Raw genomic sequence first — 71004 nt, 5'->3', positions numbered from 1 at the left:
ATGGATGTGATCAATAGATTGAAAATGTATTAACTAGCCTGAAAATTACAGTCCTGACAAAAGCAGCATTGTAGCATCATTTGGAAGAGCAGATCTTCCACCTTCTACTGAAGAGCTCCACTTCATAGAACCCTAAAGAAAGTCCAGAAAACCATTCAGTAAAACCACTCTAGAAATAAGGGATCCCTCTACCGAACTTAGTTCCAGAATTATTTTAACAACTCCACATGCCACTGGGAGAATTCAAACCCATATATGAAACTAGGATCAGCAGCAGTGCCTGTCCTGGGCATTGCACATGCTGAATGGGTGCTGGGTTGAGTCTCTTTCCTCACAAACTAATCCAAAATAACAATGTTTCAAAGGGTTTGAGGGAAGAATCCCTTTTCAGGTAACTAATGCAAAGTGGTTAAAAAAAAAAAATCCCCTTTCTTCACAAGTGTCATCCCATCCCCCTCCAGAAAGCACTAGTCTCACATCTGCTACTGCTGCTGCTCTGCCTGTTATTATTTGTCTTAGAGCCTCTGCCCATTCTTTTGCTTCTACAGCTGCTGCTGGTGTTTCCTCTTGGTGTTTCCTGCCTGCCTGGCCTAAATTCCATCTGACACCCTCTTGCCCCTCTGGCTTTCTGCCTGGCTGGTTAAGAGCTGGCATTCAGTTGATTGCAGCGCTCATTTCTGTAGTAGGAACATAAAATAATATTTGGGTTTCATTTTCTTTTGAGGAGCTCTTCAAGAACCTTTCATGAAGGTAATACATTATTTTTTCATTCTGACCCGTCAGTTTGATCTTTGATCTGCAGAGAATCTTGTACCCATGTGAGAATTGTCAATGACTGTAAGGACTGCAAAGAAGCTTGTGGCAAATTTCCTGCTTCAAATAACATGAAAAGTTGATTTGGTTGGGAAAAGTAGTGGAATGGACAGTTTTGTCCTTTCTCTTCAACTGTTTCACTGTCAAGATGACTGCACAATCTTGCTCTGGCAGCATCCCTGATATCTCTGCTTTTTATAGACACTTGCTGGTAGAGGGGGGGGGGGGGGAAATGAAGGAGGAATCCAGGCTATGTCTTCTTTCTTGTTCTTTCACCTTATTGTCTCTCTGAAAAACTCCAGAGAGGAAGTGTCAATGTTGACTCCCTCTTTCACAGTACTCTGGGAGATGCTTACTTCAGTCTTGAGGAAAAGATAGAACTTAGGAGCTAACAGCTCTCTGGGCCTTCCCATTGACAAAGACAATAATTATGAACTGGATGTCTGATTTCTTGGAGGCAAGTAACTGAAAGTGCAGTGTCTTCTCCTTTGTCACCATAAATTCATCAAATTTAAGGCATTTCAAAATATAGTACTGAGTTTAACCGTAATATGGATGACATGGCCAAGATCATCTGTTTGTTAAGAACTGACAGATGAAAAAATTACCTCTGAAAGATGAGACATTCAAAAGAGTTCAGAGCTTATGGCAAGTTCAGAGCTTATAGCAACAGCTTATCAGCAGTATACACATATTGCTGATTGATCTGAGTTTTCTCTAGCTTTATTAGATCACTTAGGAAACATTCCCATCTTCTGTACTAGCGCTGGTCCCTGAAGGTGGGGAACCTGCTGATGTGATTAGTAGTGAAAGACAACTTGTTTTTTCTGTCCTGAAGCTACCACCTGTATTCTATTAATGGTCAAAATAGACTTCTGCTGTAATATTATCTTTTCAACTGTAAAATAGCACCTATCCCATGTTAAGTTTTTTTATTTGGAACCAAACTAAATCCTGGAGGAAGAACTTACTTAGCTGCACTGCAAGTAACCTGATGTTGGCTTGTGCACGGAAAATAATGACTTTCTAAAGCAGCTAGAGTGAAGCTCACCTACAATTTGACGCTCCCCACTTGACTGTTGTCTAGATGCTGAGCATCTCTTTTCATTGGATGGTTGCAAGATGTTATCTTAGGAGATAATGCCATGAAGTCTTGTAAACTTTTTATACAGATGAACGTTATTTCCTGAACAGCGTACCAGGATCGCTATTACAGTATGGCGAATACAGGAGAAAGGTTGTCTGAACTGAACACAAAGAGCGATATTCTAGCTGATGCATGGAGTAACAGAATTGCGCTCTACAAAATTGTGGCCAAGGACATATCTTCCAACCTAAAAGCTGAAAACTCAGAAATGAAAGGCAAATACCAATAAATTAAAAGGAAAAGAGCTATTACCTTCTCCCTTTCTCCTGGTTAGCTAGTTAGCTGTGTTGAAAGAGCTGAATGCAGGAAGAGACACAGATCTGAAATGTGCAAATATCAGATTCTATAAAGAAACTATTTCCAGGTGGAGAGATCAGTCTGTTCAGAGACACAAGGTGTGTTTCATGCAGCTGGCCTTGAATGATTATTTCTCAATGTTTTGCTGTTATCCTGCCCACACTACAGTACATTCTTAGGACTAAGAAACAAATGAACATAGAAAAATAAGTTTGCACTTAAAGGGCAAAAGTCTGTAGCAAAAATCATGTCAAGCATGTAATCTTTATGTAATTTTGTGTCAGTACAGCATATTGGGGAAGAGCACGAATGATCTGTGGCCTCCTCACTAGGAGGACCAAGGCTGTGGATCACTGTCATGTCACATGGCACACATTCCTTAAATCTTTATCTGCCATACTGATATTTCTGTCAAAATAGAAGAAAAATACTGCAAAGAAAATCTCCTGGAATGTTGAGTGTAAACCTGAAATTATAATATATTGGTAGCAGTGCTCTGTAGTCCTACAGAGATGCTTCTGGTGAGCTTCCACCAAATCCTTTCCTGATGACTGTCTTACTCATTTAGTGTGTTCTTTGGCAGTGTCATGGGTTTCAGAGGTAGGTGCTATGCAGGAAATTATATTGCCTGTCCCAAAAAGTAAGAATGAGTACAAGAGGGGTTAATTTTAACTTCTTGATACATTCTTAGATGGTATCTTGGGAGTGTGCTTGACAATCTTAACTTGACACCTGTATATATATTTATTTTTATTGGAACATAGAATTACATTGGATTTTAAGTGATTCCATTTGGTTTGTAAAATGATATTTTGTTTACATTGGTTCTTCTAGTTTGTTTTCAAAATGTTGTTACAGTGAGTTCTTAAATATTTTAATTAGCAGCACATTAAAAAATACTGTTTTCAGGGAATTAAGTCATTTAGAACTAGTTAATGCCCTTCTGTATCACTTTAACCTGAATCTAGGCTGCTAATCCTTTTGAATAACAAAAACATTGAATTTCCCTCCCTGGTTGTACACTCAGAAAGATGCTTGCTAGTAAAGTGCACCTTGAATGTCAGTCAAGGGAAGAAAATCTAATTTTCTGATAAATCTCTAAAATGGAAATTAAGTCTGCTACGGTGTCAGTCATGTATACTAGCGGAATATCTGAATTCCTTGGGCATCTACTTCTGTTTTACGTGATGTTTCTGGTGATGTCCAACAAAACGCTCGTGAGAATGTCACTGCTATAGTACACAAACTGAAAAATGCTTTTGGGTTTTCCATACTTATAAACATTTGAGTTTCCTGATATTGCATGGATTTAACAAAAACACAAAATCTCCAAAGCCCTTGGGTCTCTTTTCATAGCTTTCATTTAATATATGTCAGATTTTTTGAGACCACGGAAGTACCTCAACATATAAAAATGCATCATTTACAGCAGTGTCTGCAGATGTAGCCATTCAGCAGTCTAAGCTATCTAGTACATACATACGTACATTGTACATACAGTGGGCTTCTGTCTGGCCACATCAGATGCTGCCTTCTCTTGGATAGCCATCCTCCTTCCATTTTCTCTTCTCTGTGGTTCCCCCTCATTGTCATTCTCTTCGATGTCAGTGTGGGTTTTGGCCCTCTATCCAAATCTCTGCTGACTTATACTCCTGCCTGTACTATTGCCTTGTTTGCTTCTTTTCCACACCTAGATGCTGATTCTCTGCTTTGGGTTAGACCTTCTCTAAACTAATAGACTAATAATTTGTGTCATTTCATTAGATCTCTTTAGGCTGACATTGAGTTGTGAAGTACTGATTGAAAACCCTCCTTACCACCTTCTCTGCCATTCTTGGCAAAGTGAACCTCTGGTGCCAGCATAGGAGTTGAGCAGAAATATTTGAAAGAAGGAATGATTTTTATGAACAAATGAGAGCATCTTCTGTTGCTCTTACTGCTCTCTATCATCCATCTCCCTTTCCAGAGCACAATAGTCCTACCACCTACCTCAACATCTGGAGTTCAGACTTAAATTCTGTTTGGCTACAACAGCTCTCTGAAAGAGCTGGTTTTTTGGTTTGTTGTTTTTTTTTTTTTGGGGGGGGGGGGGGGGCAGGGAAGGGTTGCTGACTGTGCTGAGAGCCAAGGCAATTGACATTCCACATTAGATGCCTAAATCTTGTTGGTCCTTCACATTGCCCAGATCTGCAGTTTTGCTGATGGCTTGTCACATGTTTCAGCTCCGTGCTGCTGCTTCATCTACAGTCCCAGTGCAAGTGCAGTCTTCCCCCCCAGGGTCTCCTAGATAAAGAAGCACAGACTCAAAGCCTCTAACTTCAAATAGCTCCATTATTTCCTGATACAATTCAAAACTGCCCTTCTCGTTTGTAGGCCTCTCCCCAGGATTTCTTGGGCTAACTCCAGCCTTGCTAAATAATCTCCCCTCTTTTCTCTCCTGTGTTCAGCTAGCAGTGGCCTTCTCTCTGACCCTGTTGCTTCTGCCACCTGGAGCAGCTTTCCTGTGTCTTGCTGCCTTTCTGACTCACCACCTACTTTTCAAATGCCATGTGAAAGCCTATAGTTTCAACCTTGCCTTGTAACAATCTGGAGCAGTTTAAGGAAACAGCCTCTGGCTGTTACCCAAAGAGGGTTCAATAATTATTTCTCTAACCCTCCTAAAGTAAAAAGGTTGGCCACCAAAAACAAATAGGAAGAGGACCCCACACACGTTGTCCGTATTAGCTTTTTTTTTTTTTTTAAATCTGAGAAGTAACAAGAATAAAATAAGACCTTAACAAATTACCTCTGCTGCCTGGCAATAGTACAGTACAAGAAATACAAAGAGTGTCCATGCAAATAAAACAGATTGGTACATTGACTTTGGTTTTGTTTTTCCTCTAATGTTCCCATCAACTCCTGGTTCTTAAGAATCATTTAAGAATAGGTGTATGTTAGGGGGTGAGAAGGACAGAGAGAAATCTTCAAGTAGAAATAAAGTTAAATACCCACCAAGAATGGGGTGATTGGAAAGACTGACTTGATGTGAGTTCACAGTTTTGTGCTGCTGAAATGTAACACTGTCATTGCTTTGAACCCACTGCCCCACAGCACTGAAGTTTTCCCCGATGCATCACAGCAGGACATGGACATCCTTTGCAGTTTAGTTCTTACATGAAGTATTTTCCATACACTACTCTGGCAGTGGATGTAGCAGGACCAGAGATAAGGTAGTGCAGGACAGAAGTTCAGGCTTCAGCACAGTTAAGGGTAGTTTTACTAAAATGAATCTGGCAGGTGAAAGGCGTTTGAGAATCAGTTTCTACCAAAGTCCCTGCTAATGCCTTTGAGGGCAGAAAGGGGATGGGAGAAGAACATACCCTGGAGATCACAAATATGTCCCCAGTGTTTGTGTCCAGCATCATTTTTCCTGACTGCTTACTGTTTTCCTTTTTTAAGTTCTTAAGGGCCCATTTTCCCTGTAACTTCTTATATTTTTCCTACTGCTGTTGCTTGTTGCTTTGCTCGTCCTAACCAGCCTGGAGCACCTTCTTTCTGTGTGCTTGGGGAAGGAAACGCCCTGCTTCCAATTAGCAAGGCAAGTTGACTGCAGAAGCCTCTTTCTAACTAGAAACACCTCTGATGCTTATTATTTGTATTTGGTGCCTACTGTCCCCAGTCAGGCTCAGGAGATTGGTGTGCTTAGAGCTAGATATACAGATCTTGTCTTCATTAGGAAAAAGATGGTTTAGATGTCTCACTAAAATGTTCCAAAAGACTTGAGCTTAACGCAAATCAGTTGCTGTTTTTCTAAAGGGTTTGTTAACTTTGAATAGCTAAAAGAGATTAAAACAGTTGCTGTCTTTGGGAAGACTGTAGCAATGGTTAAAAGCAGGAAATAATTGTTACGTGGCTCAGCCAGAAACTGCCAGGCAGATTCTGTAGGCAAGTCATGTAAGCTCTTGTTTCAGTTACTGAGGCCAGTTCAGATTTACTTTCCATGCATGCAGAACTGCTTTGTGTGAGCACATGGAGGTAAGCTTACCTCACCTGGTAAGCGTTGCATAAGATAGAGCAAATTGGTAACTTCGAGCAAGTTCCTTATTTCTCTAAGCCTAATTCTTTGCTGCTATTCACCCTGTACCAGTGCACAATGGATAGGAAATTCTTTCACGAATGTTGACAAAGCCACAACTTTCCCCTTAGGCCACTTGGCAGAGCTGATGCAGACACACAGCCCTGTTAGCTGGGCACCCCTTTCTGCCATTGTTCCCCCATGCACTTCCTCCCGGGAAAGGGCTCCCGTACCAGGCCTGGGTGTGGTACTTCAGAAATGTACCCCGTCATTCTGGGAGGAGACCTGAAATACAGACTTGAGCTCAGGCCTACATTGCAAAATTTTCTTTCATTGCTGATGTTTGTTGTTTGATAATGTCTATTATTTTATTACCAAATTTCTTGTATAATTAGGAATGTCATCTCATTTTTAAATAGAAACTTTATCTTACCAAACTTTTATTTGAGGAGGAAAAACTGTGCAACTGCAAGGGGAGAGAAGATAAGTGTCAAGTAGGTCTGAGTGGTAAAATGAGGTATGTGTTTTACCCATAGTAATCAAGTTTTTTTCTGCAACAGGCTAGCCAGCTTTATGCAGATAGTTTAATTTATTTCAGTAACTGTCTTTCAAAAGTATGGTGCTTTTTCTGTTATCTTTTACTACTGTGAGCACTGCAACCATTGATGTGAACAGTTGTTCCTCTACCATTATATCATTTATGTTATTAACCATAATATATGCCAATCTAACTTCCTGATTAACCTTAATGTGGATACAAGTCCTTAACATCTCTTTAATGTTTTCCTCAGATACTTCAATTACTTATTCTCTGAATTAGAATTAGCTTACAGTCTGCCATTATATTTAAATACATCATTTGCGTCTCTGTGGGTAAGTGCTAGTTTGGTTGCAATTATTGCATTGCAAGCCTGAGGCTAGAGTGAGGTTATTGCTTAAATAATATATTAAAGGAAGGAGGCCATTTAGCTTATTTTTTGTTAAGAATCCTGGGGCCATCATTTGTATAAAACCACCAAAGGCTCATACAAATGACACCTGTGTAGGCTCTAGGAATAATGTTCCTCTCAGTCCATGCTAGAAACGGAGCTTGAGAGTCATTAGCGAAGTAAGAGAATTGCAGAAAATTTCCCTCCTAAACCTCTAATATGAGATTCAGCAATAGCTGAAGCAGCTAAGAAGTATCACTCATCACTGCTCCAAAATCTAAGGGGAGTGGGGAGGGGGAGGGGGGTTTTAGAGGCTCTTGGAAACTTTTGAAATCATTGTTTTCATGCTTTAAGGGTTATATTTAACCTTCATTAAATGTTCAAGTAAGTGAATATTTTGGTTTATTTAGTGGGGTTCAGGTTGCAGTACAGACCACCACTCATTTCTGCTTTAATCTTTGCACTTGTGGAAAACGCTTGCTAAGTTTTAGACACTATTTAATCTCTTTCTTTCAAGTCTGTTATCTTAAAACCAATAATTAAAAAAAAAAAAAAAAAAAAAAGGAACTTTCTTTTAAAGTTCTATTTACATCTGATATAAAACAAAACCATGTTAATATTAACATTTCAGAATATCTAGGAACTCATCACTTTCTTTGTAGATAGCTTGGACATGATCTCTATGGGCTGAGAAAATTGGATTCCAGTCAGGGCTGATGTGCAGCAGCTACCTGCAACAGGGACCTGCAAAACCATCCAGCACTACCTAGCACCCAATTTGTGGCATTTCTGTTGAGGGAGAACCTGAAGTGGGATTGTTCACCGTGACTCCCTCCCAGGGCTTAACCTAGGATAAACGCTGCACCCAGGCTGTCCCAGGCGGGATTTCTAAAAGGCACATAGCAAGGTTTGGTTCCTGGAGGTCCTCAGCATTTTATCTTTCCAATCAACTCTACCTGCTGGAGGAGGATTTGGTGGTGTAAGCTTGCAAACTCAGAGACATGAAAGAAGTGCTGAAATTCTTTTAAACTAGCTAGACCCGCTTCCAAATAGCTTGCCTGGTGTTTTCATCCTGCCAGAGATTGAGAGCTGTGGAGCTACATATCTCAGAAGCAAATGACAAAGCCATGATTCTTGCCCTGAAGCAGCTGCAATCCAAGATTCAGTCCTGTGATCAGGCTGTTGCAAACCACCACGAGCCTTTCGAGGGCTCTGCACTAGTACTGCATTCGGAGCACACCCTCTCGTTTTTGAGACTGGGACCGCAGAATGTCAGAGCCAGATTTCTTAAGGTAGTTGATGCTGAACTGCCACAGGCTGGGGAGACTAAATGCCTCTAGACCCTAGCTGGGAGTTTCTGAAAATAACCCCCCAAACTCTTGATTCAAAAGTAACATGACACTGTGCAAAGTTTCCTTTTAGGCAGTGAGAGCTGGGATCTGCCCTCTGCACGCACAAGGGCTGGATTGGCTTCAGCAGGAGCCAGCACACTCTGGCAAAGACGCCGTGCTGGAAACATCATTCTGCTCGTTCTCATGCGTATTCACATTAGTGATATTTTCCAAGGTGAAGACAGTCTGTACGAATGGAGAGGGAAAATAACGGGCGAGGTTATTTTGGCCTGTGTTATTTAGGAAGTCAGACTACATGTTACGTGATCACCTTACATTCTATAAAAATTAAATAAAGTACTAAGGCTAGTGGAGCTTACTCTAGGTCACACACCTATTGGGACTGTAAAAGAGTGCGTATAACAAGCATGAATACATATATGCTATTTGTAGAGAACTCTTATCCTCTCTGTTGCTCAAGTCTCCCCTTTTACTGAACCTCTGATTAGGCTCAGGTCTTCCTAATATTTTGTACTCCCCATTAATTACACGTGCAGAGTCTGAGGAACTTCCCTGGAACCGCCTGGGAGTGACAAGTTCAGCTTTTGTGTAAGCGCTGGCAGATGCCGGGAGCAACTGGCTCTGGAGCTGTTTGGAGGCTGTGATGTGTGGATGCAAGACACATGGCAGGGAGGGGACACAGCGATACCGTGGAGTGAGGCATGGAGGAGAACCTCCATAAGTGAGCCTGTGCTGTTAGTGCTGAGCTCAGCTGCAGACAGGGAGAAGAGGATTTTGCCTTTACTTTCAGACCCTGAGTTGCCCCTGCAGCTGGCTTATTTTTTTGCTCGTGAGAATGAAAACCTAATAAACCAAAATGACAACAAAAACCTTCTCATAAACAAAATTGTTCCCCATATAAACTCAATACTCTGGCTTGCTTCATCTTCAGTACTTTCTCTGCCCTTCTAGAGACGTCTGTGATTTCTTCCCTGATTATGGGCAGTATTATAGCTAGACTGGGGTGGTGCTTTTCAACTTGCTATCACTATTCACCAGAAAAGCAAGTTCCAAAATCCTTTACTAAATTTAAAGCTTCTAATAAGGGAATAGGTTTTTCAAAAAACAGTTATTGCAATATTTAAATAAAGTTTACATTTCTTATTTGAAAAGACATTTTTATTTTTAAATTCAAAATTTTAATTTAGGTAATTCTATAGACTGTCAAAAATGACAAAATTTAATCAATGTTTCGTTTTGCATGAGGCAAAATTATTTATTTAACCCAGTTTAAATAACAAACAAACAAACAAAACAAAACCCGCTGAAAACAGAAATTAATTTCTCTGAGAGCTAAAAAAGAAGTGAAACATCTATCTTTAAACTTTTGGTTAGTCAGTGAACAAAACTTCTTTTGTTCCAGTCCTCAGTCTCTGGAGCTAGTGAGGTGATAAATCTTCATCCAGCTTCTGGTTAAATAATTAAGACACATCTTCTGTATATTACATTTCCTAGTAATATGACAACTTCATTTTACATAATGCTACTTCAGGATTTATAAGACTTCTAATATAATTATTTGTTGGTGACTGGAGATCATTAATAATTGCACAGACTAACAGGTTAAGTTCTTCAGAAAGCAAGGATAGAAATAATACACAAAGAAGATTTTTTTTTCAATTATTTCATTTAAAAATGTTAATAAAATAGATTTGAACAGAAACTACAAGTCCAAATAAGCTCTATCCTGGCAGGAGTGGGCACTGACTGCTGCAAAGGAACACTGATTTGCGCCACCTGACAAGCTATGGAGATTTTTAAAGTTCTCTACTGCAGCAACAGGGACGTAAGCTGCTCTCTGGTATAAATTTCAAGCCAATAAATTGTATGCATGAATAAATCATAACATTACAGGTATCACGTAGAGCCATCAGCTCTACCCATAGCCTTGCTAAAGTCTGGACAATCAGTGAACCGCTACTTACCTATTAACTATTCTCTCTCTCCTTATATAATGCCTATTTTTAGCACTAATTGCTAAGTTCATGAAAGCCTCAAAAGTACCTCTGGTGATCAAGTACTGATTATACACTGCACATGAATTCAAAGGTCCTGTTCTATAACCTTTATTTGACTTTGAAATGTGCATACCATTTCAGGCGGCTTTTGAGTTTAATGCAATCTGTTTCCACTGAAGGCAAGCAATACTGGAAATATGATTACAATAATTGTATTATGAACATGGTATTGTCATGATCAAGTGAAGGGCTCCAAAATGTAACTGATAAAATTGTAACTTTGACCTCCATCTTTAGCTTAAAAACTTGATACAGTTCAAATATCAGTCTGTATTAGCCTCGTTAGTGCAAAAGCAGGCCTAATACTTCAATCCCCACTCCCAGGAGTCACTTCACAGACAATATTCATGTAAACAAGAGCTTGTGGGAGGGGAGAAACAGGATCCATCTTTTGATGTCGGTTTAGAGCGTAAAAGACTAAATCATGCGCTGTCACAGTTCCATCAATTCCCCGGAGTCGGAGCAGCAGAGAATTCGATTCAAAATTCCTGTGTAAACATGCTGGGACGAATTCATGGTTGATGTAAATTCTAGTAACTTCCTTGACTTTACCTGACCCACTGAAACCAATGCATTTTAGGGCAGTTTACGCCATATGAGGATCCATCCCTTTCATAAATATTTATGCAATAAATGAGAAAGTTATAGTAATTTAAAATATATTTTAATACGATGTTCCAAATCATATTGAACATAGTAAACCCTTTCTGTTTTTTGTTATCCTCTGACTTCATTCAGGTCCTAATTTGAACTTCTCAGCTAAATATGGAAAGAAATGTGTAAATTGTACCAGTCCTCCCATTAGCTTCAGTTTGCAGAAGTGCCATTGATACAGACTTCTGCATTTATTTTGAGTGGAAAGTGTCTATTTAAATTGTGAGATCAATCGTCAAATTAGATGTGTGACTGCACACATCGTTCCAGTGTTTATTTTCTTTTCTGGCACACTTGTGGCTCTTTGGGTTTGAAGAATGTAACTCAATTGGAATGAGCCTCAGTGATAAAATGGTCATCACATAAGATGTCTTTGTGTTGTTTTGAAATGTACTATTACAAGGCATTTTAATAAACTTTGTTTTTATTTTCCTTGATTAATAACACATTTGCTTGTGAATTTTCTGGGATGTTTGATTCATGGTCTTTCCTTTCTTTTCCTTAGAACTCCTTGGTGGCAGCAGCCTACAGGAGGCCTTATGGGACTATCCCATGGCGATCTGACCCGGTTCTGGCTTTGTCCAAGTAATTTTAGTCGCACTAACACTTTTGACCCCTGGTGTCATTGATAAGCTCCAGAGCACTGAGTGCTGGGTCAGAAAAGTTTTGAAAGATCTACAAAAAACTAAATGCTTGAAGCCATGTGATTGATATTTATTTGTTTTAATTATAAATATAGAAAATAATACTCTGTCACTTTCTCTTTTCTGTATACCCACACAGATAGAAAAGTTGGTTTATTGATTCATTGCATGTATTAAAAATTGTCGAGCGATGTAAAGGAGGATAGTTCTGTTTCAATCTTCTCTGTTCAATAGCTGATATGTTTTATACTACTTCCTCAGCTGCATGATTTAGTAGGAAAGACACTGAGCATTGTGTAAGGCATTAAGCAATGGCAGTTGATCATTTGTATTAATATGGTTTCACTGTAAAGTACTGTCATCTTCTTTTGATTGACGTTTGCCTTTCATAGAATTGTTTGGCTAATGCAGCGCTTAATAGTTTCATTTTCTCTTTTTTTTTTTTTTTTTTAGTTGAAACTGGCTTTTATCTTTAAACTGTTTTTATAAAGCAGAAAACTGTGTTCCTTTGAACTCATCCTCTGATGTCATAAGAGCTGGGAGCTGACATGAATTACGCTGTGAAAATACTGACATTTAGAGCTAGGTACCAGCATGTACTAAAATACAGTAACACATGTTGTGTTCAAGAATATTTTTTAACACACTATTATTAGTGGCAGGCTCTTTGGTTTGAACGCCTTTGATAAGTGAAATTAGCACACTGTTTTTCCAGTCTATGTATGGTAAATTCTTTTCCCTTTTGGGGTCAAAAAATATAAATATTAAAGAAAACTCCAAGTGTCGCTATTTGCAAGGTTACAATGTTTGTTATTAGAACTGTGGAATATGTTCAGTCTTTTAGGCAAGATAGTATGAGGGACCCATGAAAGGACAGGAAACATCTATATTTGCTGGCAGCCTGCCTATATTAAACATATTGCTCACAGTGCCATCCTGATGGCACTGTGGGGAAGGACAGTTCAGCTATGCATTATGAAAACATGCCGTCATATCTATATTTCATAACATAGCACGTGTAAGTCAGTTATGAGTTTAAATTAATTAGATGAGGTTCTTTGCAGGAAGCTAGTTCTGTGGACAGCTAAAAAAACTGAGGATGTTCAGTGGAATTAGGTCCCTAATCTTAATCCCCTCCCAGGAGACGCAGCAAAATGCAGGAAGCACTTTGCACAAGGCTTCCTCTGGGTCCCCCCGAGATGTCCCACAGAGAAGCCTGGTTTTAATGCTGCATTCCTTAGTGCAAATAAAGCACAGCTTTACATCATTACTTGTGCGAGACTTTGAAAAGAGACTCTTGTTGTACCCTACAACATTGGTATAGTGAGACAGTAGGGACAAGTACTTTTTCCCTTATACTTTTTTTCTAATACAACAGGATTATGCCATACATGAAGGCAAAGTGGACTTTTGATCTTAAGTAGTGCAAGAAAATTATATAATGCTGTGCTTACTGAAAAGGAGGCTGAATTTAACAGCATTTATTTCTACCTATATAGTATTTTACCAGTCCTCTAATTGTTGCTTATATAAAGTTTTGATTCCATCAGGCAATTTCACTGATTGTATTAATAGAGATTATTCTTCCCACGAGTATATAGAAAGCTTGGAGATGCTTTTAATCTCCCTGTTTGTCTTATCCAAGGAAAAAAGATCGAACCAACCAAAAAGCCCCCAGATTTTTTTTTTTTTTTTTTTTTGAATCTAGTCCATAGCTCCTGGAACTAACTAAAACAAGAGAAAAAGAAATCCAATGCATTTGTAAATAATTCCAATTAAGAATAGCAGATTTGGCTGGCTGAGGATGCCTGGGCTGCGTATGGAAGCAATTCGCCTGGCTCCGTCCATTCTTGTCTGACCCAGCTGAGTGCGGGCTGGTCCCCAAGATCCCTGCAGGGCAGTGAAGGAGGCTGGATAGTCTGGTCTCCATGGGGACCTCCAGTTCTGGGTGTCCATCCTGTAGAGCATGGACGGCCTGCTCCCCTTGCATTGGGAAGGACAAGGGCCACCGCAGCCCCCCCAAAGCACAGGCTGTTGGGTTTGTGCTGCAGACAGGTTCCCACCCTGTTTGCTTTGTGATAACAGGGGGAGCCTCACGCCTGCAGCAGGGATCCCGTGTGATCATCACCCACACACCCAAGGTAGTCCCAAACCCCTGAGCTTGATCTGAGAGGCTGTAGGTGGATGCAGATATGTGAAGGGAAGAGCAGGGGGCAGCAACTGGGGAAAACTGGCCAGTGGGCTGAGCCACGTGGCACAGCGGAGCCCTCGCACAGGGCGAGGGTCAGAAGCACCACCGGGGCCCCCTGGACCTTGCCTCTTCTGCAAAGGCTGTGCTGTAGCAGTGGGGGAGCCGCACCCCCTGTGCATCCACACAGGAGCAGTATGAATAGTAACGCCTAGAAACGGTGCAGATGTATAAGTCAGAAGTGATATGGAGGATGTACTGATGTTTGTTAAGTAGAAATAATCATTTAAACAGTAATTACACAGCCATTATCAGTCATCTTTACCAATTACTTCTAGCCAAAAGCAATTATCTCTGATAAAGATTTCTTCTATTTGGAGGCAGGCCTGGATTTAAAACCGCAGGATAAAGTGATTATATTCAAAAGAAACTTGCTACTGAAAGAGCCTATGGACGGAGGATCTGATGCAGTATTCTGCTCTAGTTTCATGCCCTATGCTGCTGTTTATACTCACCTAGAGCAGACCCAGCTCTTGACCTGTACTCAGGAGGAGGACACAAGGCTGCAGGGTTTGCTCACAAAGGTTTCCCACCTCTTCATCTCCATCCTTCTCCCCATACCACCTCATCAGACTCTTGGCCACTCTTTTCTCCCCTGGTAGATTAGCCGGCCACTCCAAAGAAAATGCTGGTAAAATTTAGTTCAGGTCAAAGAATGGTGTTCTGTTAAACATACTTAATTTTCTTCAGAGTGTTTAACTTTTACCTTTATTTTCTAAAACTTTTTGCCAAAATATTGTGAAACACATGAGAAATTTTCATCTTTTTTCTACCAAAACAGAAAAAAAAAAAGAAGAAAATGCCATAAGAAACAACTAAATCCAGGTAGATATACTATAGCTTTGAAAAAGGAAAGGCAAAAAGAAAACAAACTGTGATGTGTTTTTCCAGATATGGACTATTTGGAGTGAGGAGAGTTGCATGGTTAGAAATAAAGGATGGTAATTATTAGGAGAGAAGAAACAGTGAGAAGAAACCAAGAAAAGGAGGTTTGGAAGAGCATGAGTGATTGTAGACATAGCAGGGGTGGAGCAAATACACACTGGGAGACCCCGGGATACCACATGTGGCTTATGAGTTGATGGTCTGTCATCTTCTACCTCCCTAAGTTCCCTAACAAAGTTACTCCAATGGGAGGGATGATTTCCATCTCCCCCAAATCACTCATAAAATTCTGAGAAAGAATAATGCCAAAAGAAATGTGAATAAAGGGGAAAAGGTCAGCAGAACTTGCAGGCTTGGTAATTCATAAGAAGGTAGGAGAGGTTGAGAGAGGGGCAAAATCCCTCAGGAGAGAAGGGATATGTGTCTGTGCTCAGTGGTGGAAGGAAAGGCATTTACAGAGGCGGCTGGGTACAAGGGTGGTGGAACGTGCGAGGCACAGGATCTAAAAACAGGAGAGAAGAGGTGGAAAGTTGAGCCTGAATATACTGGTGATGAAAGACCTGTCAGAAGAAACTCATGAGAAGGAGGTTAAGATTAGGAAAATGAGAAGGCTATGGAGAGCTTTGAAAGTTAGAAAATAAAAGTGGAGAAGTTTTGCAGTAGAAGCCTGTGTCTCTGCTACCCTTTCTTACTGTGCTACTCTTCTTCTGAGAATTAGGAAAAAAAGGTGGGCGTTTTGTATGTGAGCTGAATTTGTGGTTAGGTGTGTATTGAGAGTATCAAGTATTTAAGCTGGGAAGAAACACCTGCATGAAAATAATCAAATCCATTTTGCACTCATATGCCATCTCAGAAAAGGTTGTAACAGGAGACCTGTTTTCTCATTTCATCCAGTGAATTTTATGTGGTGTTTTCAGCATCCCCTGAGCTACACATCCCACTGCCCATGCTGGTGTCTGTGTTCTTTGGACATCCAAAAAAAAATCCTTTCCTACTATTTTCTAAATTACAAATGTGGGCTCTAGAGTTTTCTTGGTAGGAGCATAGCGCCATCCAACTGCTGCGTCTTTCTAATTCTCTGGGGAGTTTTAACATAGCGAGGAGGATTCTTGGACACCCACCTCGAAAATCCCAAAACTCTGTCACTGGCAGAAAGGGTGCCACAGGCTCGCTGGGTGTCGGGCTTGGGGATTATCTTCTCAGCCTTCCCAGCTCCCGCTCTGACAAGGTCAGACCTTAACTCACAAGTTGTCAAGTTAATTCCTGCTACTACTACCCTCAAATGATTCCTCTAAAATTATCCCACCTTGGTTCAGCACTGTTGTTTCCACTGGGGGTAAGTTTTTGCTGAGCCACTACGCAGAGGGGATTTACAAACTAGGAGAAAAGTTGAAGTGCAGCCTCCTGAGAGGTACAAAGCAACAAATCGCAGTCAGGAATCCTGTCCACCATTGCAGTGGATGGATGCGTAAATCATCCGTCAAGGCAGCTGAAGAGCATTGCTTTGAACGGGCTGCATCCCAGCAGAGAGAACTGGCTTAAGTCTTGGCTTATGAAAAAAGCACCTCCGGGGACTGGAAGCTTCTTCGTTACAATTTGAAAGCTTGTACTGTGTAAAATTGTTTAATACTTACTATTCAATTGATTTTAAAGTGGATAATCATCACTGAGCTTTAAATACACAGAGATTGTTGTTGGAGCTACAGATTTTCTTTGTTAATACTAACATTAAATATTTATTCTGGATAAGGATAATCTAGTAATATGGGGAAACACCTGTGATTGAACTGCTGTGATAAGGATCTCTACTGTACACTTCTACTGCCAATATTTTCACAAAACTCACTATATTCAGTGGTAAATAATTTTAACTCATTTTCCACTCCTTTTGTCTCGCAAATTTGAATGTATTTGATGCATAAATCTTTTATTGTAAAGATTTGGTTGTAAATCCCAATTCATGTCTTTAAGGACCTGTACTAAATTGTTTAAGGAGTTCTGTCTGACAGAAGCCCTTTTTTTCCCTCCAGCACTAACTGGGTGATGATAATTGGGTCGCTTTAGGAAACACCAGAGCGGGAGAAGGCAGCTGGAGACAGCGTGTGAGGAAATCCAAAACCAGGCACAGATTTAAAATTTTATGAAGCTACAGCAATACACTGTCTCACTTCAATGAGTATTACCAACAGGCAATTCCTCTCTGGTTGCTTTGACAGCCCCTTTTGTGTGGCTTTTTAAAAGCTGTATAGAGGATAAACTTTTTACTTGAAAAGTGGAAAACTAAGTGCTCTGTTTCTCCCACTGACAGTAATAATACTCAGGGAAACTGATGCTGAATACCTTTATTATATAGAAGATTCTTCATCTACTGTTTTATATTGTATTTGTCAATGGGAAATATATGATAATTATGGTTTTTAAATGTTTTACTGATATACCATGCATAAATTTAATTACTTCAAAGAGTATTTTATTCCAAAATTACCTGCATTTTTTTAAAGACTCTCTTGAGAAGGTAACAGTTTTGTGGCACTGGTATTTAGTTTTTTTTAAATACAGATTTTTTCACAGCAATTGTCGTACATCCTTGTAAGCATCTGATTAGGCTCCTACCTACATGAAACTGCTGCACTTCAGTGAATTATTTTGAGCTTTGATTTCTGTAGAAATACTAATTTCTTGTCATTTTAGTTGCTGTTAAAACCTGGACTTTGTAAAGTCAACAGTAAATTTCCATTTGCTTTAGTGAAGCTGAGATTTCTCTTTCTCAGTGGAAAGAGAGATTTCTCTTTAACAAGATTTCTCTGTAACAAGCCAGAGGTAACAACTGATCTGTCAGAGGAGTTTAAAGCAAGAGCAAGAAACTGCAGTCCCAGCTTGATTCATCTGTGTGTGAGGGACCTGGAGAGTCTGTGTGTGATGGAAAGACCATTCTTTAATTTCTGTCCTTATCTGAAAATCCATGTGATCAGGAACTACTCACATCCTGAATTATTTCAGTCCTTAAAAAGCAATCACAGTTCACACGAGGGGTGACATTTCCAAAGTAGCTGGTGCTGCCCAGGTCTGGTCCCAGCACTGCCTGCATGCGTGCCTAGGCAAGAGCCCTGTGCTTTCAAAAAGCTCAAAATCCACTGTCAAGAGTGGATTTTGCAGCAGAGCACGTTTAACCTCAAACTCAGATTGGTGTGAGGGCTTTGGAGTTACAAGTGTGTCTCCAGACTTTTTCCCTCTTGTGCTGTTTTGTGCTCCTTCCTGACTGCAACATGAATAGGAGTATTTACTTACTTCCATTCAAGCAGTTTAACGCCCACTGAAAACAGATTTGTAATGAACTCCCTGCTTTGAGTAGGAGTACAGTTTTGACAGCAAAGAAACTCACTGCTTCTGTTTTCCGTATTGTTAGCTGTGTTATGATCCCAGGATGTACACAGAGCACTGAAAGGCAGCAAATACTATTTTGATTATAATATAAGCAACAAATAACATTTCCAGAATAATGTCCATTGCATTTTAAATAGCTTTTTGATCAGGTTATATTTATTTGAGATAAAAGAACCATTCTATTGCTGCTTAATCTACAGATGCTCTTGCTTCATTTTAGTTTTCTTAATACTGCCTTAAAGGGGCCAGTGAAATCTTTCTATAGACTACTGAATATCCAGGAAATGTGGTATGCCTTTTCTTCTGGCTTCCAGTTCTGGTTATGTTCTTTTAAAAAGAGATTGTCTAACTAGAAACCACGGCCAGTTAAAGGGTGCGTTTCTGTGTATCAAGTCCTTTCACATACTAAACGGTGTAGTAACTATTATTCTTGTAACTGATAAGTGCAGGCACTGAGACAAACATTTGCTATTGTAATTATTTATTCCAGAGCTGTGGTGTCTGTATGAAGCCCTGTTCTCAAATGAGGAATAGACAAATGAAACCTAATATGCAGATGAAATCTAATAATAGCGTGGAGGTTCTTCTTTCTCAGTTCACTGAAAATGGGCTTTACGTAGTTAAGATGTCCTGTGAAAGCAGGGGAATGCAATGGCAACAGAGTGTCAGCAATAGGTTGGCTGCTTTTTTCTGTGGTTGTTTCTAAAGAGTATGTAAATCTGGATTATTACTTTTTTAGCCATTGTAAAGCAGTAAACAACGAAGTTACAATCTCACAGACAAAATGTGCATCTTGTTTTGGAGTTGTTTTTCTGTGTGAGTAGGTTCTTGGTCAAATTATGGCCAGGTCCTTAAGGGCAGTAAGAATGTTCCCACAGCACTTAGGACAGCAGTAGCAGCAAAGGAAGGGCACTGCCTCTTCATTCTGTGAGAAGTGGGAAATAAACTGGGTTAGGGAGCAACAGCCGGACTGTGGTGTTCTCTAGGCGTCGTTCGTATAATCGGATGTGGGTAACAGTTCCACATAAAGGAACATAAAGTTAAAATCAGCTGCTTTTGAGGCCTCATCTAGAGGTGTGATCTGTGTTTACTTTGATTACATTTCAATCTGAAGAGGGCGGTGAGGGCTGCAGAAGTACTGCAGTCACATTTCAAAGAAACCTTCTGCAGACTGTGTTCTGCAAAGCTGTCTCGCTGCCCGTCGCACCAGTTGTGTGCTGGCTGCTTTTGCAGTTTGCTATTGTTAATGCAAGCAAGCATGACAAATACTGAAGTCCGAATAAATCATTTATCTCCCATATACCTTATTTAAGCTTTTAGGCTTGCAGTATATCACAAATAAGAGCTGAGGGTTTTGTGGTTAACGTGAGGTGTTACAAGCCACCTAGGCTTGAAGCTAACTGACAGGTAATAGACCTTAATCGCATCATTTATTTCTGAGCAACAACTGAGAAAAGAGAAGCAATGAGAGATGTATTTTTATAGTAAGTAAAAATTTCAATGACGACAAAAGCCAATAGTCGTGAATACAGTACACTTCCATAACTATCAAAGGATCCATACTGATAGGCCCGTTTTCTTACAAAACTGCTTCCAGACAGGCAGGAGGAGGATGTCTGTATCACAGGTAGAAACACATACGTTTGCACCTGCTTTTGTCTTGACTCTTGCCGTCAGCCCTGCCTTAGGCACGGGCAGCGCAGCCAGGCAGGCAGTGATCTCAGGGAGCGGGCAGCAGGACCCCCGGTCACCCCCTGCCTCCGCTCTCTGTGGGAGCAACGGAGCCCCCCGTCCTGCTGAGCGCCAGGGCCGAGCTGCCCTGCTGCCCCCCGCTCCCCCCCCGCTGCTGCGAGGGCTGGGGACTCCCTTCAGCTCACCTCCTGCTCTCCCGGCCTCCCGGGGCAGCTTGGCAGGGCTCACATAGTTACTGTATTCTCATATTTTTACCTGATTCTTTGGCTGACAACATTCAGTTGTACTTAAACTACCGAGAAGCCTGGAATACCTGCAAACACTTTCAGGCGCTTGTATGTATTACTCTGGGGGCCAAATACCTGTGAGGGAGCATTCTGATTTGACAAGTCTCTTGCTGTTGTACTGACATTTGCTTAAAAAACCAGCACATTTTCAAAGCTTGCTTGTAAAGCCCTCATGAAATGATCTGGGAACATTTGCTGATATTAAACATTTTCTTTGTTTACTTTAAATATGACAAGTTTACTTATCCAAACTCCTTTTTCTGTGTTGCCTTAGCATCCATTTACATAGGAGGGCTTAAAAAAAATCTCAACAAATTAAGTGAAGATGTGAATTTAAAACAAATTATTTTAATGGCGTTAAAATGCTGCATAGGAATTCTTTTCAGAATTTGAGTGCTCTAACCTGCCTCTAACTTAATTAACTTAAAAGTCTCTTGATTATGGATAAATCGGGGACTGAGGCCAGTTAATTAATCCACTTTAAACATTAATTCAGTGTAATTTCTGAGTGAGCGTAGGCAATCCTGAGGAGTACAGGCTTCAGAAATGGAAACTAATATGGATCGTAGTTTCTTTCAACAGACTTTGATTCCCATCTAGGTCTGGTAACAAGTAGCTAAATGTGAAAAGAACTCAGCGGTTTAGATTTTTTTTTTTTTTTTTTAAAGCTCTGTTTCTTAGAGTCACCGTGGTACCAAGTGAGTGCTGAGCCCTCCTTAAAATATATATTTGTGCCTATCTGTGTGTGCTCAACTCTTTAAAATCTAGTCTCAAGCTCTTTAAAGTTTCTGCAGTGACTGTGTTGGAGAGCTGGGTTTGTTACCATCCTCTTATATAGTCTCGGTATTCTCTTCATCAGATTTTCATTAAACATTTCACTAAAAAAATTAAAGTTCATTAGAGATGTTGTTCATGTCAGCCTTCCCAACTATTTCTGAGTCTTTTTTTTTAATCTAATGCAGCGGAATTTAGAGAAATACTGTGAGCTTTGTAGTAAATCTTCAAGGGAAAATTCTGTTGGCAGAACATGAGGCACATACCGATCATCAGCGTTAGATGCTTCTTTGCTATAATCTGTGCTGACCTTAATAATATATGGAACATAGCTTAGTGGGGTTTGTGATCATAAATGCTGTAAGCTGTGCATTGTGGTGCAGAAGCGTTGTGTGCACAGTTTCTTCTCCAGTGACTGCTTAGAGCCTTTGAAATTCTAATTTATCTTTTTCCAGCATAGAATGTAATAGCATCGCTGTTTAAAAAAAAAAAAAAAAAAAGGAAAAAAAAAATCTCTTGAATTTATACCAAGTATTTAATGGCAAAATCACAATTTTTTATTCCACTTAGCAATTTGGCAGTGGAAAGGCCCTACTGTGTTCTTTCTTTGAAGTCCGAAAAAAATCTGGCCTAGGTTTGTTATTTGGGGAAAAGAGATTTGCCTTGTGTAACAATTATTCTCCTAATGCCACGGGACGCTCAAGGCGCGTTGTGTTTTCCTGACACAAACATTTAGCTCATCTTCTGTTTTTATACCAATGGCTACTCAGATGAGACTTGTAGAATTCAGAAAGGAAAGGAAAGCACCTTCTACTAAGGGACTGTCTTCTCATTAGCCCTACTGATTTTCCAGAAGATTGTGCTTTGTGTAATGCATTATAATTATATGACAGGAGAACAGTGGAGAATATGGCATAGCATTTCCCATAGGTTTCCTTTCTGAGATAAGAAAGATAAACATTCTGCTTTGCTTCTCCAAGAAGGACAAAAAAAACCCCTCTGCAGTTTCCTGCAAGGCAGTTGGATGTGAGCTGCTTTCTGGAGCTGCAGCTTTCCACTGCCAGACAATGATCTGTGTCATGCAGGGAAACTGGGTGTACAAAGTAAGGAAGCCCCCTGGACTGAGGTGTGTGTCCTCGGCTTCCTGAGAATGTGCCTTATCGCCCAAGGGTCCCTACGCACTCAGGCGGCTTTATCTGCGCAGCTCCCGGCGGAGGAGAGCGGCTGTTTATTTTTCCAGGGCGCTCTCTGTTCTGGGGGAAACAAGGGAGGCCTTTAATTGGATCTCTCTTTTGTTCCTGGATTGCTGCAACTTCAACGAAATCAGGAGGAGCAGGAGCAGGACCGAGGTCTGGTTTAGGGTATGCGTAGCTTGACTCTAAATGACCCACCTCTGTTTCAGCTGTGACACCCGGGCCAGGGAAATATTTTGCTTAGACTGGCTTTCCTAAAGCAGGGAGAGAATCTCTAGTTACAGAACGAAGTGAGCAGCAGCGATACTTTCCTTTTGCTCTACTCTTTACTGCACTACAGTCTGAATTGTGCAAAAGGGGAAAAAATACCCAGGCACCACTTTCCCATACCAGCTGGGAAGTGTGTGCTACAGTTCCCAAAAAGCCTGGATGGGTAAGAGCTTTAAAGGCTTTAGAAGGGTTCAACAGGAGAAGCTGTAAAATTGCAGTAATGCTCCCAGTGTTAGTGGTTAACGAGATAGTGTCAAACACGGAGGGATGACCTCCTTGATAGCTTCAAAGCTTTTCAGGTTCCTGCATTTTTGCTTTCTTGTTTAACTTTCTCATTTCTAACTTTTTTATTATTCTCAAACCAAGTTTTGTAACGCACTGACATCTGCTGTGTGTTTGACTAATGCAGCCACTAAAGAACTAAAATAAGCCTTGTATCCTGTGCATAACAGGAGTCAAGAAATAAAATTTAAGAAAAGAAGGGAGGAGAGAGGGAGAACGTGGTAACTTGGTATTGATACGAGACAGTAAGAGGGAGCAAGTGACACTGCCCTTAAGGAACTTCTAAATTTGGGGGGGAAGAAATGGCACAAAGTAAGCTAATTTCAGTCATACAAACAGCAATTCTATTGATTGAGTATAGTTATCACCATTTAGAAAAAGCTACATTAGCCCAATTTTTTCCTTTTTTTGGTCTCATCAGGATTGTGGTGATGTGATGGGTACATGATCCTGATAAATAACTCTTCTGCCAATTTTCAGAAACACTGTAGTTGAGAGGAAACAGTGTAGCTGAATAACCCCTCTATCTGCACTGTACCGTTTACAACTGTTCTGCAAGATGGAAGCAGCCGCTAACCAAACAGCAAATACCTGTAGGTACTGTAGCAGGAGTCACCACACAATAACATCACTTTTAAAATGCTGGACCAAACTGTGAAAAGACTCTTCCAGTTAGATAGCAGCTAAACTTGCTGCTGGTCTAAAGCTTCCCTGAAACATTTTATCTGGTGGTTCATTTCTGGCTGGGGCATGAAGCAGCAGAGGTGCTCCATGGCAGCGTGGGACAATCCTATCACCATTGCCTCTGGGCTGAAGGTAAAGCCTGTGCATCGCCCAAACCCAGCTCCCAGCCTGTGCTCCTGCCCCGGATACATTTCAGCTGGACATTTCAGAGACACGGGGCAGTACTAATCAGAAATCTTTTATCAAAACAGTTTTAAATGAGAAACTGACCTTTGCCCAAAGGAATAGTTAGGCAGTTTTGATTTTTGTCAAAAACTGATGGTATTGCTAATGAAAAACTGAAGCCAAGCTGGGATTTTTGGTTATGTTGTTCAGATGAAAATAATTGTTTATAAAAACACAGGGTTTTTTTCAAAAACAGTGTTTTACTAGCTTCAGGGGAAAATCTCTTCTACAACAGAGATTCAAAATCTAACAGTCTCTCTGGAAAGGGGGGAGCCTCCTAACAAATGGCTTCTCAAAATACAGACTTACACCCGCTCCATGAATGCATAAGTTATGGGGTTGCCCCCCACATTAGTCCTCCTGTAGGTAATGTTAAGGTAGTAAGTCTCTGAGGTAAGCAAGATTCTATGCATAGTCATTTCATCAAGAGAGGATAGATGGCCTTACTTCTTTTTTTTTCTACCTGAAAGCCAGCTGTAAAAACTTGTTTTGTAAACGTGTAGTTTACTAGAATAGTATACTTTACTAGAATAGTATAGTTTACTAGAAAAACTAGGCTTCAAATGTGTCAGAAACTGTAGTTTCTCCTTTTGTTAATTCCCAGCAAATGTGCAAAATAGCTGCAAGACCATGACGGTGCTGGATTAACGCCTCACCCAACAGAAAGAACTGAAAAAGTACCTTTTCATTATGAAGAATCTTAAGCAGTAGGGGAAATCCTGCTCCCCTTGAGATCAAGAGGGAAATTCCTTTTTAGCTTCAAAAGAACCAAAATTTAACTTTGTATTATTCTGAAAGCCTCTTTTAAAGCCCTGGTGTTTCTATCACTTTGCAGTCTTCCCACAAGCAGGGAGAAGAGATACAGCTCTTTGTATAAAGATGCAGAGATACAGCTCTTTACATCCTTACATCAGTTTTACAAGTCAGTAGAGGGTTTGCTCCTGGGGTGCTACTCAGGAATATTTCTTCAAGGGCATGTAGCATTAAATGACTGCTGACTTAGTCTCTTTTTGTTGTTGTTGTTTCAATGGGAGCGATGTCTTCCTTGACAGTCTGTGCTGAAGTGCCCTTTACTTGCTATTTTTAATGCCTCTTATGGTCAAGCTCTAAATATCACATTTTCAAACTGAGATGTCTGACATTAGCTATCATGATCAGTATTTAGACACATGAGTTCCCAGGTGCATTTAAAGATATTATGTATTACCTAATTCTGAGAAACCACATGTACAGATAAGTGACATTAAATGACTAGTGGAGGATCCAATAGCAAGTAAAACTCTGCTTTATGCCTTCCAGCAGTGATGCTGTTTGTAAAATTCTTGAAGTGCCCAAAATGTGACATGCTGCTTAAATGCCTTTTATTATTCCAATCATAACATTAACTATTGCTTTAAGGAGAGTTGTAATTGTTGATGAACTAACTTATCAGGTGAAGCTGAACCTATTTCTCCTCTTTGGAGTGTAAGCCATGTATAGCGCTGCATTTGTTGCTTGATATGCACTGCACATTTTCAGAGCTGCTCTCTGGATGCTAGGATACACGAAGCACTAAAAGCTAACAAATCACTCCAGGCAAAAATCTTTTTTTTTTTAAGAAAAAAACCACAGCCAAACCCCTTCATTTCCTCTGCTATTGATTTAAGTCAGATAAAATCAAGATTAAAAAACCCCAGCCTTTCGCTCTGCCCATTAAAAGTGAGCCACGGGAAAAGAACAATTTTTTTTTTTTTTTTTTTTTTTAACTATTATTCCAAACACCTGAAGATTTTAGCATATATTCAGTGCAATACAGGCTTCTGTGTTTAGTAGGAATTGTAAGAGCCAAGCCAAACATGGAAGCATCCAACAGAACTGGCTCAATACAATATTCGGTCATGTGGCACACTGGCTAGTAACCTTCCTATGCAAATTATATCATTTCATGAATAGTATAAGACACCTACAGCGCAAGATGGATGACATGGAGCTAACTAGATACCTAATGGACAAGAAAGAAGTGGGAGAGAGGTTTATTTTGAAAATAATTGCATTTTATTGTTAAATAACATAAGTGATGTTCATATTCTGAACCCCACTGTGGGCATTGTGGTAATTCTTGTAAGCGCCAAGGGTATTTTTTCCCCGTCACACCCACACCTTCGGCCAGAGTTCTGCAGGAGCTGCTCTGGCAACGGAGCTGGGAGCTGGGCTGAATCTTTGAAACTGATGGCATTCCTCACCCTTCCCCTTTCTAATCAGCATCGTCTCTGTGGGCTGTGCCGGCCAGCCCTGGATCACACCGTGAGGAAGATGTTAGGGTGTCCTCACCTCCACGGCACATTGTTGCTGTCTGACCAGGTTGTGCTGGCTGGCTCTGACAGAACCTTTGACTTGAGCCCTTGGAATTACTTGTTCCTAGCATAGGCTGGACTCGCCTGTGGGGCTTAACTTCTTCTGACAGCTATTCTTATAATGGGTGTATCTCTCTTATTTGTTACAAGGGATAGCTACAAAATGGATGAAAAAAGGAAAACAAGTTTAAATGAAATTATATGTAAGTAAATAAACTGTAATAAAATGAACAGGCTGAACTTTCATCTACATCTCAACTGGTCTTGAACCAAGCCCCTTCTGAGAGTCTAAGTAAGTTTGGTTATTTTTTGTTTGGTCTACTCTGCATTTCTTTACTCTAATTGCGACCAAGAGTAGAAATGCTGGAAAACTGTGAGCAAGTATAATATGCTCTTTCTGGCCAGGCCAAAAGTAGGACAAGCTGGAAATGTCATGCAAACTCCCATGTTGGGTAGATTTCCAGTTCAGGTTTGCATACACAGAAAGTTGGAAGCTTGAGATAAACAAAAAGACCTCAGGGTGATTGCACAGACAAAAATCAACTTCCAGAATTTAGGTGGCTGAGCTTAAACTGAAATATATTCAGCTTCTTCAAGGTTTCTGTTCTTGCTGTGAAGGGAAATTTAATGTTTGGGGATTGCGTTGTGCTTCCAAGCCCACCGGTTGGTTGGGACAATGCAGGGACTTAACAGGTGTGTGGGGGTGAAATCCACCTTCCACTGGCACCACAACCTATGTCTCCAATGAGTGCATGCTTTCAAGTTATGCATTCGAGTTGGGGGGGGGGGGGACTATATGTAATCTGAAGTTGTCTTTGGCTAAAGTTTAGGTCTTTTCCTCCAGAAGGAAGAAAATTACTTCCATCACATCACTTTTAACCTGATTCTCTGGAGATTGTATGTGTCTTGATCCAACAAAACAGATTTGTTCCCAGATCAAACCTAGATATATAATTTGCAATATTATAATCTTTTTAGAAACATAGTAGTTACATTTAAAAGGAAACAAACTTGTGCTTCTAATTGTTTTAAAGTGCAGCATGTACTCAAGAGAGGCACAGCTAGAGATGGGAGGGGGTAGATTGTCAAGTGCACCAGTTCCAACCGGGGAACTTAAAAAAGAGAAATGGCTTTACTGTTCCAGTTCATCCAGGCTGCACATACACCAGGGTACCAATGCCACATAGTCCTCCTGAACATGGGCTGCCTCTAACACTTCAAGTTTTTAAGAGGAGGTGGATGCAGTTTGTAGGGACATGGTAGTCCTCCCTCACCTTAACTCTGCCCTCTAGATCTGGCTGGGTATTCTCTGAGGGTTTCAGCCAGGGCTTCTGTTCAATAAGCAGATGGGGAGAAGCTTGTGTATGTATGGAGTTATTCACAAATTGTTTATATAGGTAACATGTACATAAACTCCAGATGTGGAGAGTCTATTTTAAAACAAAATCACCCTGTTCCTGGCTAACCTAGCCCCTTCTACAAGTTCTGGAAGACCTCGGGACATAACTACTTATCTTCAACCAAGTCCAACTGCCTCTAGTTGCACAGAAATGGAAAAGGAACACAACTTACATGGTCATAACGCAGATATCAAAATCTGAGTATACATGTGGATTTTACAGTATGTTGCTATCTACAGATGTAGAGCTTTGCTCCCAGGGCAGCACCTCCCCTGCAGGAGCCTGCAGAAGGTGGGCAGAGAACACTGCATGTACCGCACACAAATTCTCAAGAAGCTGCTAAAGACAAAACTTGAATTCGCAGTACACAGATGTGCTGCCCAAATTCAGTGGCCTGAGTGAGTCACCACGAGCTACTCACACTAAAATCGGCGTAGCTGCAAACATGTGCAAGCATGTCCCCATCTGGCCAGGTCTGTTGTAGGAGTGGGAGCCTCCAGCACGAGATTCAGCATGAGTATTCCTGCATTCGACCACAGCAAAGTGCTCCCGGTATCACACTGCTGACTAACTGCACCAACTTAGTTAGTTGACTACTAACTGAAGAGCTTACTTCAGCCTCAAGCCTGCTGTACAGGCTCTCCAGATTAAAACAGCTTTGCCAGTAGGACCGTCTCTCTAAAAGGGCTTTTGTCAGCAAAGTTTTGTCAGGTGAGGAATTATTCTTCTTCCAGTCACTAACATTCCAGTTACGTTGTTATACTATGTTGGCAGATCTCTGTCTCCTAAAATTAGGAGTTTCAACTTGTAACCTCAATAATTTTTTCAAATATTGTTTCCTCAAAGCAGGAACGTCCTAGACCCTGGATGAAAATAGACCTGAATAGATTATATGAGTTCAGAGAGAATCATGGCTATAGTTTGGGACCCGTGTTCTCAGAGAAGTAATAGGAGACATAAATTCTTTTTGACGTGAAGCCTCTTTTTTTTCAAATAATCTGAAATTTGTACCATTTTCCCTGCTCAGATCTTAACAGTGCAATTTTTTAAACAGTCTAAGCAAGCATGAAGATTTTTTATTGCCTAAAAACGATTTGTTAAACTGTGTATCTCTGTAGCAACAATGGCAGAAGCCTGCTTTGGCTTTAATTTTGTTGTACAGTGCTGTTAATTTGCAACTTCAGTGTGATCTGGACATGAGTGGACTTGTATGGTTCAGGGGGTTTTGTTCCTTTTTTTTCCCCACTCGTTCTTTGTAGAAAAATAAGCATCAATTTCGAAGTGCTAGAAAGAGCAGCTTGCTTTGGAAGTTGTCAGACTCTGATACAAAACGATCTTTGCTTCGAGCTTCCCAAAGAGTCATAATTTCTACTCTGTCTAAAAAGAGGAGGCTGGCTTGTTTGTTTTTATTTGCAGCATTCGGCAGCATTGCTGTAGGCCACTAACTGCAGGATGGCAGTAACACAGGATTATCCTGCAGAGCCGTAACTCGTGAATCCATAACAGCCAACCTGAACTCTGCTGCGGGCTGCCATTTAATACCACAAGAAACTGTTTGCATTTCATCATGTAACCGGTTGTGTGAATTCAAGAACCTTCCCTGGATCAGGCTGTGTTTTCAGATGAAAGAAAGGAACTACCAAATGGTAGAGTGAAATATATAGTTTGTTTTCCTGTAGGCCTGTCCTCTAAGCATAAACAAATATACTGTAGTGAAGACTCTGGCTCCGGCTAAAGAAAAGAAACTGAGCAGGGAAGAGATGGGAAGCAGGACTATGAGAGGGAAAAAGGTTGAGGCTGCCTTTTCTCCTGAGATAGATTTCTTTGATATCGAGGCAGTAGGAAAAGTCTCAGAATGAAATAGGACAGCGAAAAGTGTCTTCGCAGTGTCAGCTGATGGGGGAAATCTACTCTCCAGATCCTAAAACCTTTCCCTCTAAAATTCCCATTGGAGTGGGTATAGAATTGAGCCCATTTGTGACTTTTCCCTCAGGCTCTGTTAGATGGGCTTTTATTCAATGTGATTTCAGTCCAGATCATAATAAAGTTGCTCTGTTCCTCATGAAGCTCACATTATGGATGTACAGCCATCATGGCCTATGGACTGCGTAGTTTTTCCTGTAAAAACAAAAATCCTTGTACGGCTGGGAGCTTGTAAAAACAAGCCTGAAGCTACCAGAATTTTTAGCTTTACGGTATAAACGAGAAACTAAATTCTCCACTGCAAAACATACATATGCACCTATATGTGCTCAAGGTTTTCACAATGAGACTCATTCATGCAGAAGAAGACACTTTCCAGGTGAATATTTCCTTGTTCTGGCATCACACGCCAAGTAATGTAATTAAAGAGCGTTTATGAAACGTTCGGGACTGTGCTGCTGGGAATCCTGACCAGACGGGAGAGTAGGATTGTGTGTGTCTGTGGTGTCCCTAGACGGGCGAGGTGATCTGCAGGCCAAGCCAGAGGTGAGGTTCTGAAAACGAAAGCTTTTTCAAGCCAGAGTTTAGGATCTAAAGGGAGTCACACACGCGCAATTTTGTCTCATGTTATCGTTGCGTTGGGCTTGCAAAGGTTACTATTCCTGGTAGCCAGCGCTGTGCCGCTAATCCGCGCCTCCAGGCCGGAGCCCTGCCCGCAGGTGGCACTCGGGAAGGGAGCGGGACGGGCGCGGGGGGGGACGCGGGGCGGGCGGCGGGGCCGGGACGGCGGGCACCGCACACGCCGCCGTGACACCGCACACGCCGCCGTGACGCCCGGCCTTGCAGCTGATCAAATCTGATGAATTTTCACTAAGGCCACAATATTTTATTTCCCGCAGTGCGTTTTGTTAATTCTTGGGAGTGCGGGGTGCGGGACAGACCCTCACATGCCGCGTTTCCGTGTAACCTTATTCTCCTGCTTTTGTTATGGAAATAAATACCGCACCGTCTCGACGACTATTAGTATTTGAGAAAAAAAGAGGAGGGGGAAAGAAGAAAAAAAAATAAGGAAGAAACTAGAAATACTTGACACGGAGCACGGGGGTGGCTGTGGCGGCGGCCGTGCCGAGGAGGGGAAAGGTGCTGCGGGAACGGAGCGGCACCCCAGCCCGCTCCGCCTCGCGAAAACGGGGCTCGGAACGACGCGCGTCGGCTTTTAGACCCGTGTCCGTGCCGTTCCTACGGGAGCCACATTAATGAGGGATAATGCAGTTGCCGCCGCGGCGCGCTGCGGGCCGGAGCGGTCCCGAAAGGTGGGTCCGTGCGGCTGCCCCCCCCGCGGCACCGGCCGAGCGCCCGTCCCCGGCAGCCGCGGCGCGGCCCCCGGAGCGGAGCGGGAGCCCGGGGACTCGCAAAGGTCGCCTGTCCCGGTCCGGGTCTCGGTGCGGGAGGAGGGAGCCCTGCCCCTGTGCCTGCGGGCGGCGGTTTGGCCGCGCTGGGCGAACGGGAGCGGGGCGCTCCGAGACAGGGGCGTCCCGTCGCTCCCCGCCCGAGACGCGTTTTCTCTCCAAGAGAGAAAAGGAAAAAACAAAACAAAACCAAACCACACATGTTTGGGAGAGGAAGCCTGCCACATTTTCAAACAAACCGATACCCAAACCTTCCCGGTAGGAATCGGCGCTGCTGCCCGCGCTGGGGTGAGTAGGAAAAAAAAAAGAAAAACACACTCAGGCTGCTCGAGCCTCAGGAGCGGCGCAGCCGAAGCACGGCTTTCGTGGGAAGAGCGGTCCGGGCTGCCGGGGCGAGGCGTGGGGGCGGCGCCCTTCCCCGCGTCCCCGCCGCGCTCCCCGGTGCCCTCGGCGGAGATTCCCGTCGCTTGCCGTGCCCCGCTCCACACGGCGGGGCCACCCGCGGGCGCGGGCTCAGCCGCTTCCCAGCCGGGATACCGGCCTTGGGGCCGCAGCGGCGGGTCCCGTGCTCTGCTCGGGACGGGGCACCCGGCCAGGCTCGGTACAGGAGAAGCAGGGTGAAGCGCCGAGTTGCGGCCCCTCTCGGGGCGCTGCTTAGCGGGGGCTGCGCGGCCGGGGCCGAGCCCCGCTCCGCCCGCCTCCTTCCCGGCCTCCGTGTCCCAGGAACGGGCAGGGGCCGGGGCTGTTCTGCCCTCCCGTGAGGAAAGCGAGAGCCCCGCCGCCCCTCAGCGTCCCGCGGTGGGATCTGCCCCTCGCCGCAGCGGGCCGCGGGCCGGGCACCGGCGCCGTGAGCCCCCCTCCACCGCTACCGCCCCGCCCGCTTCCCTACCCCCGAGGGCGGCCGCAGGCCTGGTCCCGGAGCAGCTCCGCTCGCTCCTTCTGCGCCCGCTTTGTCCGGGTTTGTGAGACCCCGGCCCGGCCCCGGGATCAGATGGAGCCGCTCTGCTGCGTCGTGGCGGGATCCCACGTTCCCCCGCCGGGGAAGGGCTCGCCGCGCCCCCCTGCTCGCTGCCCGGCCCTGGTACTCGCACTCCCCTCGCTGAGACATTTTTGCGAGTGCCGGGAAGACCTCAGCTGCAGCTACAGTGTCCAGGCTCAGCTGTAGCGGCCTGCCCCTACGTTTTCGAGTGGTCCTTTAATGTCCCAAGAAGGGCTTAATTAGCACCGGAGAGAGGGGAGAGCCCGCCAGTGCCCGCCAGTCCCTGTGTCAGGCGTTCCAGTAGCCGCACACGGGGCTGCGCGCTCACCTTTGCCGCTCCTCGGCCCGATCGCCGCTCCCAGCGCTGGGCTGAGCCTCTGCCCTGGGGTCATCCGAAATTCACCTTGGTGGGGCTGTCAAAAACCCCAAACCAGCCCCTCGGATGTCAAATGTCCTCTGCGGGCGAGCGAGCCCTGGGCAGGAGCTGCGCGCCCGGCTTAGGAGGGAGAAGGAGGAATCTGCCATTTGGCGGAGGTGATGACACACGCAGCGGGGCTGTTACACCTGCCCCGGCCCTCGCCGCGGAAATGCCGGCGCGGGGCAGCGCCGGAGCAGCATGGGTGGCCGGCGGAGAGCAGCCGGGCCCGGCCCCGGGGAGCCCGGCAGCCCCGGGGAGCCGCCGCGGCGGGCACAGCTGGCCCCGGCCCCCCTGCCGCCCTGCGCGGAGCCCGCCGCGGGGGAGGCCAAGCGCGGAGATCCTCTCTCCTGCGGGCCTCGTCCCTCCGCGGTTTCGTTTGTGTCCCTTAGGGGGGTGCTCAGCGGGCGGCGGGCGCTGTTCCGCGGCTGCGTGCGGAAATAGAGCGGCCTCGTTTCTGTGACCGAATTTGTGCAGCCCAGGTTTTAGGGTACGCGTTTCTCCAGCAAACGGAGAGAAGGGATTCGTTATATGGCTGTGGGCGAAGGTGCAGAAACGTATTTCAACGGAGAAATAGAATAATACATATAAAGATACCAGCTCCCCGAGGGGCTATTTTATTTCCCGGCTAAAATACGTTTCTCCAGCTGCGGCTGCCTGAACCCAGGAGTAGCCTCTCCCGGGGAGGGGAGCGGGGACCCGTGTGCCCTGGGCCGGGCGGAGGCACGGGGAGCCGTGCGGGGGGTGCCGAAGCCCGGGGGCGCCCCGGGAGGAGGCCGGCGGCACCGGCCGTGCTGCCCAAGAGCTGCCACCCCTGCGGGCTGGCGTCTGGTCACGACAGTCTGATGTGGCGCGTAAACTCCGCGGGGCGGGGAAGAGCGCTGCGCGGCGGTCCGCCTTCAAGGCAAGGCAGAAGCGGGTGTGAGGGCCGCGACCCGCCGGCCCGCGGGCGCCGAGGCGGCCGGTGCCCCTCCGAGGGCCGCTCTGGGCAGCCCGGGAGGGGAAGCGCCGAGCCGCGCTTGAGCAGGGCAGGGGGGAGCTCGGGGCCGCGCGGGCAGGTCCCGGGCGCGGAGCCGTACCGGCAGCAGCGGGCTCACCGCGGCGGCGGGCCCCGAGGGCCGAGCGGGGGCCGCGGTCCGGGACGCAGGTGTCCCCGGCCCCGCGGAGCTCGGCGCGGCTCCGAGGGCTGCCGGGGGCCGCGCTGCCCGGTGGGAGGGCTCGGGGGGGGCGGACAGCCTGGCCGGTCTGCCCCCCTCCCGGGGACCGGGCTGAAGGCTCGGTTAGAAAATCAGCGCAAAGGATCCTCCGTCCGCCTGCCCGCTTGTGTACCCGCGGCTGGAGCAGCCCCGCGTTAGAGATTTAGCGCTCCGCGACAGCTCGAGTGCCGGGGCCAGCCGAGGCTGCCTTGCTGCTGCGCGGGGGGGGGGGAGGAGTGGCGGCACGTCGGTGCCACATACGCTGCTCCGGGAGCCGTGTGAAATAAGCCGGAGCCCTCCAGGGGAACGAGCGGGAAAGCTGCCCGGTGTGTCCCCCCCCCGCCTCGCCAGCCCGCCCCGGCCCTCGGGGCGCCCGTCCGCCCCGCCGCCGCGCCGGTGCCTGCGCGGACCGTGCGCGGAGGGAGAAGGAGCCACCCCGACACCTTCCGCTCTCTGTCTCCGCAAAGACGGGGCTGCGAGAACCGACCCGCGGGGAGCGGCCACAGCCTCCTTGTGCTCCCCGGGCGCGATCGGTTGGCGGGGCCCGAGGCCAAGACATATAAACGCCACCGCGTGTGCGGCTGGACGTGTGACAGCCGCCGGGGCCGGGGCGAGCGCCGCGGCTGCGGGCACTCCCCCTCGCACCCACCGCCTCCAGCGGGCCCCCGGCGGGAGGGCAGCGCAGCGCCGCGGGCCCCGGCGGGCTCCCCGGGCGGGCGGCGGAGCCTGGCCCCGGCTCAGCGGCCCCCGGGCGCTCCCCCCGCCCCCCCCCCCGCCCCCCCGTGCCCTCCCCGCCTCGCCCCGAGCCGGGGCGGTTCCGCGCCGCTCCGCGGGGCCACGTCGGGCCGCGTGTGCGCGGGGCTGAGTGCGGCGCCGTGACTGCGGGGTGAACTCGGCCGTGCCCAGCGGCTCGGCGGCGATAGGGGAGCGGGCTCCTGACGAAAGCGGAACTCGGCCGGGCCCATACAAATCAGAAAAGAGCCCGGCCGCCGCGGCAGAGGGGAGCGGAGCCCGCGGGGGCAGGGACGCCGCCGCCGCCGCGCTGCACGGACCAGCGGCGCCGCGAGAGGCGCCTCCCGACCTCCGTCCCGGTCCCGGCTTCGAGCCCCGGCCCCGGCCCCGGCGGTCCCGGCGAGCGAGGGGCGGGACGGCCGCCGGCACCGGGCTCCGCGCACCGGGCAGCGCTCCGCTCCGCTCCCCCCCGCACCGCGCGGCGCTGCGCTGCGCTGCGCGCCCCGGGCGGCGGACGCGGGGCACCATGATGACCAGCTACCCGGAGGGCGAGGAGGACGCGGTGGCGCTGCTGGCTCATGACACCGGCGGCAGCAAGGAGCCGGAGCGGGGCAAGGAGGAGCTGAGCGCCGACAAGGGCCCCGAGAAGCCGGACCCCTCGCAGAAGCCCCCCTACTCCTACGTGGCCCTGATCGCCATGGCCATCCGGGAGAGCGCGGAGAAGAGGCTCACGCTGTCCGGGATCTACCAGTACATCATCAGCAAGTTCCCTTTCTACGAGAAGAACAAGAAGGGCTGGCAGAACAGCATCCGCCACAATCTCAGCCTCAACGAGTGCTTCATCAAGGTGCCCCGGGAGGGCGGCGGCGAGCGCAAGGGCAACTACTGGACCCTGGACCCCGCCTGCGAGGACATGTTCGAGAAGGGCAACTACCGCAGGAGGCGGAGGATGAAGCGGCCCTTCCGGCCGCCCCCGACCCACTTCCAGCCCGGCAAGACCCTCTTCAGCCCCGACAGCTACGGCTACCTCTCCCCGCCCAAGTACTTGCAGTCCACCTTCATGAACAACTCGTGGCCGCTGGCGCAGCCCCCCGCGCCCATGCCCTACGCCTCTTGCCAGATGTCTGGCGGGAACGTCAGCCCCGTCAATGTGAAAGGACTCTCGGGCCCGGCGTCCTACAGCCCCTACTCGCGGGTGCAGAGCATGGCGCTGCCCAGCATGGTGAACTCCTACAACGGCATGGGCCACCACCACCACCCGCACGCCCACCACCCCCAGCAGCTCAGCCCGGCCAGCCCCGCGCCGCCCGCGGCCCCGGCGGCGAACGGAGCCGGCCTCCAGTTCGCCTGCGCCCGCCAGCCCGCCGAGCTGTCCATGATGCACTGTTCCTACTGGGAGCACGACAGCAAACACAGCGCCCTGCACTCCCGCATAGACATCTAGGGAGGCTCCGGCCGGCCGCCGCCCCAGGAGCGCCCGCCCTCGCCCCGGCCCCGCTGCCCCACTCCGCTCCCGCCGCGCTCCCCCGCGCTCTCGCGTCTCCCATCCTTCTCTCGCCCCCCCAGCTGCGGACTGCCCTCTCTCTGTGCCCAGACTGTTGCGGTGGGGCCGTAGCAGCCCTGCCCGCGGGTAGTGTCAGTGTAGGAGCCGTCCCACGGCGAGGAGAAGGCACCGTAAGTGCGGGAGCTTCCCCGGCGGGTCTGCGCCGCGGGGGCCGGGCCGGGCCGGCGGCCTCGGATTTACCGTTCGTTTCTCTGCTCTTGTGTTTGTTCGGTTGGGAGGGGGGGCGGGGGGGAGAGCACGGAATTAAAAATAGGCTGATTAGCACTCAGAATTCTGCTCCTCTCTAATTCGGACGTAATCTTTCCAGGCTCAGCCTTGGGGAGAGTAAAGCGAAGCTTATAAATAGCGGAGGCACTTCCACGCGTGGCGGTGCGGGGCTGGCGGGGCCTAGACACTGCCGTGTGCCCGCGGTGCTCGTCCTCGTCCTCCTCCTCTTCATCTTCTCTTTCTTCTTCCTCGGTCTGCAAAGCACTGCGCTTCTTCCGAGCCGGTGGCTTTTCCACAAAATAGTACTTATGTGGGGACTGCTGTAACAGCAGGAGATGGGCGATATTGCTGGTTATTAGAAAACAACAAGCAAAACCCGCCAGGGTCACTCGTGAAACGTTTCGGCAACGATAAATATATTTTTAAAGGAGACAATATCCTTTGAGGTCTTAAAAGTAATTTTATGCAGGTCTAAAAAAAATATTTTGATGTTATTAAAAAAAAAAGACGGTTTCCTATAAATTGGAATATTTTTCCGTGTGCATATTATTATTAATAATGAAAGTTTAAACTATCTTCGGGCTTTTTGACCCCAGACCTGGCCCAAAATGGATTTTCCGGTAGGTTCTGCTTTCGAATGCTTGCCCTTTTTCTTAAAACATTTTGATCCTTCAATTTTACATAGATTAATGTGGAAAAAAACTAGCGTTTGTAATACAGGGGCCAGTTCATAGCGATTTTATAAATGTTTATGTAAGCTGATAGATGCTGTGGCATAGTACCATTTTGGGACCAACTTTTCTAGAGTGAACTAGCACTTTTATTGTACTTTCTAGCATTGTAAAGTCTCCAATAAAACGCCTTTCCTTCTTTTCATATCGTTTTATTTCACTCCACTCCTCCGTGCTCGGGATCGGGAAGCGGCGGCGGGCGCCCGGGCCCGGGGCCGCTCCTCGCCTCCCGCCGGCTCCCGGCGGCGGCCCCGCTCCGCGCCCCGGGCCCCAGCAGCGGCCTTGCCGCGCTCTCCGCGGCCGCGCACGTCCGCTCCGCTGCGGGGAATACGCGGGCTGTGCTTGGGCGGTGTGCTGGCTCCGTTCGGCGCCGTGGCGGGCTGCGCACCGGCGGGAGAGGTCCGGCGGGGCCGCGCCGACCGGCAGCCCGGTGCTGTCTTGGCGGCCGCCGCCGAGGTGCGGGGACCGTTTCGTTGGCCCCGCGGGCGGGCCCGGGAGCGCCTCCGCTGCGGGGCGCGGGCAGCCGCCGGCACCTGGCCCGTGTGCCCGGCCCTCCCGGGGGCAGAGCCCTCCGGGCAGTACCGCGGGCTATGTCCGCCGCAGACCCCGGCTCCGCTTTCGTTTCTCGCCCGCAGTGCTCGGGGCCGCGGCGCCGGGCGACACAGCGCGGCCCCGCGTCGCTGCGGCGGGCCCCGCGCCCGGGTCGGTGCCGGTGCCGGGAGCTGCTGGCGGGTCCCGCTTTCCTCGCCGGGCCGGTGGCTCCGGCAGTGGCGCTCCCCGGGCCTGGGACCGGCTCCAGCGCCTGCCCGCGCTCGCAGGCTGCGGCCCGTGCGCGGGCGCCGGGGGGCTCCGGGGGGGGACGGGGCGCCGGGGTGGCCCCTGCCCGGTGCTGGCCCCGGGCACAGCGGGTCCCCTTGGACGCCGGCCCCGGCCAGGCCTGCTCTTCCGCGGGCGGGAGCCTGGGTGCGGCTGTCCCGCTTGTGCCGGGTTGCGCGGGCAGGTCGCTCCCCCGGAGAGGGGGTGCCGGGAGCCAAACCCGGTACCGGGGGTGAGGCCTCCCCTGCCCGCTGCCAGGGGCCTGTGGCGGGGCCCACGAGAGACGTGATGCACCCAGGTTGCAGACAGGCCCTTGCCCGGCTGCCTGATGCTCTCCCGCAGTGCCAGGCCCTTGTGCAGCCTCCCCGCACGGAAGGCAGCGGCAGCCTCCAGCTCGGTCGCAGAAATCGGTGGGGGGATACGGAGACAGGTCGCCTCTCGGCCGCGGCGCAGCTCGGCGGGCACGGCCAGGGCAGGAGGGTGCGGGGTCACCCGCCGGGCCAGCCCGGCCTCGCTGCGGGCCGCAGGCCCTGCCTTACTCCCTGCGCCCGGTGCCCAGGCCCTGGCCCGAGCGGGAGGGCGCTGGGAGCGGCGGTGCGGCCGGGGGGCTCCTCTCCCGGGGCGAGGGGGTGCAGAGACTGCGGCAAACGGGGTCACTGCGCGGCACCGTGCGGGGCCGAGCTGCTGCCCCGGGGAGCGGGAGAAAAGGAGCGAGCCCAGCACCGATGTGACGGGAGGCGGGAGGCCGGAGCGGGGCCGCGGGCAGCCCCGGGGCTGCCGGCGCACACGGGACACAGCCCCGACTCACGCCGCTGCCACCCTTGGCTCTTGCCGGGCACTGCCGGGAGCGGGGCGGTCGCTCGGGGTCTCTGACCTGCCCCGGGCCCGCAGGTAAGAGCTGGCGGCGAGCAGCGGCACCGCTCGCATGCCCTCGGAGCGAGCTCGGCCACTGGGCCCGACAGCCCGGCGGCTGGCTATGGGGGTGCAGCCCTGCACCGGAGGGCTCGGGGCCTTGGCAGCTTGTTGCTGATTCGATAGATACCGCTAGTCCTGCTCGCTTCCTCCGGGGTACGTCGGGGCCATGGCGAGCGCGCAAGGGAAATCCCTCCCGCGGCCGCCGGCGGGCAGAGGGCGAGGGGAGGGCGGGAGCGGCGCCCCGGGCCCCGCACGGCCCCGCCGGTGTCCCCCCGGGCTCCTTCCCGGGCTGCAGAGCCCTGGGCGAAAGCCCGGGAGCGGCCGGGGCCTCGACGGCTTTGGACGAAGAGATACCTGGCCGTGCCTAAGTGCGAGGGGACGCGGCGGCAGCCCGGCACCGGGCAGGGCCGTGCGGCCCCCGGGGCTGTCCCGAGCTCCCCGGGGTCTCCAGGCGGTGGCGCGGCGCGGGGAGAGGGAGGAGCGGGTTTGACGGCCGTTCGGTGATGGGCGATCGCTGCCTCTGGACGAGGGTCCCCCTCCGCAGGAGGGCGGAGTGCGGGACTGTGGGGGGCACTTTGGAAGCAGGCAGAGGTGCCCTCGGGGTCCCCGGCCAGCCTTCGCCCACCCCGGGGCTCTCCGCTGCGGCTGCCCGGGCCCTGGGCCCGCCACGGGAGAGGTGCGGGCGGGCAGGGCCGGGCGCGGCTGGGCGCCTGTCCGGCTGCCGGTGCCCGGCCGGGGCTCTGCTCACCCCGCCCCGAGTCCCCCGCGCCGCTCCCCGGCAGCATCGCGGCCCCGAGTCAGCCGGTGCCGCCGTCGCGCCTGTATGATGTTTGCACGATCGTTTTCTGTATTTTATAAACAGAGGCTGCACTGAATGTAAACTCGCGTGGTTTTACTGAACAGCCACCGTGGGCAGGGCTGCAACCCCCTCCCTCCCTCCCTGCCCTCGGGGCCGCCCGGGCAGCCCCGGTGCGGACCGCTCCCCCTCCCGGGCCCGGCGGGACGGGGCTGGCGGGGCACCGGGCTGCCTCCAACCCGGCCGTGCCCGCGGCAGCGCCTCCTCGCTCGGCCCTCGGTCCCCCGCACAGGGGACGGGGGCAGTCGGAGCGAGAGCCCGGCCGCCGGCCCGGCCCGGCCCGCCCGCACTCGCCGGGCTCGTTCTGTCGGCAGCATCGCGGCCTCCGCCGCTGTCAGGAGCGGCCGAACCTCCCGTTCTGTCCCGCCGGCCTGGGCAGGGGGCGGCCACCACAGGCCCGCTCGCTGCTGCTCGCCCGGGCAGCGGGCACCGGCCCGGGGGAAGCCGCCGGGGGCTTCGCTAACAAACACCCGGGCGCTGACACGCGGGGACTGAGCCTCCCGTGAGGGATTTGCCCTCCCGCACCCCCGAGCCCAGCCGTGCTGCTGCGCGGGGTCGGGCCCGAATCCCGGATCGGCAGCGGCCGGGCGGGAGAAGGGGCCTGTACCGACCCCGTGGGCGCGAACGGCGCGGGCCGGGGGGTGCCCGGGGCGGCTCAGCGTGCCCTCACCCGGGACGCCGGGACGCCTCGTCCCGCGGCTGCGCCCCCCCCACCCCTCCGGCCGCGCCGCCACCCCCATGGGCCCCTGGCGAAGGCGGGCGGCCGGGCGCCGGGCTCGTGGCGGGAGCTGGTTTGCGCGTCGTGCGAGGCCTCTCCCCGTTATATAAACGACGGCGGGAGGAACGCTGTGCGGAACGGTTCGCGCTCCCCGGGCCAGCACCGGCGGCGCGGAGACTCCTCTGGCCTCGGGACTGGTGCCCGCCGCGGGGCCGGGGTCCGGGGCCGGGGCCGGGGTCGGGGGCGGGCGGGCTCCGCGCCGTTGGCCCGGCTGAGCTGCCGCCGCTGCCTGGCCGGAGCGGCTCCAGGTTTATGCAACGCTGGCGAGAGATGAAAGCAGGAGAGCGAGGGCTGTTTTCTCCCTGCGCGGAGCCTGCCGGAGAGGGAGCGCGCTGCCCGTGGCCCCCGGGGGAAGGGGAGGGTTTGCTCCCCGGGGCTGAGCGGGCTCCCACCGCCCCCCGGGTGCTCCAGCCCCCGGGGCAGTGCCGGGCCCGCGGGGCTGTTTTGCGGCCGTCGCTTTTTCTGTCTGGTCCTTCGCTCAGCCCTCGAGCCCTGCCCGCCGGCACGGCGCGGCACGGCGCGGCACGGCGCGGCTGCCCTCTGCCTGCGGGCCGGCGGGAGCGCGGGGGCAGCCGCCCGGCAGCGGGGCGCTGAGGGACCCCGGGGGAGCGGCCGCGGCCCGGCTCCTCTCGTCGTGCCCGGGGCAGGTGGGCGCCAGTGCCGGTGGCTGCGGGCAGAGCAGAGCCGTGCCCCGGGATGAGACACAGAGACACACAAACGCACACTCTGAGCTCTCACCTTGCGCCCCCCTCCCGCCCCGCCCCGCCCCGCCCGGTGCGGCTGTTTAATACCGCCTGATTCCTGGTATTCTTGTCCGTGTTTTAAGTGGTGAAAAAGTCATTTCCAGTCCCATGGTCCGCGTTTCACCCTGAACTCATTGAAAAGAGAGTGCGGGGTCAGGACTGTTTATTATACAACCAATTAAAACAGGAAAATATGCAAAGGCTTCATTCAGCGAGATCCGGGTATTGTTAAGCCGAAAACGATATTTTTGTTTCAAAAATAAAAAAAGTACATTTGTTACTTAAAAAATCTCCGCTCTGCGTGTGTGACGGAGGTGGCTCCCGGCCGCTCTCCCCGGCCGCCGCGCCCCGGCGGTCGGGAGCGCTGCGAGCTCCGGTGCCCCGGCTCGCCGCCTGCCCCGCGCCTCGGCCTGTTCCCACCCGCCCGACGCGCCCCGGGCCGAGCCGCGGGCCCTGCGCTGCCGGGGGCGCGGCTCGACGGGGCGGGCGGCGCGCAGGGACCGGGGAGCCCTCCTTTCCCCCGCTCCGGGGCGCGGCCCGCCCCGCGGGGCCCGGTCCTGCCAGCCCGCAGGAGAGGCCGCCCAGCCTCGGGCGCAGGGACCCGGCTCCCGGGCGGCGGGCGCGGGCGGGCGCCGTCCTGCTTTAGGTATAGAAGATGGTGGGGAAAAAGGGAAAATACTGCGAGGACTAAAAAGCCCGACAGTGCAGCGGGCGGCGGACAGGGCCGGGATGGCCGGACTGGCGAGCCCCGACGCGGTGCGGAGCCCTGGGCGCGGTGCTGAGCCCCGCCAGCTGCGCCTGCGGCCCGGGCCGCGCCTCGGCGGCCGGGAGCGGGGGCTGGGGCTGCGGCCGAGGCCGGGGCCGAGCCCCGGGCATCGCTCCTGGCCCTGCGCTTCCCCTGCGCCTTCGGCATCCGCCTGCGCGCAGCTCCCCGAAGCACATCCCTGTGTCGGGGGGGCTCGGCAGGGCTCTGCTATGCGGCGGGGTAACGCTGCCCCGCAGCAGGGATGCGGCCCCGCGCAGGGCAGGCGGCCGCGGCGGGGGGGCGGCGGGAGGGGGGCGCTCCTCCCGTCGGGGTCGGCGGCCGCCCGCCCGCTCCGCCGCCCGGGGCCGCCGCGGCACCGCCGCCCGGCCCAGGTAGCCCTCGGGGATGTGCTCAGCAGCGGGCCTGGGAAACGCTCACCAAAACAATCGCTCAGGCTGCCCTAATCCAATGAGTTTATTTTAGTCCTTGAGCTGTATTGAAAACATTAGCTCTGCTTCTTGTGGTTGTTTACAGTATGTTGGTCTCAACATCCCAGCCGCCCTTCTGGAAAAGTCTTACGCGATTCAGGCAGAGGGAAACCAACACAGAAGTGGCTCGGAGAGCATGATGGCAAATGATTATTTAAATCAGAGACAGAAAGGCGGAGGTAATCAATGAGTTTTCACTTACAGTTTACTTGGATGGACATATTTCTCTTTCTTTAAGTTCAGAAACCACATGGGGTTTTATTAACCGAAGAAGCAGCCGCAGGATTTGGTGGGCTGGTGGGAATTCGTTCACAATCGGCTGCATGTTGACTGAAGCAGAATTCAGTCTTTGACAAAACCTCGTGCTTGTTCCCGCCCCAGCACACGGGGCCGGACGGCGGGCGCCGAGGCTGGGCTGCGCCCGGCGGGGACCCTCCTGTTGCGCCCTGCTCCCCTCAAGTTGCCCAGCGAGCGAGCACCGTGAGAAATGTCGTCAGGTGGGACCCTCGGGGGAAGCTCTGGCTCTCCTGCTGGGCCCCGGGAGGGAGCACGCCCTGCCCTGGGGTGCCGGGGCTCCCGAGCTCGGTTTTCCCGGCGGGCGCGGGCACCCGGCTGGCTCCGCACCTGCCCGAGAGAGGAGCCGCCTCCTGGCACCGGCGGAGGCTCCCGACTTCCCAGCAGGTCCCTGTAAATGCCGCAATTTTGCTGGCAGATGAATTGGTCACCTGCCTTCGTTTAATGTCTTTCTCTTTCCCTTTCCAACGGGATTTTTTCCGCCGCACCACATAAATAACTAATTCGGAGCGATTACGAAGTAACGGGTCGGCAAATCCCGTTCCTCCCTCACGCGGACTGTTTCGGTTCAGTGGGGCAGCACGGGGAGCGGTGCCAGCCCGCCCGGCCCTCGGGGGGCTTGTCACGGGCACCTGGGGGGAGCCGAGGCGCTTGGCTGGGCCGGGGCGTCCGAAAGCCGCGAGGCTTCGGCAGAAGGGCTCCGGCCGAGCGTGGGAAAGGTGCGGGCTGGCCGGGCGGGCGGGCGGCTTCCACTTCTTCGGGCAAGCAGAGCCCCGGGTTCGAGAAGCGCGCTGCCGGCCCCGCCGCGAAGCCCTGTTGTTTAAGATAACGGCGCCTGTTTCGCCGTTCCTTCCCAACCGTAACTGTGATTCTTGTTGTTACTTATCGTTCTGTTCTGTGAAAACCCAAACAATCAATAAAGGACAGGGCGAAGCTGAGCACAACACGAGGCGTAATGTCCTAAGTTATCAAAAGGAGAAGGAAACCAAAGGGAGTCACTCGCTGCTCATCTTTTTTCAAGTGTTGCTTTTAACAAGAAGAAAAAAATACCAGACACATGTTGACGACGTGCTGAGTTTCCTCTGCTCCGTGCTTTAGGAGGAGATGCCGCTTGGTGCTTATCAGGGGCTGCGGCACCTCGTAGGTGGCTCCGGCACGCTCCCCGCGCCCCGGTACAAATACTTTCTGCGGGACAAAGGCGGCCTCCCGGCAGCCCCCGGCAGCCCCCCCGGCGGGGCAGAGCGTCCAGCCCCGGGAGCGAGCCCGCCGCGGCGGCGGGGCGGGCTCTGGGCACAGCGCTGGCACCGAAGCTCTTGGGCGGCAGCAGCGCGCCGGCAAATTGTCACCGCCGCTGGCCGCCGGGCTAATAAAAGCCCCGCCCGGGCGCGGGGTGAGGCCGGGAAGGGTTCAGGGAGAGGCCGGTAGCAGGAGGCTGAGGCTCTGGCAGCCGGGGTTGGCCTCTGGCCCGCCTGCAGCGGGGGTTTCAGGCCGTGCCCGCCGCGACGGGGGCGCGCAGCCCCCTCTGCCCGCGGCCTCGCCGAGGGGAGTCGGGGGGCTGCGCCCCGCTGGGGACGGCCGCTGGGGTCCCCGCTGCTACCAGGGGCAGGTGGATCCCCGAGGAACTTTAAATCGTGTCCTCAGGGATTGCCAGGGCGCGGAGGGGCGCGGGGGCCGCGGCCGGGCTGTCAACGGGCAGGGCAGGACAGCGGCGGCTTCTCGGTGCCCTGGCCTTACAGCTTTGCCTTTCTAGTGCCTGCGATGCCTCGGAGATACGGGGACGTTTTCAAAAAAGAAACGGGAGATTTTTAAAGTTAGCAGGAGAATTGGTAAAGTCTTTTAGAATACCCGGCACTGATCACACCTCCTGCAGAGCAGTCCCCTGCCCTGGCTGCTGTAGCTGCAGTCCCAGGGAACGGCCCTTCTCTTTTTCTCCTCTTGCCCCAAATCAGTGAGCTTCCTTTGGAAGCCTCTTGGTTCGCCGCTTTTGATAAACTACCGCTCAGCTCAGCCCCAGCAGCCACGCGTTGTCTGGGACAGTCACCACTTGCCCTGGAATAGAAATGGGAACCACTTGTTTAAACATCCTACGGTCCCCAAATCTCTACGAGCCATCACAGAAAGGGCTTTTTTTTTTCCCTTCCCGGAGCGGGAAGGGAGCAAGGGGATTATAGGGAGGAATGTCTGCCCGGGCTGCTACAAGCACCATAAGATTTAGGTTTGCCTTTTTTTTTTTTTTTTTTTCCCCATCAGTTTTTCCATTCCTTGAGGAAAATTTTTCAGTATCTGAATCAAAGCGCATTATTCCAACTCTTTTTGTTGTTGTTGTTGTTGTTTTGTTTTATCTCAGCCCTTTTCCATGTTTTCATTTTAGAAGTGACAGATTTGGTGGAGCTCTCGCCTGGTTCCCATTAGAGGCGGGGAGGTCACAGTGGGCCCTTCCGATGTTCCCCGTTACACGCGCTGCAGTTTAAAGCAGCCGTACCCCCGAAGTGGTCACAGCCGGCCCCCCGCGGGCAGCCCCCGCCGCTCCCGCTCCCGGCCCGCTCCCGGCCCGCCGCTGCCCCCTGCCGGCCCCGCCCCGGCGCACCGGGCCCGCCCCCGGCCCCCGCCACGCCCCCCCGCCCGGTTCGGCGGCGGCGGGCCCGGCCGGGGCGGGGGAAGGGGCTCCCGGCGCCCCGCTGCAGGGGAGCGGGCCGCTGCCTCCCGCCGCCCGGCCGCGGGGGGATGCTCTCGGCGCCCCCCGGGTGCCGGGAAATACCCAGAAAAGTGGTGGTGGGCGGGAGGTGCTTCCCCGCCTGCAGGACGTTCTTCATGCGGGCTTGAAATGGGGGGAATTCCTGGGATGTAAATACGCGGTGGCACATTTCTCCTCCTGCCCTCTCCGTTTCCCTCGCTGATTCTTTTCGCTGCTGCTGCTCCTACCACCACTGCTGCTCGCTCTCTCCAGGATGCTGCAGGGGCCGCAGCATTCCAGCCCGACAGCAGGCTTTTACCATCCCTCTGTTGTTCCACTTTTTTAACCGCTAATCTCTCTTTTAAGGAAAATCCCCTTTATGTAACAAGACATTCTGAGTCCTCGTGTTCTGGAGTGCAGCCCTGTACAAATACGAGCAATGTGATGTGCAGAGCAGCGCTGGTAGGGAGTTAGATGGTGTCAAGTAATCTTCATAGCCAAATTTTCTCATAAATGCAAGGATGCAACACATGATTATAAAAAGTCCTTCATTTGCAACCGAGTCATAACTACAGACAACATGCTAGGATTTTTGGTGGTAAATCTTCATTTCATATTCCTTAGACCTCAAAAATCACTGGGTGGTCCATTGATTTTGAGCACATGAGCACATTTGTGACTGCAAAAGGTGAAATAAGAAAGAAAAAAAGGCTGTGAGTTACGGGGATGTTCCTTTCCATACATTACTCACATTCATTAATGCGTGGACACGGGACAGCAGTTAGCTTACAGCCGCAGTTTGTAACTTAGGCAACAAAGTCACCAGGCGCTGTAGTTCCTCGGGTAGTAGAGTTTAAGGCGCTCACACTTTATTAGCTCCTACATGAATTCTAATATTATTTATGTGATCATATTGCCACTGATTTGAGAAAGAACTGAATATTTGTAAAGTATTAGGAGAAACAGAGTCTGCTAAAGAAAATGAAATGCAGTGAATTCTAGAGAAGCGCGAGGCACAGCGAAACCATTTATACTGCAGTAAGAAGGAAGTCCCGGTTTTATCTGAGCTGACATGAGTTCCCTGGCTGAGGCCTGGCAGCAAACCTTCCCTGTTTCGGTTCTGCGCTGGGGCCGGGCAGGGGGATTCGTGCGCTGGCAGCGTGACTGCCAGGGATTCCCCGCTTTCCCCTTGTCTGAAGTAGCTGAGGAAGATGACAGAGATGACTCCGAGCCTTGCACCTCTGCAGTCATCCCACCGGAGGGTGAGCTGTGGCATTGTCGGCACCGCCGCCAACGTAGAAACGCCGACTGCAGCTGGATGCCCCAGCCTTGGGCTGCCCGGACCCGAGGCGGGTGAAGCCGCCTTTGCTTCCAGCGGTGCGACGTGAGCATCACGGATCCGATGGTAGGGTGGCCCTTTGCGATGGGAAAGGCTGAGCTAGGAGAGCAAACGTATATGCCTCATTTCCCAGGGATGTTTTTTCTTCAGATCTTTCATCTTTTGAGTGACAAATAAAGAGTAGAGCAGAGGTGAATTGTAGACTCACTGAGCACCCACAGCTTGAGCCGGTGCAGTGGGAAGATGGGGTGCTGGCCATTCCTGAGAGGAAAGCGCTCACCTTGCATCAGGAATTCCTGGAGTGGGAATTTCTTGTTGTGGTTTATCTTTACAGCTATAGTTATATTTGTTTACTGTTTAAGCAAGATTGGGGTGTTGCTGCTATACCACAAAGCAGTCCCAACTCCTGAGAGACTCCAGTCAAAATATTTCTGTGATGTTTTCAGACTATTGGCCACCTCAGATGGAAGGGTGCCTCACCCATGGAGAACTTACCAGGACTGATGATTCACTGGTACAAATCAGCACAGCAGTAACAAAGCCAGTGCAGCCTCATCGTGTTAGGGGTGGTTTTCTACTTCTGTTGACATTTGGTTAATAGTACTTTCTTCTTCATCCTGTGCATCATGTCACTGTAGTACAGAACAACTGTCATGATACAACTTTTTAACTTTTTCCTAGAGAACTGAGTGAGATGGGTCATTTTTTGGTCGTCACTTAGTGTTTTCTGACTAGCAGTCAGAAAGAAAGCTCATCCACTTGAAACCCGGGTGGGGCAGGAGTAGCGTAGAAAAGATAAAGCTCTATGCCTGGCTGTATTCTCAGACTACTCAAAGGAGGGTGCCTGTGGATTCGGCACCAGTGGATCTGACACAATGTGAGAACTGTTTTTCTGTATCACTTACATTATAGTTGAAATGTGAAATGAGCTCCATGTGGCAGCAGCCAAAAGAAAGGAAGAGGGAAAGAAAAAAAAGAAGCACTCTCCAAAAGTTTCAGTTATCCCTTGAAGCTATATTACAACATATACTGCTCTAATTGAATCAGTGTGAGAACTTTTCCCCTCCGTTTAGATCAGTGCTAGTCTCTGTCCACTTTTCCCTGGAGATGCATACATTTGATACAAAGATGTGCTGGGGACACCCACACCTAGGGTAGGATTTTAATGTTCAGTGTAATGCTTTAGCTGCTGAAAAGGAAATGTCGATTCTTACATGCCTTTGCCAGAATCCATTATGATTTTCTCCCTCTTCTCTCCCCTTCTTTGCAGACTTAGCACCAGGAAAGTTTTGTCTGAGTAAAGGCTCAGACAGATCTGCTCTGAGGATGCAACAGATTAATTGATCATTCCTAGGGAGTTTGTTGGGATGAATCAATAAACCTTAGAAATACTGGCAGCATCTGTGAAGAGCCGTTAACAAGGCTGATGGTGGAGAAGGAATACAATCTCGATCCTGCTCAAACTCCACCACCCCGTTAGCCCTGATGGGGAGTTGCCTGGAGTGCTTCTTTTTCATCCATGAAAGGATGCCAAGAAAAGCCCACTGAGTATTGTGAGCCCTCATTCATTACATTTACAGCGTATTTTTAGAAGTATGGAGAAAATCTCTGCACGTTTCAAAGCATCAATGGTATTACATAGCATCAAATTAATTGACATCTCAGAAAGCAAAAGCCATTGATACCCAAATACATGTCTGTTCTGTAAGTATTCACATGTGCGAAACAATACGTGATCCACAAAAACATATGGCTCTTGTATCAAATACACGGAATCAAGTTGAATTATGAAGACTTTGAAAAGGTCCTCAGTTTAAATGTACACGGCTCTCTGAAATGTCCAGCTAAGTTTAGTGTAACAATTAAAAACAGATAGATTGTCAGAATGCATAGACCAGAGGTAGAGTTAATTCAGTATGAAAGAAATGAGTGACTGGGAATGAGAGAGAAGAGCAGAAGCAGCAGGAAAGGAGAAAGGAGGAGTGGAGAGACAAAATGCTAATAAGGGGGGGTAGGGAGAGTCAGGAATAGAAGGGGGGGAAACAAAGAAGTAGAGAAAAGGGAAGAGGAAAAAATGAGGGAAGGATATGAGATAGGAAAGAGAAGGAGAGCAGCAAGAAAAATAATGATATTTTAGTGTGTAATCTGGCAGCTTTCAATTTAGGAGAACAAAGCCTGGAGCAGACATAAAGGCTACTACTTACATAAAGTATGTAAGAGGGTGTTTCTTTGATGGTTCTATATATATATTTATGCATATAATTATATTAATAAAATTACATAGAAATTGCAGTCTTTCTGGGGATCTCACACGATTCCCTGGAATTACCGTTCTCGCCACGGTGCCGTGTGTCCGGCAGCACTCATGTTCTTCCTACGTGCTGTGCTGTGAGCCAGGGCTTTCTGTTTCGGTTTGCTCTTTGTTTCTGTCCTGCCTTCTCAGGGCTGGGAATGGTGTTTCTGACTCCCCTGTTCTGGGGCCCCCAGTGAGATGACAACCTGATATGACCTCAGGGCTGTCCGCTGAGATATCACTGTTGTCTGGAATCGCTGTTTCTTTATGTTATATTCATGGCAACATTTTCATTTCGCACTGGCTGATCCAAATTACATCAAAAGTTTTATTGTGGAATTAGTTGGGGGTTTTTTAATTATTGTTTTTGCCTTGTCTGTCCCTCTACTTGCAAGCTGCTAGTAAAAGGGCATAATGTTTCAAACTTTTTTTGGCTAAAAAAAAATCATTGAGGGATATTTTAATCTGTCTATTTGATAGTTTAATAATGCTAAATATAGATCAAAATCTATCTGACTCCTTTAAAACAGGCCCTTTCTTATTTTAACCTCATCTTCTACCTTTGCCTTGGGGAACACTGGGACCATCAGTTACATATCTTTGACTATTTATACTCATGCCCAGTAAACTGTGCTCTGTTATTGTATGAGGAATAGCACACTTGGCAAGCAAAAATGGATTGGACCTGATCATCCATCTGTCTTTAGGGAGGCTGTCTCAGGATGATGGGAGCAATAGATGAGGCTTCTGTCTTGGGCAGATTGGTGTGACACACATTTCTCTAGGCAGCTGAGCATCCCAAGGAATTTCTGATGCCTGCTGGAGCAGGTGTGCTGCCAAACCTCCCCACCATCTACCTGTCCATGTGCTGGGCTGACCCTTCTCATTAAACCAAATACACATTTTCTGGATCTTCTTAGCTGATCACAGGACTCATTTCAAAGCTGTCCATGGTCCGTGCTTGTGTTCTTCTCTTGCTTGAGGTCAAACTGTCACCCCCACCACACCCAGGATGGTGGAAAATTTCCTCATCTTGTACAGTGATTGATTTGTTACTGGATGTCTACATGGGTGAGCGTATCCATACAGCTGGCTCCTGGGCTTGCAATGATCCCTGGTTTTGTGTGAGCTATTCCAGTTCCATTTTGTCTTGCCTTAGAGGTTTTCCCCAGGGTATGAGGACGGTCAGACTCCTTTAGTTTTCTTCCATACACTGTGGAGAGCTTCCTCTTCTCCAAAGGTATCCTCAAGTCCTCCCATGACTGCGTTTGTCCCTTGTTCCTCCAGGGAGGGCACCTTTTTGAGGAGTCCAGGGGACTGGTACATTTGTAGTTCAGTGATGGATACTTTATTTCCTGGCGCTGTTAGAAATGTCATCTTTGCATTTGGTTAGTGACCTGTACACTTCATTCCTATGCCCTGTTACAGGTGGCATTGGTCAAATCACCTTTTCTAGGGTACAAAGTTTTCTAGTTTAAGCATGGTTCACAGGTTCATTAAACATTACATGGTTAATTTGTTTGTTTGTTTGTTTGTTTGTTTGTTTGTTTGTTTTAAATGGCTTCCAGCCATTGTTGGACCATTTCTGAATGTCTTTTCCGCTAATAAATTTTGCCATTAAATTTTGCCTTGTTAATATCTGCGCTAAATTTTGCCATTCTCCCTCATCATTTCCCTGTTTCATTTCTCATCATTCTAATAGTCCTGCTATGAGGACAAGAAACAGAAACATAGATGTTTAACACTTAACAATGTCTTATTGTCTCATTGCTTTTGGAAAACCTCCTGTATGGCTATAAACAAAACAGAAGGAAGTGAGTTCCCCATCCATGGGAAAAGCACAGCTCTCCTGTGAAGGAGATTTCTGTTTCAGTTGAGGGCAAACACACCACTGCTCTAGTACTGAGCAGCTCTTTTCAGCAGGCTGCAATGCTGGAAAAATTGTCAGGAGCCCCCAAATGTGCCCTGTGTACCTTGGGAGCATTTCTATGAAGATAGTGATGAAAATGGCTCATAGTCTACCACTGTGAAGTCAATGGCAAATTCATATTGAGTTCAGCATTACATACATGGGCGCTAGGGAGAAAGAAATACCATATTCTGCCTTTTCCAGAGGTCTTGGTTTTAGTGTCCACTTGAGTCTGACCTCTTCTAGTCCACAGTACCTCCCCAGTTGTTGCTTTCCAGCTCTTGGCCTCTTTACAGACCCCTACCTTGTCCATGCCTTGGGTATAACTTTACCTTGTCCTCATCCCTGCTTCTGGGCATTATAATGACCCCTAAACCCAGTTGGGTCGAGGGTTGGGCATGCTCAAGCCACTGGAGATTGGGGTTGACAACACTATATACAGTAAAAAAGTGGAAGTTAGAACTTCTGAGGTGGTTGAAGGGATGGATAGTATAAAAAAAACCCCTATGTTTTAATAAAAGAAGAGAAAAGGAGACAGAATAAAACAAACCAACCACATAAAAGCTGCTTCTAGAGTCTGAGGCAGAATCAAAATATCATTGGAGTGTTGGGGATGAAATGGTTAAAAAAACCCCAGAAAGTCTACAAACTTAGTGATCTTTGTGAGAATAGCAAATAAACAGCAAATGGCTAAATGAAGTACAGCATTATGGTCATTACTTCATAATGCAGAAAATGAGTCATATCCTTAGTTTAGAGCCTGAAGTGAGTAACAGGGTGGGTGTAACATCATCACAGCATGCACTTTCCTGGAGATACCTGCAATGTCTGCCTCAGCATGACTCGAGACAGGGGTTGTAACAGATTATTTAATGCCTTGAGTTTGATAGAGCACAAATATAATCGAGCATCCTAATTTTATTCCCTTCCTCCAGAAGATGGCAAAAGTTAGCTGGACTTAACACAGACAGATGGAGAAAAATGTTTCAGGACTGTTTGTGCTATACTTCAATTTCAGCTCTCCACTGGTTTAGTGCTCCAGATGGAGGGCTTGATCCCAAACCCACTGAGATAAGCGGCTGTTCAGAGCAATCAGGCACCACACGTCCAGCGTGGCAGCCCTGCAGCGTGCCGGGTGAGATGCTGCTCTCCAGGCAGCAAAAGGGGCTGCTGGGCTACAGCACGAGTGTGCTCTAGGAGCTGTGCAAAGTCCCAGCTTAGGTCGCACATTTCCCTTTGTTGGGAGGGAAATTGTCAGTGACATCTCCACAGAGATCACAGCCAGAAAGGCAGCTGTGAGAAGTTTAAATTTTGTACACTATGAGAGACATGAACTGCAGTATTTGTTAGTGCTCATAGTATTACAGACCTTCTGCTGAAGAAAAATCCCTTGAGACGCACTCCTTGAGTACCAAAGAGGTTAGTTCCCACTAATATAGCATGTATTTTGGCTAGGACAGAGTGGAGAACTTGCATTTACAGAGGAAACTTCACTAAAAAAAGGAAAGAATATATAACAAATATATAGAAAGAAACACCAGATTAAGTACAGATTTGGCAACAAGGAATTTTTTTCCAGCTCAGCAAGAAAAAGGAAAGAAATATTACTAATAAAATCAGAAGAGACACAAAATAAGCTTTTCTTTCTTGTACAGTTAGTTTATTTTGTTCCTATATTTAGCTGCTCTGGCAGTCAACATTAGGAAAATGTGAGAGTATTTGAGTAAAGTGATATGCTGAAGTCAAGAGGCTTCCTGCCAGCAGAGAAGAACTGAGGACTGCTTGTTTAAAGGATGCTCCTGAAGTGGTTCAGTTTAACCTGGTGCTTATCCCACAGTGAAATTCTAAGTTGATTCTGAACAAATTTGTGCTCACAATTTTTTCAGCCTGAGGGTTTTGACAGCTGCTGTTGCTGACTGATCGATGCTCAGAGCGGATTTGTGCCCTTGCCCTTGGAAGAGAAGGGAGCAATGGACCGGTCTGGAGGACGTTTGACACCCTTGAAAAGCCAACACACCAGCAGGCTGTGCTGAACACGCAAGAGCCGGTGACAGCTATCCCCCTTCTTAAATGTCCTCTAAGAGGAGGTAGGCTATGTTCCTAATTGGCAGAAAGCTCCAACTGTCTTACTGTCTTAGAAACCTTGCAGCAGGGGAGGACCAGAGATGGTGCAAGGGCACGTGAGCTCCCACCTGAGCTGCCTTTACACTGAGTTTTGGGTTTGGACAAGACACTGCCATTTGAACACACATTTTCTCCTTTGGGTGGTGTTCAACATATCAGTCACATTGCTTAGGAGCCACAATAAGGTAGTGATTGTATCTTCTGTTATGAGAAAGCGTTCATGTCACGCTGACTTCTTAGGGGTCATATCCTTATTATTCAAGACAACCGGGAAATGGTTACGAAATGATTCCCTGGTCCTCTATTCCCTGAGTAAATGCAAATTTATCAGAACAAACATTTGATTTTTCATTCTGAAGACTCTTACTATGTCAAAATTTTCTGTTTCCAAAAGAAGAAAAAATCTGGTTATCTCAAAATTTTTGACCGAATTGGCTTTTCTGGGTAATACAAATGTGCATAAGGAATATTGCCAAGTGGCTTATTTTAGCAGCATGAGAAACAATACCAACCATGAGGAATGACCCCACTTTCATTTGAATGACTCAGCAACACTAATTGTCAAGAACCAATTCTGATCAGGTTGGCAGAGCCTTGCAACTGCTGCTGAGGTAGTTCAATCCCACGGGCTGCGTCATCGATGGTTTCCCTAGCTGTGCTGCAGAGGAAGCAGTGAGACAATAGCTACAGTGGTAGGAAGCTTTCTAGCCTCACCCCTGCTTCCTCCCGGCAGCAGTGGTATTACCTGCTCGTCTGCTCCTCTCTGCTGGGTTCACCTTCCTATAATCCCTGTGCTCTGGCAGCTCTGGTTTGAATACAGGGAGTCACGTTCAAAATTCCACAGAAATTAGATTGTTCTTTGAGATATCATTTACCAGTGCACTGTTGCAAGCTCTGAAGAAGCTGTTGCATTATTAGTATCTCTGCTGCTGCCAGATGAAAGGAAGAGAGTATTCAGATCTAATAAATCAACAGATATTAAAGCAATTTCTGCTTTCTCTGTTATATTGCACATCAATATAACATGGAATATAACACCAGGAACATGGTAAAGTGCTTTTTTGTACTGTTTAGCATCTGACATTTCAGCACATCTTGTAAGTGTGCATTAGGAGAGTGGAATGTTGCTATATTTGTACTTGCAGATTTGGAATGAGAATAAAATCTGGAGAGATGCTATGTGCACATGGAATGTTTTCCAGAGGGGCTGAGCCTGAGGAAATCCAGCACAGTGAGGCTAAATCTGTCTTGAAACTTCAGGCTACAAATGCACAGAGACAGAGCATGTATTGGTTTTGAAATGGAATTGCTGTAACTTGTAGCTGCTGCTCCAAACCCTGCTTAATTGTGGGATCACAGATACCATTGTAAAATACTGGAATGTGTTAGATTTTTGCAGTTACTCTCAAAAAATATGTTGTTCCTTCGTGTTGTCTTCTAGGATATCAGTGATGGCCCTCTATCTAGTCACTTCAGAAGGGAGCCATTGCCATTGCAAGTTCTATTTTTAGGGAAGCCGGGCTTTTACTGCTGAAATATGTTGGGACCATGACACAGCATTGTCCTCCTGCAGCCATGGTACTGTGCATCAGCATGGTCTTTCCCCACACTCCTATCAACCGTTTTCTGTTAGATCCCTTCCTGTTTATTAGTGAGGTCTCTGGAGTCACCACAAACCTGTAGTCAGCAAAGCTGCTCTGTCATGTGTCAGGGCCCTGAGGGCACTAATAGGCCCTAATTAGCCCAAACAGCCTCACCAGGGGCCTCCACCCACACCCCTGCCCCTGGCTCAGGAGCCTCTTACAGATCATCCTGGACGATTCAGTCTTGACCTGAGCGACATGACAGGAGTGCGGGTCTCCAGCCATGGTCACGCCTGTGTCTGGTCTGTTGATCTGGACCCCAACCCACAGACTGATGTCATAACCTGACCTCAGACCTGCCTTCTCACTGCGGGCCTGTCTTGGAGACCTGAAGGGGACAGGCATGTTGCTAGCGTCAGGAACCAGCAACTTCGGCTGCATTTCGACAGGGAAGACAAGCCTTGGGAGATGGGCCTAATGTTTAACTCCTCTGTCCTTGTGAAGAGAAAGTGAGCTCTGTCTGGAGGTGAAGGAACCCTTCTGCATAAGATGCAGAATCTCCTTTGTGGTGGATTTGTGCAGGGAGGGTCAGTCTATCCTAGAAGGTGGAAATTGCAGAGGCAAAAATGGTATCATTCCCATCTGTCTTCCCGTTTCACAGTACTTGTCCTCAATTAGCTTGTTTGAATGTTGCCTGTCCTTTCTAGATTCCCTTCTCTGCTCCTGCCTGGACTCTGCTTTGCCTTTTTTAAGAGCAACATCAGGTTTCAGGTCTCCTTTGCTTCTTCCGCAGTCACCTGTGCTTTGCTGGTAATGTTCTTTGTTTCCAGCAGAGGCTGCTAAGGCTGCCTTTACAGTAAATAGGGTTCCAAGGAGGTGCAAGGCTTTACTGCTTTCTCGCCTTCCAGAAGGCCCTTAGACTTTTCCCTTTGATGGGAGAGGATGAACTGAGCATCTTAGACAAGCTCACAGCTCCCAGGGGTTTTCTACTGCAATTTGTCCACTTCTCAGGCTACCTTGTCCCATGGCGAAGCTACAGGAGGATGTGTCCCTTCCCTCCTGAAGTTCAATCCCATCCCCTTCACCCTCCCCTCCCACGGAGCTACAGAGGCAAACTGGGGCAGAGCTGCAGAGGGACTGCGGCCAGCCTGGCCTCCTGCCATGAACTGGTAGCTTAAAGGCAGTTGGAAGGAGATTGGGCCAGGAAAGGCTGTAGCACCTGCGGGTGAAAACATAGACACAGAGGGAAAGGCTTTGGATGTTTCTGGAGCCTGAATATCATAAGAATGTTTATTATGTCTCTTTTTTTTTTAAGGAACAGATGGGTAGATGCACTTTGTTTTATGGTGACAGAAACTTGTCTTTTACCCCAGATGTGAGGAATTCCTCTCTGGGTAGGCCTGGAGATCTAGCACTGGGCGCTGGTTTGCAACTTGAATGTTGAGCAAAGGGCCGGTTAGCCAGAGCGCAGTGCCCTGGGCTGTTGTCGACTGCCCGGGCTGCTGCATCCCGCGGTGCCCCTGCGTTTGGACCATGTGTGTTACAGATGTTCCCTGGGAGGCAGAGAGGCAGGGCGCTGTGACAGCAGGACCTAGCCAAAGAGCAAAATGCCTCGTCTGTACCTCTGCTGGGCTCAGCTGCGCATGAGCTGGGCTCAGCCTTCGTTCCGGGGCGTTGGGCTGTTGGACACGGCGCACACCTCTCAGGCGAGGCTGCACCTGGCGGTGTTCCTGGCCGTGGAGGAGGATCTTCCACCGTCATCTTCTCCAGGCTAACTGAATATTTGCCTAAGGCTCCTCTGAGAAATCATTCTGCTTCCAGGCTGTGCCCCTGTCTGGGGCTGAGCGTGCTTTCCGTGATGCCCGGCTGTCCTTTCGCCATTTAGGCTGTTTGGTGTGTTTTGTTCACCAAGCGGTTCCGCGTTAAGACTACTTCTGTGCGCTGGCTGAGCAGGGGAGCAAAAAGCGCGGGCTCCTCAGTGACCCCAGCCGCTCTCCGTCCAGCTGGCGGCACGGTGACCGCCTGCGCTGGGGCCCGGGGGGAGCTGCCCCCGAAACCGGCTGACCCCGGGCCCGGGCAGGGGGCGCCAAGGGGCCGCCGCTCCCGGCCGCCAGGTGGCGCTATGCGGCGCGCGCGGCCTCCCCGGGGGCGGGCCCGGGGCGCCACGTCCGGCCGCGGGGCGGGAGGGCCGGGAGGGCCGGGAGGGGCGGGACGGGCCCGGCCCGGCGGCGGCAGCGATTCCCGGCCCCCGCACCGCGGCCGGGCTGGCGGCCGGGGCCCGGCACAGCGCCCTCCCCGCGCCGCGCGTCTGACACTCATCCCTGCCCCCCTCCTCCCGCCGCGGGAGCCAGGTGACATGATGGCTTCGCTGATACCGCCGGTAAAAAAACCGCAAATAGCTAGATATACACATATATTCAGTATTTTAGGCTTAACCTAAACTGCATTTGTAAAGTGTCTGGTGTAGAGGGGCCCCGACTCTACCTGGAGCTGCTGGACAATAAAAATACTCTGAATCTTAACATTTCCGCAGGTCGGCAGGTGTAAGAAAACCTCAGCAATAGGCAAGTGCTGAGCTATTGTGTGTTACTGTATCAGGCTTAGTGCGTACACACCAGTCAGAGTTGCAGGTGATGTCCTGAGGGCGTCGGTGCCAACTTCAATGGAGCTGAAATTTCATCTACAGCTTTTGTTGAAGAGAAATCGAGTGTTATGATGCAGCACTAGTGAATTACTGCCTCCTGGGTATGTCATGCTGTATTTGCCCATTGCTGAGGTCCTTAGGCATGTTCTCCAAGGGGATTTAAAAGGATCATTTACAAATACCTAATTGAATGTTTACTACCCTTGCCCCAAGTGGAATCGGGCCAGTTTGTAAATACACACGCAATCCTTTCTGGGTACAAAGAAGTCTCAGCTCAATTTAAATCTTGTGGGAATGAGTTCCATAGGTTAATTATGTGCTACATGGAAAGGGATTTTATAATTCAAAACATTTCCTTTCAAATTGTATTGAAGTTGTCTTGGTTTTGTATTATTGAAAGGGGGTAACCAGTCAGCCCAGAGCTGACAACAGGGACTTAAACAATATGTGTTAGTGTCAAAACATGTTAAGCATAAACAGGACTTGGGTTACTATCCACGTTCCTTAATGTCCAGACTCTCTCTAGACTGACCTTAAATTTCTGGGTGAAAAAGTATTTCCTTTCCTCAGATTTGAGTTTTCCACCTTTTCCATTTCCTTGCACATCCCCATGTTCAAATATCAAGACAGGAAGGAGCCAAGCTCTTATCCCTTGTATTGATCCTATTCACTCCAGGGTGTACTTATATCAAGTCTTCTCTTACTCACTTCTCCGTCGTGAAAAGTCTTGGTCTTTTAATCTTTGTTTGAATTTTTCCAGGCCCTGTATTGTCAGCATCTTTGTGAAGATGAAGTAGCCAACAGCTCGAGGGCTGGTCTTTTACCGTGAAGCAGGCAGGGCAGTAATCTCCCTTCCTTCCTGGTACCGGTTTGCACTGCTCATGATTTTTTTCCATAAGCTGAAAGAGTAGCTGTACAATTTCACATAATTACAGTTGTAGGGTGCTCACATATCTCAGGTTCATACAGAGATATTTTACTTTGTCACTGTCCCATACCTCAAGCATCCAGACACCTTGTTGCCGCCTTTGACCATAGCTATGCATTCCCATGAAGGCTTTCCGAAGCGGTTTGCAGTAATACCCAGGTAGATTTTGTATTAGCACCATTAACTGTGAGCAGCAATGTCTGAAAACAACCACGCCTTATTACTTTACTGAAGTACAATCATCTCTTAAAATCCCCAGACTGGGCTGGCCTTTATTTTATCCCCTGTAATTGAAATTTGGCTTGAAGTGTTTCTAGCTACAGCCAGTAAATAGAGACAAAAGCCAGCCCCTCAGCAGTAACTCATTCACCCATTGTCCAACAACGTCTCCAATCATTTATTTGATGACTGTTGCTTGACCATGTACAAGATGGGGTGAGCGGTGGAAATGATACTCATTAGGACAAATAGAAGCATTGATGGAAAAGCAGGTTTAACTATTGCTGAACGATTTGGAGAGTGCATCTCCACTGTACACTGGAGACTGAAATGTATGTTTCTCAAAGGAGTGGGTGGAGATGTCAAAATATGTGCATCTTTAAATAAGCTGGCAACCAGATTTTGTTACTCTTATTTAAGGTTATCCCAACGGGCCAACTCTCAGACTTTATTGAAGTTTGCTTATGTAATGACTGGGTTTTCTTCCTGTTTGGATTTTGTCCAGAGAAAATAGGGAGCAGCTGAGTGAGCTTCCAGTAGTGCTCCCAGTAGAGGGTATGGCCAGCACATATAAGATAGCATTACTCATTATAAGAAGTGGCAAAATCTAGCCTGCAGATATCACCACTATTTTTCCACTTATACAGAGTATTGGTCATATGCCAATAGAAAAAGCTGCCAACTAAAACGTTCTAAGAAAGGAAACACTGTTTGAAGCCTGGCAATAAATGTTTTCCTTCCCCTGAAATATGTGCTGAACATATATAAAGAAGGCTCAGAAAAAGTGTCTAGTGAAGTTTAACATTTTGTAATCAGATGGATGGATTTGTTAACATTTTTCACACTTTGTTCTTTAATGGATGAGCATTGTAACTAATATTATTCATTTAAAAACTAATTAAACACTGAAAACAAGAGATAATGTAATGCATTTGGATAAATCCATTAAAAAGGCAATAGTATAACATTAAAATGCCAACACCATGAATTCTTTGTTAGTTTAAAATTCTTTTGCTGTTCTGCCACTTTCTTTGTTTCTTTATGCTACTGTTTTTTCTTGTAACTGAAAACATCAGATGACCACGAGCAATGAATATGCAGCGGTGCTGCCTCCCAGGATGTGTAGCTGCAGCCTCTAAGCCCAGTGTTACGGCAGCAATGAGGATCCACGTGGCCAATTGTTTTGCAGACATAATGGTGGTGTATTTATGTATTTCTAAACTTGTTTTTCAGGATCTGTGGCTGCCTGCGTATCACGAAGCTCGCTGCTTAACAACAGAAATAAAGCACTTGTCAGGCAGAAGCAATGCGTCAGTGCAAAATGGAATTCGCAAGACTAAAGTTTACACGAGGCAACAACAAAATCTACTGTGCCATTCTGTTAGGCAACAAAGGTAATTTGTTATGCAACATAATGAGGACTTGTGTGTGATAGACGGCAGTGGCTCTCAGTTACAGGGCGTTGACATCAACAAGCACATGCAGCACACAGATATAAGAGAATTACATAGCAGAGAATTCAAAAGCTTTGTTGTATTACAGGGTTTTTTTCCAACTTAAAAATCACAGAATAAACAAACACACTGAGACCAGTCCTGCAGTCCTTTATGGTCTGGGTAGGACTGTCATAGTTTCTTTTTGGGTTGGTCTGTGTCTTAGACTTTACCACTAGCCTAGGGGCCACAAGGACACAGCTCACAAGTGTCATGCGTTTCATGTGGCTCTGACACATTTGGCAGTTCTCCTGCCAGCCCACAGAATGATGAGGGAAGAGCGAGCGTAGGGGGAGAAGTAAGATACACTCATAATGCTGTTTACTGCTGCCCAGAAGGTCAAGATGTCTAATCCCACATGCTCCACTGCTGCTGTTGGCATATACACTCATAAAAGCCAGTTATCCTTCCTGTGGGGAGACAACAGTCATTCACTTATTTTGCAAATAAACTACCAGCAAGTGGGCTGCATACAGAGCTGGGAATAGAGCTGTGACTTATAAACCAGTGAGGTTCATCTGCTTTGCCTTATCACCTTTCAGAACAGATCTACCTGCTGGTGTGATGGGACCTCTTGTTTATGATGACTTCTACTGCTCTCTGCCTCCAGAGCTGGCGCTAGACCCAAAGAGCCTGTTTGCTGACATTCCAGTGCTGTCTCACAAATGCTTGTGTAAGTCACTGTTGAGTAAATGTTCTTCTGGCCTATAATGAATGTTTCCCTTGTCGTTCAGCTGGAAGAGAGAGTTGGGGAGCAGCCTTTTTCCTGAGAGCTGCAAGGGAGAGTTTGGGCTTGAGCTTCACTGGTGAATTCATGCAGGAGAAATAAGGAATCAAGTCTGTGCCACATGGTGTGTAGAGTAGAGGACTAAGCTGAAGTTGTGTTGGTAACCTTTGTCCTGGCAATCTGTGGGGTTGGTTCTGTTTCTTCAGCGTAGATGTAACATTGTACGTTACACATGATGTTCTGAAATAGTCATAATCAAGCAAACAGTTTTATTCCATGACTGCTGTGTTAATCTGGAGTTCATGCTTGCTTTTTTCCTCAAACCACAGTTAAGCCTAGTTGGCCAGACCACATAAGTGGAAGCTGCTCCTCTAGAAAAGTCAGAGACCCCCATTGCCTTGTGTACAGTGCCTTAAGCATCACTGTCAGTGGCAGGATGTTGGAGTTCTTCTGACTGTGTCAGTGACTCAGCAAGGGACTGATCTGTTTATTCCTACCCAAACAGGATCCCAGCTACTTGGCACAGTTATGACAGCAGTATAGTTAAGGATAAACCACTGAGTTAGCCCCTACCTTGGTCAGGCTACTTTACCTCTCGGTGACTTAGGTTACATGGGAGTATCGTCACTATGAACTTACTCTCTGGTGCTTGAGCGTTTAACCAGACTGAAACAGCTAAAGAAAAGCTGTGAAACAAAAGCTGTGTTAGTGATTTATGGTGTAACATTGGGCATGACACTCAGGCCAAGGTATTCAAAGTAATATGTGATTGAGAGAAATTTTGCTTTGGTGCCAAACAGGCACCTGTACTCCATTTCCAGAGAGGCCAGGCACCTGCCATTCAGCAGTGGCTTCCTTGCATTATAAGGCAGATGGGGTTGTCTGGTCCTGTTTTTCTTGTGTTTTTTTTTTTTTTTCCACAGCCTCTTGAACAATAGGGATCTAGTCCTGATGGAGATATTTTAGGAGCCATCATGATAGAAATATTTCATGATGATACTGGGGTTTTTTAATTTAAGAAATGTTAATTTAATTACCAACCAAAGTAATTAAATTAAGTCTAACCAAATGAATATTGCATCATAAGAAGCAATAAGATTCCATACTGTGAGGATAAGAAGCAAACCAACCCTGTCTTTCATGCAGAAGATGCTATCTGGCATTTGCATAGAGATTGTATACGTAATTAAAGCCATCCTTAATGTGTAATGCTGTTACTGCAGCCCTTGCTATTCTGTAGCAGTTGATAGACCTTATAATGAACAAGTATAAAAATATCCCAGTGACTCTGGAAAGCATTACAGCAACTTTGCAGACAATGACTGTCTTAAAGTAAACCCCACAAGCATCCTTGCTTTTTCACAGGGAAACATCTTGTTAGCATCCGTCAGTATGAATGCCATTTTGCATCAAGAAAATGCTGATCCTGGAACAGTTTGGGTGCTGTGTGCAGAAAGCTCACAGGTGAGTAAGCCAGCTGGCTCTTTCTGCAGTGCAAGTGCGGTGTGTTTTCAAATTCACCATGCTGCTTGGCTGAGCTTCGGGTCACGGGGAGGTGAGCTGCCGTGCGAGACAGCCCCGTGTGAGCTGCCCTCCCAGGAGGACCGCGCTTGGCTGCGCGGCGCAGCAGAATTGTGCAGCGGTAGGCAATCCCATGTCCGACGTGCCACAGGGTTGTCTTTGCGCTTGAATGCAGCTACTTGCAAATGTTCTGCTGCTTCCTTCCTCTGCGGCCCTGCTTTCAGGACCATTTCAAGGTCAAGGCTGTTGAGGGTGCTGTCAGCGCAATTCTTCCTCTCAGACTGCGAGGTCTGTGGTACAGGGGTGACTGTTTACAATACACTTGTGCAGTACCTAGTGCACTGAAATGTTACTTTCCTCAGCACTTGCAACCTGCCTAGGAGCCACACAGTTCATGTGCCTTTTGTGCATCTGTCAGCCCTGCTGCCTGTCCCCAGGGTCCCCGAGTGGGCAGCTGGGCTACCCTGGCCTTTGGGGCTCTCACCCCAGATACTGTTCCCAGGGAGCAGCTGGAGTGATAGATGCTGGGGATTAAAGCCAGCTTCTGGGGCTTCCTTCAGCCAGCCCTGCCCTTTCACATAGGCAGCAAGCAAGCAAGCACACACCTTCCAGCAGTGCCAGCACCCAGAAACACTTCTGGCAATCTTACCCATCCCCGAGGTCTCTCTGTCAGTACCTCTTTCTCCCTCATTTATTCCTTCGTCTCCTGCCCCTGTAGCAGACGATGTCCCACCGCTTTCTCACCCCCCTTGACCTGTTCTGTGGAGTTCTGTATTCCCTTTCCAGCACTACTTTGAATCGGGCTCAGCAAGATGAACAGCTCAGTAATGTTTATCTGAATCACACACAGAACGGCACAGAACTTGCCCCATTTCCATCAGCAGCTTACCAGAGTATGAATGAGTACAATTGTTCAAAAACCAAGTTAAGAAGGATTTTCACATGCAAGCATTTGGAATGAGATTTGATATGGCAGCAGAAGGACGTGTGGAGTTGTGTGTGTTAGGCCCCTACTTTACCATCTTCAAGGGACTGTATTAGCATCAGGCTCATCTGCGTGGAGAGGTGGAATTCGCTCCTTGGCAGGAAGCTCACCATCTCATTGTGGATGTTTTTTGTGCAAGTGGTATATCTCTAGTGCTTTAAAGTCAGCGTTGTGCCCAAACTGCACGTAGATAAGCCTTTTCAGACTTTGGGAAATGTGTCCATAGTGGGATTTGATTTTAACAATTAAAAGAACCAAAAATTAATAGATATTCCTTTAATCCTCTTGCAACAGGTGCTGTACCAGGTAAATGTCAAGAGACAGGATGAGTGGGACTGTCAAGGACAGACACATGACCAACCAACTTTAGCTGTCCAAATTGGTAGTTTTTATATTGTAATCTAAAATGAGGTTCAGAGCAGGTGTTAGAGGTATTTACTAAGTGCTGGGGCTCGATAAGCGCTGCCAGTAAGATGAAACTTTGCATTACGCACTTTGAAAGTCATAACAGGTCAAGTATCTAATGAAAAATTAAAGAATGAAATTAGTGGGAACAAGAGAGTTCCCACCAGAGCAATAACCTGGTCCCTGAAAGCAGCCGGAAGCCTCTGTGGAGGTAGTTAGTGTGCTCTCCTCTCACAGCTGCTTGCATCATCTCTTGAGACTGTGGCTTGGTTTGGGGTTTTTTTGTCAGCACAGGCTGATTTGAGTATGGTTTGAGTAAAAACAGTTAAAATCTCAGGATCTGCCTCTGAGAGAGTTTCAGCTGTGTTTTCAGAAGTGGTCATGCATGTTGCTGACAGCAAATAGTTCTCCATTAGTAGTTAGTCATCTCATAGCCTAGTCTTACTTTCATACTTCTTAGCTATAGAGCAAGAAACACTTGGAAATTTGCTGGTTCATAATAGGCAAAGGTCACTTACTGAAAGGGAAATGTTTGGGAGTGTCATGCCAGTCTTCCCCTGCATTTCCCTACCCAGGACATACGACTACCAAAAGGGACAGCAAACCGAGCGGGCCCTGGGGAGCAGTGGGCAGCTCTGCCCCTCAGCCTGCCACCTCCTTCTTTCCCTTTGCTCGGCCTGGACCGGCTCATGGTTTACTCTTAACACATCCTGCAGGGCTGCTCGCTACCTGGGGATTGCTGCTGTGCTGCTGCTTTATGGGAACGGTCGGTCTTGGCTGCCTTGTCCTCTTGTCACACTGAAAGCAAAATGCTGAGCATCCCCATTCACAGTGACTCTTTGGCAGGGCAGTAAGAGCTCTCGGTGGTATTGCCAGACACTAGTCTTAGCACATCTTGTGCTCTGTGTGTGAGGGAGGTGTGTTTTGGTTTGGGGTTTCCTTGTAAGAGTCCAGATCTTTATGTTAATATAAGAAAATATCAACCTTAAAACCAAACAAACAAATCCCCCCACCAAACCCCTGATTGTAGTCCTTATAAAAAAGTAACGAATTTAAATTAATATCATAAAATATAATTTTTGCCCTAATGGTTGCATGACAAAAATTAGAGATGAGATGCAGCTGTAACCTAATAGTTCAGACAGAAATTAATCGATAATTAATTGAAAAAGTAATACTTTTAAAATAATTTGCATGATTTTTAAATGCTAAGTATTGGCAATAGAATATCTTTAATCACTAAATTCAAGACTATGATACTGCTTTTTCCTCCAAATAATGTTATAATAATATGTAAATTGTTATACTGTTTAATATTGTTAGTCGATTAGAATTGGGCAAGCATAGACAAGCAGGAAATATGTAACAACACAAAGCCAATTCCTTGCAGACTTTACAGGACCATCAGGACATTCTCACTGCTTATCAGAAAACATGTAAATAGCTCCTGGCTCCCTTACTTGCTCAGATAGTGAGGCAAGATCTTTTTCCTTAAGCCTTCTTCCAGGAAACTCTCCCTCCTCTAGGTGTGTAATGAGAGATGACAGTAAAAAGAAAAAAGCCAGAAGAATAAAAGGCAACACTAGATAATGACAAGAATACAAAGATCCTGGAAAGAGGTGAGGGAGAGGTGTGGATTGTCAGGATCTGAAGAATGCTAAATACACTGATAAGTGACAACTAGGTGAGATGAAACTCCTCAGGAGTATGGAAGTCAGGCCAGGCAGACAAGCTGGCTGCAGGTTGAAGAATCCAACTATGGTAGCGGACATTCAAAATAAGATTTCTTCATGGCAAGGGCAAGACTGAGCAAGTCAGACTTGTCTCTGCAGTATGGAGGTACTTATTTTTACCCTTTCAGGTGATGCTTATGTGCTGCAGCTGTTTTCAGTGCATGGGGATGCACTGGAGAGCATCGTCTGTGCAGGGATGGCTGATAGAGGGTGGAAGAAGTGAAGTATAACCCATGCTCTGTGGGGGGAAATTGGAAGTTTGCATTAAGGAGCTGTTTTAGGGACACATACTGGAGAATTGGAACCAGCAGTGCCTTTGTTGCTGATTGTTCTCTGGGATTTTTAAGTTGACACATCAGCTGCCTTGTTGTAGCTTGTCATACTGGGTAGAAAGTATAGTCCTTTCAAAGTGTGGTTTAATTTACAGATGCCATAAAAGCTGGTGGTAAAGTCCTGTCAAAAAGTCAGTTATGGAGAGCTATATCTCACTCAAAATCTGCCAGTTCTGATGCAGATACAAACTCAGAAGCCCTAGCAGTCTCTGAGACTTACTGGTAGAAAACACTTCATTAGGCCCTGACCAAAACTGTTTCTCGTAGTTGTTTCTTCTTAGCTGCTTATAGGGTTTTCATCACATCTGCTGTTGATTTATATAAGTGTTAGGATAGGTGCCTGAATTGAGGTTATTAAATGACCACTTCCAGGTACAGAAGTGAGTACTGGCCTTTCTGTGCTGAAAGAAACCAACAGTTTCATTTTCCTTTAAGAAGGCATTTGTTAAGGAGAAGTCACAAGTACATTGGGAAAAGAAACAGAAAGCTCTGTTTCAGGATGGATTTGTTTACTTATCCCATTTGTCTGGTGGGAAAGAAGCTTGCAAGTGGAAAGGAGGGTCCAATGCAGAGAGCAGCACAAGCGGGCAAGGGAAGCTGGTGTCTTCTTGTAGTGTGGGTTTCTGACAGATAAAATTTTGACTGAACTCTGGCTTTATTCTTTCTGCCACTCGAGGTGGAATCTGCATGTACAGCATGCCCTGAAGCACCGCTCAGTATGTGAGGGTGATGTTGCAGTATGGTAAACTGGTAGGCAGAGATGTTTATTCAAAGGGAGGGGAACCAGCACCCTGCAAGGAATGGTAAGGAAGCTACTGCTACCTGAATTTTGTTCTTTGTCAGTGGGGACAGGGGGAGGGAAGAGCTCTGGCACCGAGGATCTGCAAAGCAAACCCATGAGCATAGGCTCCAGAAGAACCTGGAAAAGGAAGCTCCAGGTGGAGGCTTTGGGTTCCTTTGTTCTGGAACATGGCTTTGGGTTCTTTTGTTCTGTGACATTGGCTTTCTTGCCCTGCTCAGGCTCCTATTTGTGACCAGCACAGTTGTAGGAGAGAGTTTGGAGCTGCTATTGTTCATTGCAACCTGTTGCCCATACCAAGCATTAAAAGAATGTCAGGCTTCAAAAACATAATGTTGCCGCATATTTGGCATATAGTTCAACTTCTGTAGGTTTGAAAATTCTCATTAAACCTTTCTGCAAGTACTAAAATGTATAAGTTCCTCTGCTGACAAACACCATTCTTGCTGCTTATGACAGCCAATAAACAGGAATATGAGGTTCAACTTGCCCTATGGGATGTTGTGGGCCTCCTGCTAGGCCATTTTTTTGATTCAGGCTTTGCTTAGAAGCCATGTTTGTCTTTGGTCTCAGTGATGGAGGCCACCCCTTCTGTGGGTGCTGCTTGCTGTCCTCCTTTTAGTACTAACAGTTGCCCCGTGTCTCCTAGCAGACACCCCCTGGCCTTCCCACCAAATACAACCTGCAGCCCGCAGCAGGAGAGCTTTGTGTTCTACCACCTGATGTGTTGCCAGATGTGATGACTGGACTTGCACATCTATGAACAGTACACCCGAAGTTACAGGTTTTGATTTATTAAAACACCGTCTCCCAAGCGGCGGCCCCAAACCTGAGCTGCTGGTGAGGGCTGGCGCGAGATGTGAGCTGGCAAGGATGCAGTGCCCTGGCTTGGCTGCCGCAGCCCTGGGCCCTGCCTCCCCCATCGGAGTCACGGATCACCTGGGCCTTTCCAGCCAGTTCCTCGGGGACAGCTGGAGACTGGTGGGCGATGAACCAGCAGATTTTATTGCAATAATCGCCTTTCCTGAGGGAAGGAGATAAAGGAGGAAAGAGTGAAGAATAGCCGGGTAGCATTTAGCGTGACTCAGAATTGCACTGCCAAGTCACGGCTGAAAAAATCACGCTTGTGAACTCTGGGGCTGGCCTGCTCCCCGGCCCGCCGTGAAGGGAAGGCGCCCTTGCGGGGCACCTGCAGGGCTGTGCGCGGCGGTGCCTGGCTGGGCTCCCGTCTGGCCGGGGGTGCTCCGGGCAGGCAGCGGGGCTGCAGGGGTGCTCCTGCCCGGCAAAACACAAAGGCCCGGCCTGCGGCCCTCGGCGGGGGGCAGCGTGGCGGGGGCGCCGCTGCAGCCCGGGATACCCGGTGTCAAATAACCTTCAGGTCTCAGTAAGCCTCTGCTCCGGGGCTGGGCCAAGGAAGAGAAGGAGAAGGAGGAGGAGGCAGAGGAGGAGGCAGCGGCCGGTCGGCCCCGGGGTGGGCCGGGCCGGGCCGGGGCCGCCCTGTCGGTGCGAGCCTGCGGGAGACGGGGGGACCCCGCCAGCAGAGCCGGGTAGGACAGCGGGTCTCGTTTCTTCTTTATGTCGCTCTTTACCTTCCCCCCGCCGCCTTCCCGGGACTGAGAGCCCCGCGGCGGCAGTGAGTGCCGGGGCGCGGCGGCACAGGGGCTGGGCTTTGCTGCCGAGCTCCCCTCGGCAGAGGGTCGCGGGTCGGCGCGGGGCAGAGCCCCGGCAGGGCACCGACCCGGCCCACCCCTCCACTCCCGCGCGGCCGGCTCCCTCCCGGCGGGGCGGGCTGGGGGTCCCCTCCCGCTCCCCGGCGCCGCTGCGTTTCGTGAGGAGCTCCTGTGTCCCGCCTCGGCGGGTGCCTGCTGAGCGGCTTCCCAGCCCCTGGCGGTGGTGCCTCCCCGGGAGGTGAGTGTCCCCCCGGAGGGCTCTGCCCGTTTGCGGGGGGAGGGATTGAGGCTGAAAAAGATCAGATGCTGGTGCGGCAAAAAGAAACCGGGAAAAAGAGACAAATCCGCCAAGGAGCTGTGACTGCAGAGGTTCATCTACCAGAGAGCGATGGGAGCAGGGCCCCCGGGAGGGAACCTTCCAAGCCCCGGGCAGGTCTGGCCGCGGCCGGCGGTGGGGAAGTGTGGCTGGCAGCGGGGCTGAGGCGAACACCTCCTGCCTGCCGGCGTGGGTCAGAGCGCTCAGGGTGTTAACGGGAAGAATTCACCAATTAAACAACATTTCATCTTTTTTTCCTTGAATGTTTTCCACGTGTGCTGTCCTGAACGGTAACCTCAAATTTTTTTAAATGATGTAAAGCATTAATGTTGCCTGGCTTCTGTAACAAGGTGTTTTTCTTAGCTGTCATTAATCACCCTGTTTTTCTGTTCCAATTAAGCTGCTCACTTGGAGCACTGAGACAATCAGTGTCTCATCGTATGAGCTGGTCTCAGAACTATAAGTGAGTTTGTCCTTCCGACTGGATTCTTGGTAGACCAGAGGTATTTTCAGTTTCGGGCTATTGTGTTTTACTGGCAGTTGTAACGTGTGGGAGGTTACTTGAGTTAATGACCTGTTAAAGCATGAGCGGGCTGGGAGGTGGCTGGCAAGAGCGGCGGCCTTGATTGCATACGTACACTCGGGGTTACTTCTTGCAGCCATACGTCCTGTAAGAGAGCTCAGACAACTGCTGAGACACTATGGGCTATCCGTTGCCCTCGGATAAGAATCTATATTAAACGTTTGAATGCGATATAATAGCTTTTGTACTTTAAACACAAAGATCAGTGAGTTAATCTTTGACGTTGTCAGGGTGATGCGTAACATCCCCTGGTGAGCTCAGTCCGTGTTGGCAATGAGTGGACAGGAACCGGAGCCCAGATGCTTGAGGAGGGGAAGAAATGGAGGGGGGAGAGCTAACTACTTGCAGCTCCCAAGCATGGCAAGAGTCTGGCAGGGCCACGCTATGGCTCCTGTTGTTGGGGCCTCCTGTATCCTGGTGTAACTGGCTCTGTCTGTAGAAGTGGCAGCTTAAAGGGTCCCCAGAAATGGTAAGGAACAGACCTGATCAGCATATATCTTATTTTGCAGAAAATGTTAGAGCAAAGCATATTACTTTTGACAACACTTGCAGTATATTTTTTGAAAGTTTTGAATACTTTTGATTGACAATTTTGACTCAACTGCAGGCAGGCTTCCCTGGCTGGGCTGTATCTCCCCAGTGGTGTCATCATCCCACTGTTGGGTGGTCTCACGGTGCCTCGCAGAAGGTGTGCTCTGGCGGGTGCATCTGCGGCGACCGAACCACAGTCCCAGTGAGGCACTGCTTCAAACCCAAATTTTTGTTGCAAAAGAAAAGATACTAGATCTTGTGTTCTTAGAAATAAAATACTAGACAGAGTGAGTGTATTTAGTGGAAAGCGCTTCTTTTTTTTCCTCCCCTGGAGAAAGCCACAATTTTCAATGGAAAAACATAATGGAGTTTTTTGAGCAGCCCTGGGAAGCAGCTGCTAACTCCAATATTAATGGAGGGATGGGAAATGAATGCAGTTGATCTTGTCCATTTCTTGCCTCGGCAGCATCCATGAGTGAAACGCTGACTGCCACGTCATCCTGGTGTGGCACTTTCTTCCCTAAGAGTAGGTGGCCTGTATAAATCTTTACACTTTGCTCCAAAAGCCTTTGTGGTATATGTGGTAATACTAGTCCCTTTCATGCCTTGGTGGATTTTGTACTGTTTGTACACTAGTTGCCTAGTTCCTAGGCTGACAGAGCAGCAAGTAACCAGGTTTATTTTCCATGCTTTTGAGGCATATATGGAAGTTTTTAGGACCCGGGAGTTCTGCTGGGATGCTGTGTGCTCTACTAAGTGCTGTTTTCAGTGAAAAATGTCATGAGCATGTTCTAAACTTTATGACTGTGGATGCCATGTTCCAAATAGTGGATCTTATTTTCTGCATTACATAATATTTCTCTAACTTGGTGATGAATTTTAGCAAAACCTTTCTGGCCTGTCCTGCAGGAATCACATTTAAGTCTGGCAAACAGTGTGGGTGGGAACTTTCCTCTGCAACATCTGGGTATGAGCAGTGCTGGAAACAGGATCCTTGGCAAAAGTGAACCTTGTCTCTGAACCATTGTGGGTTTTCTAATGAGGTCAGTTTGCCACCTGCATCTCTCTGGGGTGTGACATTATTTTAGACATATTGTAAATGTATAAACAACCTTCTGACCTTCCTCACTTCCATCTTTTGCTTTATTCTCCACTTCCTTCTATTCCTCTTCATCCTCTCTCACAGTCCTGTGTCCTTGCAGACATTCATTATTGCTGGCTTGAAACATGTTACCAGCTGACCATTGTTTCACAGCTACTTCAGACAGGAGGAGGAAAGAGCTTGCCTGGTGAGATGGATAGCCTTCAGGATTTAATGAGCACTCCCTAAGTATTACAATCAGCTAAGCTCTGATTTTTTTTTTTTTTTTTTTAAAGACATCACAGTACTCTGGTTCTCACCCTCTGACTCCTGAGCATTTGTGGTGGCTCAGCAGAGCTCAGTGGTGGAACCCCTGCGTGCATACATCAAATCACCTTCTCCATTTCATTAACAGAATGGATTTTAATAAAGAGTTGTGAACAGTGAGACCAGAATTCCCCAGTGACACTATGAGCCAGGAATTCAGTTACCCCTGACAAGGTAGTGCTGTGAGACATAGGCTTATTATTATTTTTCATGAAAGTTTCTTAGATATAAGAAATTTGAGTTTGAGGCCTTAATATTTGGCATTATCTTTTTTATTAATTGGAATCAGTCAAAACCACACTGGCACTGAAGCTTCTGTGGGAAGGTTGTTTGTGAACTATTAATTATTTTCAGTCTACTTGGCATAAAGTGAAGGATTATTAACATAACCAG

General features: G+C 48.6%; 2 protein-coding genes across 3 annotated transcripts in view; both read left to right on the top strand.

Moving 5' to 3' along the window:
• The first annotated feature begins 34541 nt into the window (after nucleotides 1-34541).
• FOXL2 (forkhead box L2) lies at nucleotides 34542-36007 on the top strand. Its single transcript, XM_074912293.1, has one exon. The coding sequence runs from the start codon at nucleotides 34785-34787 to the stop codon at nucleotides 35700-35702; it is 918 nt and encodes a 305-aa protein (XP_074768394.1). The 5' UTR covers nucleotides 34542-34784; the 3' UTR covers nucleotides 35703-36007.
• A 31628-nt stretch (nucleotides 36008-67635) lies between these two features.
• Nucleotides 67636-71004, top strand: part of PIK3CB (phosphatidylinositol-4,5-bisphosphate 3-kinase catalytic subunit beta) — a 102354-nt gene continuing 98985 nt past the window's right edge. The window contains exon 1 of one of the 2 annotated variants that reach the window (XM_074912273.1): nucleotides 67636-67650. The gene's annotated coding sequence lies outside the window, so the exon portion shown is untranslated. Of the gene's footprint in view, nucleotides 67651-67931; nucleotides 68012-71004 lie in introns of those variants that run through there. The other variant, XM_074912272.1, reaches the window with a different exon arrangement.

The sequence above is a fragment of the Athene noctua genome, chromosome 8 (assembly GCF_965140245.1).
Source record: "Athene noctua chromosome 8, bAthNoc1.hap1.1, whole genome shotgun sequence".
In the NCBI taxonomy this organism is placed as follows: domain Eukaryota; kingdom Metazoa; phylum Chordata; class Aves; order Strigiformes; family Strigidae; genus Athene; species Athene noctua.
The sequence above is the reverse complement of the archived record's forward strand: the minus strand, read 5'-3'. Positions and strand labels throughout refer to the sequence as shown.

Coding starts and splice junctions, on each gene's coding strand:
- FOXL2 (XM_074912293.1), top strand. CDS start 34,785: ATGATGACCAGCTACCCGGAGGGCGAGGAGGACGCGGTGGCGCTGCTG.